Source organism: Pelmatolapia mariae, linkage group LG10_11 (genome assembly GCF_036321145.2).
Source record: "Pelmatolapia mariae isolate MD_Pm_ZW linkage group LG10_11, Pm_UMD_F_2, whole genome shotgun sequence".
In the NCBI taxonomy this organism is placed as follows: Eukaryota; Metazoa; Chordata; class Actinopteri; order Cichliformes; family Cichlidae; genus Pelmatolapia; species Pelmatolapia mariae.
In genome coordinates, this window is record NC_086236.1 from 48360147 (window position 1) to 48421094 (window position 60948).

General features: G+C 40.5%; 1 protein-coding gene across 7 annotated transcripts; it reads left to right on the top strand.

Annotated features, from left to right (window-relative positions):
- Positions 1-7653: 7653 nt before the first annotated feature.
- Positions 7654-44050, top strand: trak1a (trafficking protein, kinesin binding 1a). 7 transcript variants are annotated; one of them, XM_063485486.1, is made up of 16 exons: positions 7654-7709; positions 16865-17059; positions 29911-29987; positions 30932-31048; positions 31186-31286; positions 31500-31608; positions 32372-32450; positions 32569-32699; positions 32805-32879; positions 33400-33537; positions 33665-33741; positions 33847-34086; positions 34495-34805; positions 36781-37269; positions 38763-38865; positions 40073-44050. In XM_063485486.1, exons 3-16 carry the CDS (start codon positions 29937-29939, stop codon positions 41121-41123), a joined length of 3072 nt encoding a protein of 1023 aa, XP_063341556.1. In that variant the 5' UTR covers positions 7654-7709; positions 16865-17059; positions 29911-29936; the 3' UTR covers positions 41124-44050. The 7 variants fall into 7 exon arrangements, with proteins under 7 accessions (XP_063341556.1, XP_063341555.1, XP_063341558.1 ...); XM_063485485.1 differs by lacking the exon at positions 7654-7709 and adding an exon at positions 7848-8053; XM_063485488.1 differs by lacking the exons at positions 7654-7709; positions 40073-44050 and adding exons at positions 13668-13789; positions 39126-40015.
- Positions 44051-60948: the final 16898 nt, after the last annotated feature.

Below are 60948 nucleotides of genomic sequence, written 5' to 3' on the forward strand. Positions count from 1 at the left end.
TTACATAGTCAGTCTCCCCTCTCTTTTCACAGACTTTAAAGGGGCCGCTATACCTAGCAGACAAGGCTGAGCCTGGAACAGGCAAGAGCACAAGAACCTGGTCACCCACCTGAAAGGTTCTTTTAACAGAAGCCTTATCATAATGGCATTTCATCTTTCCCTGTGAAACGGCAAGGTGCTGTTTAGCCAGAGCGTTGGCTTGGTTCAAACGCTCACGGAAGTGTTTTACATACCTGCTTACATTTACTTTGGAAACCCCATGTGGGCTCAAAAACGCCTCTTTCAGAGCTTTGAGGGGTCCGCGTGGCCTATGGCCAAATACCAGCTCAGAAGGACTAAAACCAAGTGACTCCTGAACAGCGTCACGGGCAGCAAATAACACAAATGGAACACCCTCATCCCAGCTCTTTTCAGACTTCAGGCAGTATTTGCGTAGCATCGCCTTTAAGGTCTGATGCCACCGCTCTAACGCACCTTGCGATTCAGGATGATAAGCAGAGGACACGACATGCTTGACACCTAGAGTGCTAGCCACTTGTTTGAATAACCTAGACTGAAAGTTTGAGCCCTGGTCAGTCTGTATGACCTTTGGCAGGCCAAACACTGAAAAGAATGTTGTCAACGCCTTAACAACTGATTTTGCTGTAACCTTATGTAATGGGACAGCCTCGGGGAAACGGGTAGCTGCACACATGATCGTGAGAAGGTATTGCTTTCCTGATTTTGTTCTAGGTAGTGGACCCACACAGTCTACTATGACATAGTCAAATGGCTGATCCACTACAGGAATGGGACACAACGGAGCTGGGGGTATGACCTGGTTAGGTTTACCTGCAATCTGACATGCATGGCAACTGCGGCAAAATTTAGAAACATCACGCTTCATACCAGGCCAAAAGAAATGTTTTAATAGTAGCTGGTATGTTTTTGTGATGCCCAAGTGTCCTGACCACTGGCTTTCATGGGCAAGAGACAGGATTTTCTGCCGGTACACAGAGGGCACGACAATCTGCTTGACTTTACTCCATTCTGCACCTTCTGCACCTGGTGGAGACCACTGACGCATTAGAACATCATGTTCTACAAAATAGGCTTGTTGCTCTTTATTGACTTGCTCAGCACTTACCGTATGTTTGAAACAGCTCTGCAGTGTTTCATCAGCTAATTGAGCTGCTGACAGCTGATCTCTAGTCAAGGGCAACGAAGAGACCTTAGGAAATGGATCAGGCTCTTCAGGGTTCACTGAGTCTGGGGGTGACAGAACATTGTTTCTGTTAGTCAGTACATCATTCTCCTCTGAAAATGAGGACATCAACACCGAATCAGAGAGGTCAACATCAGTATCTTTACGAGCTTGTGCTCGAGTAATCGCACAGGCTGGATACAGCCCAGGGTGCATGGAAACATAAGAGGTTTTCTGATTTAGGGGGTTGTCTAAAACCTCCAGACCAGGGAGCACTAACCCTCCTGCAATATCATTGCCCAACAACATGGCCACACCCTCTATTGGCAAGGCCGGGCAAACAGCAACAGAGAAAAACCCTGTTACAAGTTTTGATTTTATAAAAACTCTGTGAACAGGTCTGGGAGCGTAACCCATTTCTATCCCCCGTAGAACAGAATTAAAACCACATTCACTGTCAGCAGAAAAAGGTAAAACACTTGAGAGGATGACAGTTTGAGAACCTCCAGTGTCCCTTAGAACACTCACAGTGTTCCAGGACTCACGGGGGATTGTCTGGCCCCGGACCTATGCCCGCCTCAACTACATGCAGATCAGAGTGTGCCAGACCACTCACACCATTGGCTGCTGCAGGAGCCTTGAACACGACGGACCAATGACACGGCTGCCTGCATTTACCGGGGAATACAAAAGGCTGGAGGTCCTTCACTCAGTGGCTGCTGCTTAGGACTGAACCTGCAGTTTGCCCTTCGTGCCTCCCTCGTCAGTCTTTGTTGAACTTGTTCATATTGCTGAACTTTGTCAAACCTTGGTGCATGTTTGAACTTAGCCTGATTAGAGCTTGGAGCTGCTAGCTGGCAGTGAGTGGAATATTGTGACGCTGGCTCGCCTTAGTTTACTCTTAGCTTTTATTTTGTGTGCCGCCAGCTTGCCTTCGTTAACCTTTAGCTTTTACTCTTGTCTTTTCTTTTGTCTTTATATAGTAATTGTTTGCCCAGGGGTCTGTTGAACAGCCCTGTCGGTTTTCTGTTCAAAGTTTGAAATTAAAACCTTTCTTTACTCAGTTTCGTGTTCGGGGCGTGTGTATATTACTCCTCCCCTGACGCCTAGCAGAGGGGGTCGTAACATAGTTGTTCTTTTTTTTCCTTTTTTTTTAAAATCTAGTCTGTATTTAAGAGCAATCACACCTTTTGATTGCATCTCTAGTCAGGCCTAGGATAACAGGGTATTGATTGATCCCATGGTCAAACAGTGGCTGACAGGAAGTCCTGAATCCTGGACTGACCTTCATTTACAGCGCCACTCAAACATTTTGTTCATTGTTTCACTGAGACACACATACTCACACAAAATGCTGCTTTAATCCCAAAAAGCAGTTTTTGACTTATGAGGTAATGTTTTGTTTGCCTACACTTGGCACCATGTGCTTCACATGTAAATATAGCAGCATACACTTAAGTACATTTTTGTTTGCACCTAATATTTGACATTGCTGATATCTGAAACCTAGAGAAGATGATGCTAGGGAAAAATGAAAGATTTCACATAATCTCATTTGCAGGAAAAAGAGTAAGGGGTAAGCAAGAGGGAATTAAAGACGCATCTGAGACTTGACTGAAACTGTTAGGTAAGCTTCTGACCAGTTAAACACGGCTTAAGAATTAGCATTACCCTTTGTATTCACCAGTGCTTGATCCCTTTATGCATTTATGTTGTTGTGTAATAACACGATTATGTGGGTGTTTTGGTTTTTAGTCAAAACCAATGGCTGCCTGATTTCTGTCACCTTCGCGTCATTATTATTTATTCAGGGATTTAACATGTTGGCCTGCAGTCCTGAGAGATGTTATGGTACCAGTTTTTACACATTTATGTCTGGTTCAGGGCACGTCACCCATTCGCCACTGAGGCTCTTACATGTTTGTGAGCATAGCCAAAAAAGAGGTTTTAAAATATGTCTTAGAGCTGATTTAAGTTCAGCTCAATTAGTCCCCTGAGTCAAAAAACACTGATAGGAAGTAGTTTATGGTGGACACAGTGTTTCCTGCGTTTACGCTCTAATTCATGATCACAGCTTGTTTTGTACTCTCTCCTGCTACTAGACTGATGACCACCAAATGTCTGTCAGGATATCTTTGTATATTCCATTATCCAGAACACACACATGCTGCACATAGCAAAACACTGAAAACTGCACAGCTCCAAGTCTAAGTGCTTTACGTGGTCTGCTGCTAAAAGTAAGGAAATCCCCTCTAGCTAGGACAAAAGTGAACACTCAGCTGCTAAAAAGTGCTGCAAAAGCATGTATTGTGAATTGATGTATTGACTGTGGTGTGCTTAACAGCAGACATGCTAATGGTATGGCTAATAGGTTGTGTTGTGTATCCCAATTCTAACTCTCACAGTACTTGCAAACTGCAGTATTAAATCTCCGTCAGTTTGCTGATACTTAGCAAATAGTGCAGTTGGATGTCTTGTTTCGCCAACTTGGTTGTTCAGCGTAGCTTATTTTGAGTCACAGTTGTCTCGATCAAAAGGTGATAGGTTGTTAGAAGTGTGTGTGTGTGTGTGTGTGTGTGTGTATTTGAATGTAGTAAGAATCAGTTGTTGTCAGTTGGCGTTGGATTAAAGCACTGCTTTTCTTTTCCAAGTAGTCGAACATTAAAGGAGGCTTGTTCTCAGCTGGATGTCAGGAAAGAGCTTACTCACCTTGGAACACTGTGAGGTTACACCACATGTGCCAGAAAACAATAAACATATTGTGGTGTCTCCTGTGAGAGTTCCCATGCATTAAAAGTCACATGTGTGAAGTGTAATGCTATCGGGATTCACTCGAATCGACACATTTCTGTTGTTCTCTTGGCGCGTGGTATACGTGGTTTTTCTGTTGTTGCCTATTATCTAAGAGTTGTTAAGGTCAAGTTGGAACAAAGAAAGGGTTAGGCCACTGAGCTGGCCTTGACTCAGTCTTGAAGGAAGACGTTTTTAGCATTACTAAAAGGTTTGGGTGGTGCAGCTCTGGTTTCTTAAAGCAGCTGTTGAATATTTGTGGTCTGTGTTGTAATGTCCATGTTGTTGCATTTTCAAGCCCAGTCAATGGTAACCGATTAACAGACTGCACTGACAAATCAGCTGTTTGTCTTTTTCCAGACTGTCAGGGCTAAGATTGAATAGTTCTTATCTCTGCGTAAATTGACAAAATCTTTTTGGGGTGTCACAAGTTTTATCTAAAGACTTGCTAACTCAAGTCCTAGGAATCCACACATAAAGCTTTCCAGACAGCTGATGTAAATGATTTAAAATTTCCACTTAACACGTCTGTAATCTCATAGTAAACCCATCTTTACACTTGCTGTTATTAACCAAATACAATCAGTGATGAAGATGTGTGTTTGGATGTATTTATCGCAGTCATCTTATATGTGATACAGTGGAACAATTCTTGTACTTTTGCCTCTTAAAAGCAATGAATGCACTGACCAGCTCAGTCACACTAAAACACAATGGAAGATAAGGATAGGAGGGGGAAAAAAGTCAACACAGCGTGAAGTCCATGTTATTTTGCAGAGTGATATTGCGTCCATACAGGGACACCAAATATCAGTATTTTATTAAAGAAATTAAAATACCAGTAATAAAATGGCCTCTCTCATGGACTACCATCCTGAGATAATGTTAGTTGAGCAAACTTATTAAATGACCTCAACTGAAAAACAATCCAAAACTGGACACACTTAGCTTGACAAAGCTACCTGCTAATTCGGAGTAAGCTAATGGTTTAGTTACACGAGTAAAGGTAGGACAGCAACCACCTTGTATATACTAAAATAAATAAATAAATTAATTAATAAAACAGTGCCTGCCTGGTGATTGCACAGGTCACCTGATAGGAGGCACCTTTCTGCAAACAGACTGACTCGGAGAGACTGCAATTACTCTCAGAGATTCTCAAAGGTTTGCAAATAATTTAATCTAATTTAAAACATTCCCATTTATAATGTTGCCATAAACATGTTTGCAGCAGTCTGAATCAGTCTCAACACTTTGAGTGGACTCGACTCAACTGACTGCCAGCTGGTTATTTTCATATGGAACAGGAATTGCTGAGCACAAACGTAAATATTAACTGTGAATTTCTGTCTATGTAGTCCTGACTATTTATCACAATTAATTGGTGTGTTATGAGAAACCGATTGCATGTAACTCCCAACTTGATCCCATTCAATCGCAGACGATGGCAGACTGACTCCGACTTAGGACAGGTTTTAATGACAGCATTGTTATGGATATTATATTATTATATATAATATTATGCATTATGAATCCTGTCCAGGTATTTGTAGTTTTTTGTACCTCCTTAAACCACTGTCTACTACAACTAGAGAACATGCTTAAAACATTAAAACATGTCAACACCCTTGTTATCCACACATATTAGTTTGTCCATTTACTTTTAAGCATCTGAAAATGGGGGACTACATATAAAAATGACTGTTACTCTGAAACAGTTAATGCAATCATTTCTTAAACCCCTTGAATTAAAGCTGAAAGTCTGCCTTTCAATTTCATGTTTGTTTGATTGATTTAAGATCCTATGAGGGGATGTAAAGACGCAAAAATACAAAAGCGATGTCGTCCAAAAACTTCTTGACCTTACTGTATCATTGCTGCAAAACCTGTGACATAAAGAAAACAATGAAGTTGGTGGAAACCACACCTTGTCCTTGAGCCCTGGCTCCACAGCACAATGATATGTTGTTCCCACCATGGGGAATTTTGTGGCCATAACATAGTTGATCCTTGTATTGCTGACTCAATTATTACTGAAACTTAACTTCAAAGTACAATAGTGCTCGGTCAGCATTACACTTGTACAGCAATGACACATCCTTCATTCAGGTTGCTAAACGTGACACAGTTCAATTATCCCAAAGGAAAACACTTGAATGAAACTACTTAATAACAGTGTTGCTTTGTTTTTCTGCTTTTGTTGAGTGATATTGGCAAATAGAATGACATTTATAGAATGACAGGTGTTTATTTTTTTGTGCCGCATCAGTGTTGATCTGGTTCTAGGACCGTGTGACGAGGCATTAAAAGAGGAAAAAAAAACGTAAAAATGTTTTGAGTGCTTAGTAAGAACAGAAAAGTGCCATTTAAGTATTAGTCCAGGACATAAAACCAAAAAAAAAGAGGAATAAATGGCATCAAAAGCAAAACGAAGATAATAAAAATATTAATATTGGCATCACCTGGTATTAAACTCAGCTGCTAATAATAAAGATGCATGATTTAATCTGCAGTGTTTAATTTTTTTAGAAGTTGTGATAACTAAATTAAGACTTTTTTTTAATTCAAACATTAATTAAAAACATTTAGGTTTTGACTTGCAGTACAAACTGTGGCTTTGCATATGTTTTGCAGAGACTGTTGTCATTAGCAACAATATTTAGGCCTTTTATGATGTCCATTTGCCCTTAAATAATGGAAACTCTGTGACCTAAATTCTGCTTCCCACAATGAGATCTTACTCAGTACGTCTGAGAGGAGGCCCCGGTGGAAAAAAAGACAGATGGTGAGAAAGAGAAGGAGGAGTGTGGGTAAATACAGGGGAGGGAAAGGGAGTTTTAATGTTGTAGAGGGCAGAAAGTGGAGAAACAGAAGATGTGGTGCAATAAAACCACACCTACATGTTTTTTTTTAATTAATGATGATCAGGAGTGAGTGTGTTTGAATGGCTTGCCATAAAGAGAAACGTAGATGAGTTCCTCTTGATTTGGCAGCCTGGAGAGTGATGTGACTTGTGTCCGCCTTTTAGCTTGTTTCCCAGGTTTCCTTTTATCATAGACGCTGTGGCTGAGTTGTAGTTTCATTAAACAGTGACTTAATGGTAGTTATCCACTGCGTCACATTGGCTCCAGTTTTCCTAATACTGCAGTGTATGATGTAGAGGCATTGTTTTGAGGTGATGCTCTGGATGGCGTTGACAGTATATTGAGAGGGTTTTCTAATATTTCATCTAATCCATGTATTTATTTATCTACCCACGAGTCACAACCTGCCTGTTAAAGTAAAAATAAAAACCTAATTATAACCTCCTCGGGCATAATATTAGTTACATGCCAGTTTAACTGGTTTACATTAGGTCATAGCGGTATGCCTGACCGGCTGATAAGACAGGTTAAAGTCATGTCTATGACACTGTCTGCACTCGAGTATGTGCACTGCTTCTTAGCCAATCATCCATCGTGCAGAGAAGTGTGATACCATGTCCATAAATACTACTGCTTGCCCTTGTGTGAGTGAGAAAAAGAGAGAATCTAAATGTGTTCACACGGCAAACTAAATAATATTTAAAAACACACAGTTTTAACTTGAACTTGTGAGATGTTGTGCTTTGTTTTACATCATTTTGCATTTTAAACATAAGCCTTGCTAAATGTAATTCTTTGTCTTGTCTTTCAGACGTTGTCTCTGCACGCTCACAGGAGTCTGGTTTGGCAGCTGCCCCGTCTTTGCCTTGCTGGTGAGACAACCTGACCATTTCCGTCCTCCCCTGTCAAATAAATGCGCTCAGGACAACTCTAATTCAGTTTCTGCTTCGGCGGGTCCAAGTTTGGTCCATGGCCGGTCCTGTTTTTAATCGGTAATCACTCAGCGCCAAGCTGGACCCGAGGGCTCAGACTCCCCCCACCTGTTCCTGCTCCTCCGCCCCGCCCCCTAAACAGCCTTCCGAACACATACACGCATCCCAGCTCCGTAGCCAAGCGCGCCGATTGGCCTGTGAGGAGGAGGAAGAGGAGGAGTATGTCAGTGAGGCTGCACTTCAGAAGTTCACGGCCACCTACACAGATGCTGAGACCATTACTGGTAATTGCTGCATGCATATGTTATAACTGTTGGCAGACAAAACTTACTGGAACCCATTTGGCGCTGTTGTATCAGCACTGTGTGCAGACATGCGTATAATTCATCTGTCAAAAATGATCTCCTTTGGTCCTTTACAAGTCCATTTGGCTGCATTAATGTATTATAGAACTTAGACAGTACAGCACAATTTAACCCAATTAAAAGTTTACAGTAATGCCAGCCCTCAGTCTCTAATGGTTTTGGAGTAAGGTGTTAGGAACACTGCAGGCTGATGGAGGTGGTTTGGATGAGAGTGAGGCCTTTGGAGCTGTGAGAAACTGTCCCTTTTCTGTGACCCTTCTCTAATGTAACATCCTGTCAGTGAAGCAGCTCCAGGGGACTTCAGCTGTGTGTGAGCCAGCATGTGAAAGAGAGAAGAGCTCTCGGTGGACTGTTTCTGTCAGTTCTTTCACGCGTCTCCCCTCCTCTTTTTTTTCCATCACCCTGTTAACCCCCCTCCTCAATAGAGCAGGATGACACTAGTGTCCAAAATGTAGCTGTGCACTGGCCCTTCTCCTTTCTCTTTACAGTCTGGGCAGAATACCCACCAGACACTTTTAATTGAGTTGGTATTACATACAAAATTAATGACTATTGATTTTTTTTTTCTTTCCTTCGTTTTGCTATGCTAATCATGCAGAAGTCTAGATTAGAGGAGGTTGGGATTCTGCGGATCATTAAGGGAGGTAGAGGGAGCTAAGTAGAACCTGGCTATAAAGCTACTTCAGCGCATCATAAATGTAGCTAAGCACTTATACAGCACCATACTGTGTAACGTTCATGCTCACAGGAGCAACAGGAAAAGACCCTCCCAAAGACATTCTTTTTCCACCCTTGGGCATGATCTCAGTTCCTTGTATTATTTTGAACAGCAAGGTCTCTCTTGTTTTTATGTTACCAAAAAAGTCATGTAGGAAAGTCATACTCAGTCATCTATCATATTTAGATTTAGTTACACTTTTAGAGTCAAATCAACTGCCAGCTCACCAGACAGAGTAAGCCAGAGCACCTCTGCTCGTTCAGCATGACCAAATCGAAGGTTTGCGCTTATGGCTTATTGGTGACCAGGTACACACATCTACTGTAGCTGGTGCAGTGTAGGTTTCCCCATATATAGAGTTTACTTGGGCAGGCCACCAAAGTAAATTAACACCCACCCAATATAAGTGGCGATTCATATTATCCATCCTAGAGAACAGGGCCATTCTTGGTCTACAGCAGGGATGATAGTTTTTGTTCCTTTAGAGATCCACTACAAACTGAATGAACCGAATATGAATTGTTATGAATTTGACGATATTGCTGTTTAGTGTATTCTGCCCAACAATCATGTTTTTAAGAGAGCTGAGCAAATCCCATGAAAAACATGCAATCATTTTGAAAGTGAAACATAAATGTTGCGAAATCTAAACTTTCATGGAAAACAGGCCTAACTGCTTAAAGAAGAATTAATGGAAAGAACTGCATGTTTGAAAAGTGTTATATTTACTGTTAGAGCCTGACCGATATCAATGGGGGCCGATATCAGCCATTTCTTGATATATCAGTATCAGCATTTACAATCACCTATAAATTTAAAAAAAAAAAAAAAAAAGAGAGAGATGGGAGAAACGCCTTTTAACCATGTTATGAGTGTTATGTAGGGCACTCTGCCACTTCCCTGCTGGCAGCTCGTAAGCGTAAACGAGTAATCCCCGACTTGTTGTAAAATTAAAGAAAGATTAATTTTAAACTGCACTGTAATGCGATCTTAGTGAGGACTAATAAATTACTTCACATAATAAAAGTGAAGGATTATGTTTATGCTTTGTGTGTCTAAAGTAGAAAATATCTGCCGATATATCAGATGTTTAAATCACCAATTCCCCTATCGGTGGTTCTCTGAAATAGATTTTTAGAAGACTGAAACCCCACAGCGCTGTGTACATTCATATGACAGCTTATTCGCTAAAAATCAGTTGCCGACTTTTATAGGTAGTCTGTTATACCCTAAAAAGCCCTATAAATCTATAATATTATTGGTCTTTATTAACTTAATTTTCCTTTAACTGTTGGCTTTAATGCATAATTAATGCATGCTGTTTGAATCAAAGGACGGTGTTTTTCTTTTTCTTTTTTTTTTAAACATATACGTGAAAACCCAGTTCTTGATTTCAGGCTGACAGGCTCATTCTTTAACAGGTCAGTTGTATTTATAAAATCAAATGTGGAAATCAAAGCTGTGTTAGGATCTACAGCAGCCCAGTTTTTCCTGTTTAAAGTCAGCTGAGGTATTCAGGACAGTGCTGCCATCTGCTGGTTTGTGTTCAAATTTGCAGTTGTTTTGTTTGTGTCCTCATGTTTCCCTCTCTCAGCCTTCACTGTCTGTCATTCTGCTTCTCCAACTCTCTTTTTGAATCTCTCACAGAGAGAGAGAGCTGGTGTGGGAGTGGGTACGGGCGAATGAATGAACACAATGAGCTGAATAGAGCAGCTCATTGCCATGCGGCAGTTTCTGGGTGTGAGATTAATTCTCCGTGGTTACCAGCCTCCGATGATGTAAAGAGTTGAGTAACAGTGAAATTATGGGATGTCTGGTGTGGAGAGGACGATTGGGAGCAAACAGACACATAGAAAAAAGGCAGAGGACGGATAACTTTGGTAAGCGGCTGGCAAAGTTATGGCAAGTGGACAAACGGAGTTTGAATCTCATCTGATGGGTGTGCTCCCCTGGCTCTCATCCAGTCACGGCATGCAGAAACATCCACTGTGCTGCTATTTTTTTTCTTTCTTTTTTTTTTCTCAAAGGAGTGCAGTGTACTTCTTGTATTATCACAAAGACGAGTTTGAACCTGTGCTGACCCACCAGAGCCTCAGTAAAGCGCTCAAAACACTGTGTGCGGAGATTAGCCTCTGTGAGCTAGTCAGTCTGACCAGTGCAGTCACTGTTTGAGGGAGTGTAATCACTGAGTGGAAAATTTTGACAGGGGGTGGGGGGGACTGCTATACACATAAACTGAGGGTTGCTATGGCTACAGTGTTTTTGTACATAAAAACTATGAATAATCCAGCAAGAACAACTGGGAGTAAGAACAGTGGCTGACTGCACACTTTACAGAAAAAACTGAACTACATTAGTTTGGATTTTATCAATTCTGTGGACTTGAAAAATATTTAACAGTAGGTTGAATCTGAATTTAACATTTATAAAATACGCACTGTGAGTTTGTGCCAGATGTAGACAGATGATCTCATCTGGAAACACATGGAACACAAATAAGTGATTTCAGATATTTACATACTGTATCTGATGTTCTGTTAAGTTGATGCCTCCTTACTATTCTGGCTGATTCCAGCTCTTGCATCAGTGTCATGCTACACAGCAGGGGCTTAAAAAAACAGAAATTAATCAGCTGCTCTGGCAGCTCTAATATTTAACTAGAGATGATTTTAAGGGTTAGGGTTAAGCGTTTACATATTTGATGTCTTTTAATGTGTAAAGAAAAGTATTCCTTTGCCCTTCATTTCTTGTCTGTTAAAGCTGTCCTTTAAGCTGCGTCCACACTGGAAACGATTGGCTTGTAGTGCATCGCTTTGTAGCCGACGGCTGGTCGCTTGTGAACGTTCCAGACTCCTGTTGCCTGCATCTGTATTTGTATAGATATACAAGTTGAGAAAAAAATCTCCAGTCACAGCTACTTTGTCTCATCAGCGGATATTTTGCCCATAGTCGCTTGAAGTCACCGAACGTGATTGACTCTCTGTGGTCTCTGGTTGCCATGTCGCTTGCGGTGCGATGCAGCGTTACCGTGTCATTCCACAGGATGACCAACTAATCAAAATCACCAGCTCACATTTGTATCCAAGTAAACTGATTTGTATTATGTGGATTCTTACTTTTAAGCGCACTATTACTAAGAATAGATTGGTGTAACTTCAACATTCATGGTTGTTACTTAGACATCACCGGCACTCCCCGACAGCTGCTTCCTCCACCAGCTGGAGAGTTCACAAACAGCTTCAGAAACCAAGAGACCAAAGCGCTGATCCCAATCTGATGCAACATCTTCAGCATGCCCCGGAATAAGCCCCTTCGATAGAGACCACTATCTTTCATCCCACAGGACTCAAATGATCCAGTGCCAGACCCCACAGCAGAACCACAGATCTCCTGCAAACATCCCTTGACCAGTAGGCACGATTGAGCTCTACACAATGTTAGGAAGTTGGTTTTGCCCTGTGATGTGGGTTATCAGAAGTATATTAGGCAACCACAGAAAATATATACACATGGAAAAATATCTCTTTGTACTAACTGCACAAACCAAACAAGAAGCATTGTTGTGTGGAAGTTTGCATGGTTTTTGTCCTGGAAGAGTGGGAGTCACTTGACCAAATATTTGTGAATTATAATCTGATAATTCCATAGTTAAATCCTTCTTTGATGGAAATTGTAATGATTTATTGGGAAATCCAACAACCAATCCCATGTTACGTTTTGTCATTCAAGATGTTTACTTTCAACCTGTCAGGTAGGACTTGAGGGATTTTATTTTATTAGTAATAAACTTTTTATTTACAAAAAAAATAACACCTTGGCAAACACACTAGACTCAGATTCACAGGGTTAGTGACATTTGAAAACCCTGGTTCGCCACCCACGTGTAGATGTGTGAGCTGCCGGTGACATTTGATAACACTGACGTACTACTGCGCTTTATTTCACGAGTGCACCCTCTGTGACCAGCAGCTGCTTGTGCTGCAATCTAAATCTGGATAACACTCTGCTGCAACTCCACGGAGCAGCACTACAACTTAAATGGAGGCAATTTTCTAAGTGTTAGTGGATTATAGTTTGCATCAAACCACCCACCAACTTCTGTACTTCCTTTTACTTGAAATTACCTCATTTCTAAAATGAAACATCTTAATGATTGGTTACTTTGTGCACCACCCTAATTGCTCACATTACAGTGAAGTTTGGTAACTAGTGATTCTAAACCGATTAACGCAGCTATTAGTCTGCTTCTAAGACTATTAGCTTAGGATCACATGTAATCATATCGAGCTTCGTTTGGTGCCAAAAGCTGGGATCTGTGGGATTACAGGGAAAAATCTTGAGTGGTGTTTTGGCAGGTTTTCTGCGCACACACACTCACACTTTTAAAATCTTTGATCCATCTGTCTCTCGCACATTTGAAAGGCCCGATCTCTCGATGTTAGTGTTTTAGTAATGGAGCTTGAGCAGCTAGAAGTAAAGACAGTAAAGTGCACTGAACAGCATCAGACCTGGTGTGGCCACAGTTGGTTTATACAGGATTACGATAGGGAAAATGGGGTGTGTGTGTGTGTGTCTTTCAGCTTGTATGCAGAGCCCAGCTGGGTTTGTTGGCTGCCAGAGTGTGGAAAAGTGAGAGAGTGGGGCGGTCCATGTGGTCTCTCGTCATTGGCATGTCAAGCATGATGGGACCAGTTTGGTTGGCTCCAGCCGCTCCTCCCTCCCTCTTTTTTTTTTTTTTTTCCGCCTCTCTTTTGGTCTCCTGCACTCTGTACTGTCCTCTAAAACTTTTAGTACTCTGCTCTTCCCATTTCCCACCCTCCCGGCACCTCTCTCTCTTTCTGTGTTATTTCCCGCGACCTTGCCCTCTCCTGGATCGCTGGAAAATGTAATTGGAGGGCAAGAGGGGGGGCAGTGGTTGTCGTGCTCAGGCACCATGAGTGAGTATGCTGTGTGGAGAATGGTTTTCTAGCATTTTCAGCTCATCTCTAGTGACAGTTATGAGCAGTCTGACTAACATCTGGACAGAGCGCTCGCTGTATCTTCCGGCTATCCCTTTTGTTATCTGTTTGTCGGGGACTGTTGCTTTCTTGTCTTTTTAACCTTGTATATTGAAAGGGGCGTTAAAGAGCTGGCTTTGCAAAGGACATGTTTTTTATGTTTGAATTCTTTCTATCTGTGAGAAATCAAAAGTGTCACATGTCATAATGTGGGTTCAGTTTTATAGTAAAAGATAAGATTTTCAGGTTTAAACGGCTAAAAGCCTGTTAGTGAGTGTGTTTTAGGAAGAAGCGAAAAAAACCTGGCTTTTCGAGTATTGACCTCAGGGGGCATAAGTGCATTGTTTTGGTCAACAGGAGGCAGCCATGTTGCATTTCAGGTCTATGCTTTCTAGTTAAAGATTTAAAAGTCTCCCTCGCAGGGAGATTGAACGGTCTGACACAAACAACTTGTGACTGCTAACATTTCAGCTGATCCTAGTCAGTCAGTAGCTTTCCTTTAATATGATAAAACCCTCTCTGTGTCTTCGTAGCCTGCTCGCTGTGTTAGGCGGTGTGTTTATTGCTCAGACGGACTGTGTGACAGGACTATTTTTACATTTGAACTTGAACTTTCTTGTTGTGGTGTCCTCGCAGCTTGTGTGCTCTGTGCCTCCTCTGTATTTACTTCAAAAGGCTTTACTCTCCACTCTCTTATGAAGAGACGGTGCGATACAAAAAAATACATATTTTTTTAAAATAGTCCATAGTAAATGTAAAGTTCTGTTGTGCGATATTCTTTCTGTAACATGAAAAAATAATTTCAAAAATATTTTTATTTGTATAATTGTTGCATTTCCCAAGAGCTCCAGGGGATCTGCTTTCATTGGCTCACTTATTCTAAGAGGGAGCCCCATTTGTTTCAATTTTTACACTGGACGCCTTTCCTGATGCAACCAAAAGGGATTTTTTTCTCCTCCCAGGATCAAACCTGGATCTTTCTCTTGTTAGGTGAATGTGTAAACCACCACACCGTGGAGACACAAAGTAGTCTGAGCCTAAATGCTCAGTAGTATCAAATCACAGACAGTTGGTACCTGCAGCTGCAGAGAGGAGGAGCAAGAAATTTATACATTTTCTGATATGTTAATATCAGAAAACACACACACACACATATTTCATCCTGCCTTTCTTTTTGCCTTTAAACAAAGCTCAAAACCTTGTTGGATGACCTTTGCAGTGTTACCATTCTTAAACATCACCCATTTTAAGAGTTCACTGTTCATATTTCATGTCAGAATCCAAATATTGCAGTACATTTAGGTATATTGAATTCATGCTCATATGATGTCAGATTGTGCTCCGCAGGAAAGCTTTTAATACACTGAAGTTACAAAACTTCAGTGTCAATATAATGGCACAGTTTATTTGCTGCTGTACTTTGCGTAAAACCAAATGATCTGCCAGAGATGTGCTAATCAATCATAATCTTACTCGGAGAACATTTACACAATTTTTACACAAACCAGAGGCAGCACAAAGTGGCAAAATCCAGAAAATTGTGAAATGTCACTTGTTCTGATGGAACTGGGTATTCAGCACTTACATCTGTGTTGAAATTTCTCTGGCTGTGCTTGCTAAATGTTTCCCCAGCCTCTGCTGTGAGTGTGTGTTCCCCTTTTCAGTACAGTCAGTCATTCAGTCTGCATTAGAAAAACTGTAAGACTGCATTGTTGGGGAGACAGACAGACAGACGGGCAGATGGAGAGACAGAACAAAGAAACAAAGAACTTTATTTTTACTGTATGTTAATTCCCATGTTTTGTCTCCTTCTGTCAGTCCAAGAGTTTCTCTGTTCTATATTTGTGGAGGAGGGAAAAAGAATAAAGACCAAACCTGATTTGAGTGTGTAAGCAGAGAGAATGTGTTCTCTAATAGAGCCAAAAATGGATGACGCTTTTAATAGCACACTAAAGTGATGTGTGAACAGAGAGCCGCATAGCTGAAAGCTTAGGTAAGGTTATTTAAGTTTGCACAGCAGAGCACAATTGTGAATCAGTGGTTCACAGAGGAAGGCTGCTGTTGATTTTGTGCAGGAAAAAAAAAGAGTGCACAACTGAGTGGCTCGGTGGTTAGGGCGCATGTGCCTCGAGCCTTCAGTCCCCTCTTAAATCCCAGCTGACTGGAACTTTTGTGGCTGTAATGTCATCCATCCATCTCCCTTTACTATCTCTAATCACTGCAGCTGTCATACAAGGGCTGAAAACACCCAGTAATCATTAAAATGATAAAGAAAGAGACCATACGGAGAGCAATCCCAATTTAGGCTATAACTATGTAAGAGATGTATACATTTCGCATCTTTTATTCTTCTTTTTCACAGGAAATAATAGGAAAAAATTAAGACGTTTGATCTCAGGTTACTAGGGAAGCCCTGCAGCTAGTCGCCATCTACTTACATCTGTTTATTTATTATGTCTGAGCAGGTTAATCTCGTATCAGCTGGCTGCACAGAGACTGGAGACCTGATTTTGTTTTATCTTGTTTGGTATGCATGGCATCTTTATCTCTAAATAATGGGCTTAATTATGGCAGAGGAAATATTTATTGTCCTAGGGTAAGGATGTGGCACAACGCTGGATTCAAATTTAATTTAAACTGTTTGGCAAGCCAGTATTTTATAAAAATGATTAGAAATGTTTGACATCTAGCTCATTTCAAGCCATTACAATCGCAAAGCTACAGTTAATTAGGGATACCAACTCAACTTTTAGCTGGTCTCCTTTTTGGTTTTTTTCAAATCCTACAATTAAAACCTAACCAGTTCCTCAGTGGGCCGCTAGAGGGCCTCATACACCCATACACTCAGAAGACTGCATGAGTGTACTAAATGAAATATGTTGTCCTGATTACTAAATTGAATAACCCAGAAGTTCTGGTGTTTCCTGTGTCCACTAACTTGATGAAAAATGTGAATGTAAATATTTCCAAAGAAAGCAGCAGTTATTCTTCACTTTGTCTTCTCTCCTTGTGCAGATGTGTGTAACAATACTGATTTGCCGGAGCTCGAGATTATCAGCTTATTGGAAGAACAACTGCCGGTGTACAAGCTGAGGGCTGACACCATCTTCGGTTATGACCAAGATGATTGGCTGCACACTCCCCTCTTGGGCCCTGACGCTGCCGTTGACCTGACTACTGAACAGATTGAGGAGACCCTCAAATACTTCTGTAAGTTCGTTATGCTGCGTTTTCAAAATATAATAAAACGTGTGTGCTGTTGTTGGAGAGTGACAATGAGAGATCTGAGTGTTATGGCAACGTTAATGTTGTGGAAATGAGAGAGGGTGTTGACTCCATTGATGTCTCCGTTAGTGTGGGCGAACCAAGTGACCGTGGTTGCCAAAACAAATTTAATAACTGTTATCTATCTCACTCCGGTTAATGTTTTACTTTTTCGTGTACTCAGTGCGCATGTTGTGTGTTTTTTATGCCGCCGTCAGCACTTGTCGTACCAAACTGTGGCTTTTGATTGCCATCTGTGCCAGCCAGAGCACATACAGACCCACATACACACAATTTGAATTAAACAAACACGACAGGCTCATGATAACATGTGCAAACACTGCACATGGCAAACCAAGGGAGTGTAATGTGGGGGTTTTTTCACAATTAATTATTAATATCTAACTCATGTCTACTTGGAATAGTGACTCAGGGTAAAAACATGTTCTAAAAATAAACCAAGCATCTTATAAATAGGCTTAATCAAGAGCTGCAAATACACCCCGGTGCCCCATTGCCTGCACCTTCAATTTGGTATTGACATTCATCACAGAGAACCAGGCTATCAGGTGATAGCGAGGGGGCAGAAGAGCCATTATTAGAAATCATGAAAATTGTTGTTTGCTGTACAGTCAATACCATCACTGTGCTTTGTCATCATCTGCATCTCTACTTAGATTTTTACTAGCTATCCCCATCTGCTTCAAGGAGATGGCTCTGTATCGGCACCCTAAGCAGGAGTGATACATGAGCTAAGATCTTTCATGGTAAAGCTCAACTGATCTTGAGTGTCTGATTGTACAGACCGTCACAAAGTGCCAACGTGTTACCATTTTTAAGCATTTATATAATGAAAAGTCCAACCCAACTTGCATCTTAATCAGGAGCGCTTGTGGGGGAGGGGGATATCCTACACACTGTTGCATCATCCGAGTAAACATTGATTTGATCTGGTGCCTGAGAAGGATGAGTGTGAGGAGGTTGTGACATGAGGCAGCTGACCGATCAAAGGCAAATCCATGCTGTGATGACATAAAATGCACATGTAACAAAGACTGTGGACTGTCTGATTAGTACATTTGTTTCACAGCCTCAGCTGGTGATGGATATTTGTCAACAGAGTAACAGATAACATGTAGGAGATGTCATTTTTAAAAAGACTGAGGTTTTAATTAGAATAGCTGTGTGTTTGGGATTGCGTTGTTTCCTATTATTTTATCTTTTGGTTCAACTGCATACCTGAAATCAAGTAGCAGCGCACAGATTTGTATAAATGCAATGATAATACATGCATTAATGTGCAGGCTCACTTTGCAAGCAGCTCTAACTGATCCTGTAATGGGGTCTTATGCAACCTTACTGCATTACATGAGTAAGCAGTTATATGACTCTACTGGCACATTAGCATAAAACCATGCATGTCACTTAGTTAGCAGCAGTTGCTTTTTTTCACACTGTGTAAGAAACACTGGCTGTTTTTAGCAAGCAGCAGGTTAACAGTGTGTTGTTAGCCTTGTCTTAGCCCATCCTGTGAGCATGTAGCTGCTTTACGCTGTAGTTTCATAATGTGCTTCTTACTGCTTCCTCTCACGTGCTTTCTGCCTCCCATGCATGCGCTTCATCACTCCCTATATGACAAATCCCAGAATCCCCATTTTGGTTCATTCATTTTGAGTTAGCCACGTCACCCCTGCCAACGCCACACTGCCTTCTCTGCATCTACATGCTGCTCAGCCTTGGAGTCTGAGGCTGTTTCCATAACAACCACGCAGAAGGACAAAGTAGAGGAGAGGAGGGAGGGTGAAATGCTGACATGTGAATGGTGGGCGGGAAGAAGCTGGTGATATTCCCCCCCCCATTGGCTACTGACATCCTTTTAGCCCACCCATCCCACTGTGTCGTCATTCTCATCATTTCTGCTGCAAAACCCGTGACTGCTGCTGCTGCTGCCTCGCTCTCTGTATCTCTGTGTTTATTGAGTCATTGCTGGAGATGCGGTTGTCCATGTGTTGAGCTAAAGAATGTTACAAAAGGGAAGGAAAATGTCATTTTGCGACCTTAAGAAGAGAACATGGCCAGAGTAACAGCTGACAGCAGCCGAAGGTGGCCTGACATGAAGCTATAAGTGGATGGACCTGATTATTTGCTCTGATTTGTTTCGGAGTGAGTTTGGAAATCTGACGACAGAAAATAAGGAAGATGAGGGACAGATTTGGCAGAAGATGGAAAATTTGCGGAAAATGGTAAAGACTACCTGACGGACTAAAATACAAATAAGTGACTCTGTGTTTTTTTCCAGCTGACAGCTTATGACGCAAATAATGGTTCTGACTGATGACAATCCAAAAATGGCACCAGCAGTGCATTAAATTAAGCATAACACAGCAACGGGCTGGTGTTACTCAGTGTGGAACAGAAAAGAAATCTGATCATGAGAACCAGATTCTTACCTAAAGTAACCGTGTCCATTCTGGTATCTGCTAAGCATGCTGAGAAAGAAGAATTGAGATGCTGACCTATTGACCACCAGACTCTACTGGAAACCAGTTAAAGTGACAGATGCTTGTTTCTGACCATGCTGGGATGCTACAGTTAAGTATGCTGGGACATTGGCACATCTGTCTGTCAGAGCAGTGAGGATGAAGAGACGAGGCCAGACCAGAGGCCAGAGGTTTGTTAAGGCAGACTACTACGAGCTGGACTGGTACTATGAAGAGTGCACTGATGGTAAGAGAGCACTTCAGTGTGGATTGACATGTACAAGCTGAAAAGCCAGACACTTTCCTGGAGTTGGAAAGAGGCTAATTTCTGTATGTAGCGAGTAAGCAGTTTCTAATGGATAGTTGATTTCAAGTGGAAGACTGCTACTTAGACGGCTGTTGTGGGGATTGCATCCTAGTAAGACATTATTAGTACAGAACAGTTGAGACTGAAAATGGGATAAGAGCAACTACAATGGCACAGAAAGAGAGCTGTTTCCTGCACTTTACATACTTCAACATGTCAAATTGTTTGCAATCTATCTAAAAAAAACAAAACAATTCAAAGCAGGGGCATGGAGGACTTCCTGGACAGTTAGCTGGGAATTTTTTGGCTTCAAATTCACACATATTTGAAGTGCTTTGAGGAAGTCGTGCACACTGAATATGCATTTACTGTCTTTTAAGTAACTCACTCTTGGGATCAGCTTGAATGTATGCTAGTTTCTTTCCTAATTAAATCATGTGAATGTCACCTTGTGGCTTGGCATTCTCAGCAAAACCATGAAGGTAGGTGTTGTGGAAAGGACAGAGAGGAGCAGCATTATAAACAGTAGGTGCTGTAATAGGTGGTGTTTGGCAGGTGAGTCAGTGGCTCCTAATATAGAGCCAAGTAGTAGTTGTGGGTGTTAAGTGTAGGAGGTGTGACTGGACTTCATGGTGGTTCCTGTGTTTCTGGACAACAACTAGAGATCTTGTTGTGCTAACGCCAGCTCCCTGCTGCTGATGCAGCGGGTAGCTGCGTTAGCACATAGAGACAAAATGAATAAAGGTTATGTTGTGGAGATGGTGACAAAGTAACAAAATACAATAATCTAGTCTCAATGACATAACTGCAGTAAATGATCCCCATAACATAGAGCAGGATTTTTTTTAGAAACAACCTATAATTGCTTAGAAATAAGGTTTCGAGTTTAGATCTTTGCTGTTTAGATCTTTGCTGGAATCTGTGACCTGTCTTAGCTAAGTTTGCATCCATGTATATGTTTGTGCTCATATGCACAAAAATGAAAGCTTTTATCTGTAGCTTGTCCAGCAGAGCGGCTCCAACTCAGTCGTTATTGTACGTTGAGGTCTCACTGTAGCACATGTAGCAGTGCACTGTGCAGATGGTGCTGTGGAGTCAAGCGGTGTCCTTACTGTAGGTTGCTGACTTGTTTTATTAGAAAATGCTGCTGGAGCGTTAATGAAGAGCTGATATTAGCTGATATCAGCCACTGTTGGAGACCTAAAAACAAAACAAGCTTAAACTAATGCAATGTTATAAAATGATCCTTTATGTATTGAATTCCAGTGTGTTACAACATCCTGTGGTATTGTCTCAAAGTAGCTTTAGTGTGTGACTTGAAATGATTAAATACCAGATTGAATCTGCAGATTGATCCACGCGGTCATGTGACAGGTGTCACTATCAGCAGGGTGCAGTAGTGGCTCGCTTGTTACCTTTTAGTGCTTTAAAAAAAATTTTTTTTAGCTCCTACTCTTTCTTCACAATCATGTCCGTCTTTCTACTCTCTTGCCTTGGTCCTTTTTGCTCCCTAATTATGATGCACCTGCTTATGGTCCCTTTATTTAAAGTGGGATATAACTGATTTCATGCTATACGTATAGTTCTCACCTATAGTAATTGCTTTGCTTTTGGTTGTACGCATGCACATATTTGTGCACTTTTTGTATTTTGACATCATTAAACTGCACACTTAATATGGATGTTGGAGGAGAAATGAGTTCATTGTCCTATATTATGCATTCTTACATAACAGTTTGAGATGGATTCCCAGTTCGAGCTGCGCAGCTTAAATGTTATTCACATGTGGCCAGCTGGTATAGCTTTTATTTCCAGTCTTTTTTAGGAACTGATATTGTCTGGTAGACACTGATGATAGGTTTACTGTGTTAAAATGTTTAAATGCTGGATGAGAAGGGACACACGGCTTCTTTGATAAAGCTTTTCATGGAGTGTCGAGGCAGAAATAGATATGCAGCTGGTTTTATGTTGGGGAGGGATGAGGAAGTAGGTTGGCTTATATTTAGCCCAATGATTTGCATGCTCCTCCAAGCCAGTCTTGTTGATATCAGCCTGACAATGACTTTTTGGCACTTCCAGAGGCCTTCAAACAAATGACTTAATGGACAGAGGACAACCAGGACAGCTGGGCTCAGACTGGGGCTGGGGCTAAATAAAAGGGCCCTGTTTTTCCATTGGGAATGTAAGGGATGGTTCTAACAATATTTGAATTTCAAGCTCGACAGCAAATCCCAGGAAAATACTTGATATTGGATACCATTTTTTTGGGGGGGGGGGAACAAAAAGAAACAATGCAAACTATAACGTTAATGTTTGTTTAGAGCTTTGACAAATTGCAGGTCCATAAAGTGATATTCAATGTTATGAACATCAGCTACTTCAGAGGGCCTGTGTGCCTGCCACAGATGGCAGAAAAAGATGAAGCCAATCCAATCTTTAAGTGATAATGTGATAAACCCTGCTTCCGGGTCCAAACTACTCTGCGTTTATTAAGGTTGTTGGGTTTTCAACGTGTCTTAATGCTTTGTATCTTGTCCTATTTAATCTGAACAAGCCCCTAAAAAAAAAAAAAAAAGGTGGTGATCACTGTCGGCCTCTCTCAATTTTTATTACCACTATTCATTTTAAAGCTCAGTTTTTAAAACCTTACGATGTAACTTCAGCCCAGCCTATGCAGCAGTATGTTAATGACTAACCTCATATTGTGGATGGATTATTTCAGTTGTTCTCCTGACAGAAGTTTGGTCCGTTTACAGCATCCTGCCTTACAGATACCTTCGTCCCTAACCATCGGAAACCTTCCATTAACTTTTATCGAGTGGAAAAAAGTTAGCGCTCATCCTCCAGCTTCAGTATGTTTATATTATGCTAACATGCTAACATAGCTGTGTAGCTAGCCACCACGTAGCACATCATTATATACCAGCTAGTCCAACTTCAGTAATCATACAAATGTCACTACTGTTTAGTTTTCTGTCTTCATTTATGTCAGAAGTGATAGCAGAACTGTACGTTTTAATTTTTTCAGAAATCCCTCAGTCAAAGCATGGTATATCATCTTTAGATGGAAATTTGTTACACCTGGTAGAGCAGCCACACAGATCATTTTATTAAAGGTGAAAGAATTCAGACAGTTTGTAACTCTCAGTGATGCCGCAGTGTTTGTTTGACTTTGGGACCTGAAGCGGAGTTTGGACCCAGAAACGGCTAATGACATCAGACTTAAAGACTGGATATGGAAGTACCTTAAACCTGCATTATGTCTCAAGGCCGCCAGGTGGCGATAGCTGTGGTTGCAAAAAGACGTCTTGTCCTATAGAAGTCTATGTGAAAACAGTGCTCAGTTTTGACCTGTACACACTTTCCTGCTGAGTTCATGAGCTCAGTCAGTCATTTTTGGTCATATTGAATAAAAAATGAAGTCTGTTTTGTAAATGTTGGTGTTTCAAACTGGAGGATTATCCGTGGTACGAAATGGTCAAGCCCGCCCATTCTCATATCACAGTAGCTACGTCCATGTACCTTGTCTACGGTCCTTAGCTGCTGGCGTAGCGGTGTTGTGTGAAGTTGTGTGTCAGCTGTAGAAGGTGGAAAGTGAAGTCTGAGCAGTTGCAAATGTGATCTAATCTGCCTGTACGTTTAGTGTCTTTTTTTTTTAATATATGTAAGCTGAAAATTTTCAGCTTACATATTTCAGTTTGTTTGAAAGTCTTACGTCTGCTTATTGATGATTATCAACTTCTCGGGAAGCTTTTTCTTAACTTAATTTGATATAAAATGTACATTTGACGCACCATTTAAGTGGATTAACAACAAAAGTCAACATTTTCCGAAACAAAAAGTTTTTTGGTTTTTGAATAAAAGACTCAGAGCTTATTGCAAAACAATATATTATGTTTCCATGAGAGCTAAAGTGTGAGAACTATTGGAGCATTAAGAGTCAACATGACCTCAAAACAATGGGGGAGGTAAACGCTGCCTGGAGACACTGAGTGGTGCTTGTCCTGAGCTCTTTTGTTGCCTGCTGTGAAGCATCCATAGGAACATTGAGTGGAGTTACTCAGGCATGCGGGACAGTATTGAGCTGTCATCAGTGTTCTAGACCAATTACTATAATTATAACAGTTGAATGCCAACTAATGAGCAGAAGACGGAGCTTCTTTGATGTGTCATTTTTGAAGACTGGCCCCTCTCATCAGCTCAGCTCAGACAGACATGTGGCACTGACATAGATCATATATATATATATATATATATATATATTTAATCTTTTTTGTTAACATTCAATGAATATTATGGTATCTTATGGTAATATCTTCTTTCAAATGTTTATGTTTTTTACCTCACCTCTTCCACCTGAACTATTTAAATGTTGCGATAAAGGTTATAAATTTACCATTGAGCTGACGTCACAAATTTACTGGTTAATTTGTGGTTTAATTTAAGCCATCAAACTGTTTATTTGTCTCTATTAAACTCCTGAAATGTTGTGAAACTTTGCTGGAATTTTTTTGTTTTGTTTTTGAACGGCTTGTTTCATGTCAGCGGTTGGCTTGTTGCTCAGGAACTTGAGGCATGAGATTTGATGCCAAACTGAAACTCTGTCTGTCCACTCTTTGCAAACTCTTTTGTCGTTGTGTCTTAGTCATCCACTTCCTGTATGTCCCCATTGGATGAAAAGAAATATTTTCGCTTTTGCATCACACACTGGGCTAACAAGCCAGAAGGAGACACAGATGCCTTTGGGGTTGCATCAGGAAGGGCATCTGGTGTATAAAATCTGCCAAATCAAACATGAGAAGCTCCCCGCTGTAGCGACCCCTGGGGAATAGGGGAACAACCCAAAGTGGCTTTATTATAGCTCACCTTGTAAATGCAGTTCATGCAAGATTAGGGTTCTGTAGGGTCAGTTTGTATGGCTGTACAAGTATATCCCATACACTGTCTCAGAAACTAGTTTATTCTTCAGTCTTTCTTCTGATTGACTTCATGGAAAATCTCTAAGCAGCTCAGCTCAAAGTGCCCTTGCTTATCTCTTGACTCTCTTGATAACACTGTCTGCACGTTAACTATAGTATGCAAAAACATTCACCTGTGAAGGTGTGTGTTTGTGTGTCTGGCCCAGCCCTGGAAACAGGTTGTGTGTTATTTTATGCCCTGCCCTATTGTCACCATAGAGCTGAGCAGGACTGTACCAAGTTACTTTCAGGGTAGGGGGGGCGATTGTAAAGTGACTGGTTTTTGTTGGGAATTGTTCAAGGAGAATTCTCTTTTGGTTGTCTCTGTTGTTGTTGGTCTGAACCACAGCGACCACACATTAGTAAACCACTGGATGGATAACACAGATGAGAATTAAAGGCATAAATATTATGCATTTTCAATGCCCTCATCTGCTTGATTAAATCTGTTTTAACCTATTTTTTGTTAAATTGTTTGTTACATTGTTGACCTGAGGGAGTGTGCCAGTTTACCCCATGTTTGTGGCAGAGTGGAGAAGGCCATTCACTGACTGGCCACAGAGAAAAAGGGGAGGAGTGTGGTTGTCTCACTGAGCTGCCATAGAAATGACACACACGCTTAGAAATTCAATTACAAGCAGGTCCACGCACACAGGCTTTACCAGACATGTACCATGGAGTGCACAGAGAGGCACATGACATTTAGGGAGAAACTCAAAGTCAGTTGCCTTTGGAACACACACAGCATTGTTTGCACACATACACACACACACAGAGACTAGGAGATTAAAACACACACAGGTAGAAACCATGGCGTTGTATCTGGTTAGCTGAAGCATCAGAGGAGAGGATGGCACTCTTCTTGTATGGAGATGAGGACAATTTGGATTTCCAGAACGAGGATAAAGAATATGTTTGTTTGCCGAAACATGACAGCACAGAGCAGGAAGAAGAAGAAAAGGAGGAGGAGGAAGAATATACCAGTTTTCCCAGTGATGGAAGGTCCAAAGTGGAGGAAGGGGATGAAGAAATGGATGAAGAGCAGCAAGTTCTGTGTGAAGGTAGCAGTGAGATGTGTCTGGGACTAAATCTCTTGATGTTACTTTTGTTAATCCTTATCACTCAGTGCAGTAAGACACCTGTTTATAAGATTTGGAACTATATAAAAATAACAGACACCATTTAACCTTTCGGTAGGCTATCATATCTCCTGTGGCTGTGGTTTCATCCAGCGGGTACTCTCCCTGATGTTGATTATTTGTGTGTTTGGTTTCAACACAGCACGGTTCACCTACCTGCTGGGCTGACAAGTTCAAATATGGGCTTGGCTTTTCATCTCAGCTGTGACTTTTGTTTTTGATATGAAGAGCCAGCAGGCTGCAGTTTGAACTGCAAACGCACTCGTTCTGTGTTTAATCCTTTTAGGGTTTGTTTCAGGGATCCTTAAAAAGAGATGAGGGAGAAGGATGTGCATCATGAGGGATGTGCACGTACACTCTAATGCCAATTTGTTAAGCAAGAAAAAAAGTCTTTTCGCATTAATGTTCGATAATGTGTGAAGTGTTTGGTCAGTGCGTTTACGTCGGCTGCTGTTGCATGGATATGTTTTGCAGTGGCTGTTAAGATAAATACGTGCTGCTCCAGCTAAAGACGTGGTATTTAATGGTCTACACAGGCTGTGCTTGGGGTATTAATGTGAATAACAGGGCTTCCTTTCTGTTTTCTTTTCTTTTCTTTTCTATGAACCTGTGTGCTACAATTAAGGTTATTATAATGTCTGTAACTCCAGACTTCAAGCGCACCCACTACTTCTGCTGCAACACACACAAAACTGAAGGCCACGAGGGTGTGCTCACGTGGAGGTTTGATTACATTATGGCTCTAAATACAGAGTCACCAAATCAGATATCTGTGTTTAAGGTAATTGTCTTTAGTCCTACCTATCTCCAAAACCCACATAGTTTTCACAGCTGCTGAACAGGACCACTTGTCTGATGTCCCCTTTCCTTTGTCATTGTCGTGGAGCAAAATAAATAGAAAGAGATGGTGTGTGCGTGTCTTAAGTTACCCAGACTTTGGATAATATATCAAGAAAACATCCTGCTCACCTCGCAGAATTAGGTTACACTTCCTCTTTGATAATCCAGGTTACAGTCACCTTCTCTAACCTGTGCTGTTTGTCTTTAATGCCTGTTTCTCACCAGACTGGCTTATTAAAGTCAGTCAGTAATAGACAGACTTTCTGTAGTCAGATCAGCTTTTGTTAGTCAAACTATCCTCACTTTTTTCAGCTTAGCTGTTTGACCTGGGTGGAGTGTTACCATGGAACCAAGTCAGCATGGAGAGTTTGATAGATGGCAGGTAAACAGGCTGCACTCTCACTATCAGCAGCAGAGTCCTCTATTAGGCCAGATATCAAGTAAATAAATGTCTTGTGGGTGTTGTGTCTCTGTGTCTGTGTCTGTGCGTGAGTGCACGTACACAGATTTCCTCATACCAAATTATTCCAGTAAGTTTGTGGTTCAGCAACGCAAACATGAGAAAAGACTGAGCGTGGATGTTTCTCTTTGTGTGTGTGTGTGTGAGACACACTTGTGTCTGACAGATAGTTAGCCTTTTGTGATCAACCTCTTTGAAGTGGGACTGTTTTTTTTTTTCATTTATTTTTAGTATTACTATCAAGGTAGCTTGAATATTGGCATGTCAGTGCACTAGTGCCATCCATCCATCCTCCACTTATGCAAGTCAGCTCACAGCAGGCAAAGCAGGATATTCGACGTCCTTCTCCCTACACTTTCCAGTTCCTCCAGAGAGATCCCGAGACTCCTCTCAATAGAGATGAGATACATAATCTCTCCAGCAGGTGCATGATTCCACTTGTGCCATGCCTGGAAAACCTCCAAAATGAGGCATCCAGAAGGAAGCATAACCACATTCCTGAACCTTCTCAACCGGCTCGTTTTCACACAAAAAAGCCAGTTGAGGTTTCAGTCCATATCTGTGCAAACACTTAAATAACTCAACAACTTGTTGTTTTATGCTGAAACGTGGCCCAAGCATTCAGGATCGTGAGAGAACAACACTTCCTGACTTTAGAGATCCCGTGTTTAATTAACTTATAATAAACTTGTAGTGCTAGCAGACAAATGTGGGTTTGGTAATAGTCATAACATTATATGTACTGAACTTATCAGCTTATCATTGTCTCTGTAAAAATGACACAAAAGGACACAAACAACAAAAACAGTAAAAATAAATAAATAAAAAATAAATAGAAATAAGATGCAGGGTTTAGGTGAAGACCTGATTTGAAATTGCCCGTGAAACTTTTGGCAAAAAGTAAAGGGCAAACAAGCCAAGGTGCCCTTATTTAATCAAATAAAATGCCTTCGTAGTGCTTCAACGTTTCCTACCTTTGTTAGCTTACTTAATAATGGATTAAATCCTTAACTAACTTTTATTTCCATCAAGCATCCTTTTCCTTGTTTCCAGCAGCCATATGAGGTCTGCACCACACAAGGACATGAAAATCTGTTGTTTACATTGGCCAGCTCTCTTTTGCATTCTGCCAGAACTTCACACAGTTTAGCATGTTGATGAAATTACTTTTCTCCCTCTATACCCAAAGTAAATACCTTTTAAAAATAAATAAATAAATAAACATATTCACAATATATTATTGGTTACAAATAACATAATTTATCTTAGTGAGCTTACCGACATATTGCAAATCTATCAGTTACGATTTATGGGATTACAACTAAAATAAGCCTGATCTATTACAAAAGAGATGATCTTAAAATGGAGTTGGTACCTTTTTAGAAATGTGTGTAACTAGTGGAGCTTGATGGCTCCATACTACTATGATTTGCATTTGTATAGCTCACAACATTTACATTTTAAAGGCTCCCCTGGGCCTGAGCAGGGGTATGGGGGTGAACTGCCAGTCCTTTCAGGCTGAAACTTGGTGTGAAAGCATCCTTCCCTGCCCCCGAGTTTCTGCCGTTAATGTGCATTTCCACAGGAATTTATAGCAATGCTCACTTATGAAAGTCTCACTTTTCATGCAGTGGAAACTTTAAAAAAAATATATCTGCACTCACAAGTGAAGATACTTTCTAAAAAGGTTGCTCTAATTCTTTTTTTAAATAAATTTGAATGAAACAAGTTGGTATCAAGGAACAGACAAGCTAGTTTTGTTGTTTTATGCAGGTTATCTGTCTATGAATCATGTTTCCCAAGTAAACTATGAAGTCATACAGATGTAAACTCCTCTGTTTGAGGACTGAGGGAGTTAATAATAAGCAGCATGGCTGAGGCGTGGCCCTTCACTTTGACCTCTGTGTCAGTATTCAATAACTTATCTTTTCTGAGTCATTTGCTAGGAACAAAAACCCTGAGCTATGTGGAGGGTCATTGTTGGCGTATTTATGCTTTCATGACTTTAGTGCTGTCAAGTCCAGTCTGCGCTGTGTGCTGCACAGGGCTGTAAAACCGGGCATATGCATGTAGATAAATAAAGCGAATGCACTCCACACCCACAGCCCACACCCGTTATAACTATGAGCTGTATATGGGGGAGAAAAAAATGCCTTTTCTTCCAACACGTTATTGTACAAATGTCTTAATGCATGCTCAATCATCCAGGTAAGTAAATCCCAAAACTGGACATGTTTATAAGTATCTTTTATACCTGGTATAAAACAAGCAGGTCATGTTTGTCAGGTATAAAAATAGAAACTAACTCCTTAAAGCATCCAACCTTTTATCAAAAATGGTAATAATATATTATTTATTTCTTATATTTAATTTTCTTTGGCGTAACTGCATGTATAACAGAAATGGGAAATCTTTAAAGAGGCAATAAATTGCCCAAAAAGTTGCCCATAGTGCTTTTTTCTGGCTTGAGTGATATGAAAGCATACATGAAATCAACCTAGATTATGATTTAATAACATGATTTATATTATAGAGTCCAAAAAAAAAGAACTGTTAAAGCTTCTTCTAGAAATGTTCAACACTCAGTTGCTTTCACTGTTTCTGTGTCTGCAGTGTTGTGTGCTGACAGAGTGGGCCAGATGACGAAGACCTACAGTGACATTGACGCTGTCACTCGACTGCTGGAAGAGGTAAAATTCAATAAAGTAGAATAACCAGAAGCCCAGGACACTGTCAGAGGGTCTGCAAGGCCATTCGGTCACATGGTGTTATGTCATAGTCAAAACGCGGGCGGATTTATCAGGGTTGCGACAAAGAAAGCAACATCATAAAAGCTGTTTCCATCGGCTGATATTCAAATGTAACTTTATCCTCCTCAGCTGACTGCGCTGACCAACAGAATGTAAAGCAGGGAGGAAAACAGGGTGACGTAACTGTTAAAGTATGAACCTGAGCAACAAGACAGCATTGTGAAAGCATGGCTTAGACAAACATGGCACCATCACCAAACACATGACTTCCATTACTGCGAACACAATTAATGTCAGATCTGTATATTTCTGACCATGTCAGTTATTTTTATTTCTTGTAGCACATGAAACTATTGCAGCATTTGCTCTGCTAGTAGCTTTTAATAGTACAATAAATAGTCCTGTTGATGTAGTGATAAAAACAGGAGTGGCTAGTTAACAATAAGCTTTTAATTATTGCCTCATGTTGACTGACGGGAGTTTTCCAGTGCACACTGTGGCTGATGTACAAAGGTTTCCTTTTGAGGTTCATATTTAGTGATTAGTGGATATTGTGTTGCTTTTGCCACTCTTTTGTTTTGTCCTTTTCTTCACTGATGTATTTGAATTTTCCCAACATTTGAAGCTGGTTTTAGTAATTCTGATACACGTTAAGAAAGGTTGTCTGGTGTAAAAACTCTGTGTTAAATCAAATATACAGATCCTTCAAACCCATTTTTCTAATAAAGGAACAGCTGAAACAAGCATCTATATATTAAACTAGGCTAATGGTTGAGGGGTTTAGTTTACGTAGACCTGAAGCAGGGGAAAATTACTAACACTGGTCTTTGCAAATGTTTAAGCTATTGAAATTCATTTTGCTAAATGCAGCTTTGTCTCTGCAGAAAGAGCGTGACTTGGAGTTAGCGGCTCGCATCGGACAGTCACTGCTGAAGAAAAACAAAGCCCTCAGTGAGAGGAATGAACTGCTGGAGGAGCAAGTGGAGCACATACGAGAGGAGGTAAACAACGAATATGTGTGCTCGTCAGTGCTTCGGTATTTGGTGGTGGGAACTGTGTAATAATGTATGTCTGTGATGAGCTGAACGTCTTGCATGCCCCCCCCTATCTTCTTCTGACGTTAATCGTCTCCTTATAGGTGTCTCAGCTGCGCCATGACCTGTCCATGAAAGATGAGCTGTTACAGTTCTACACCAATGCAGCTGAAGAAAGCGAAGGCGAGTCCTTTACCTCTACACCGTAAGTCTCCTTTTTATTACCTCCTTTCCTTGCTGCTCAGTATATTTCCTCATTGTTCCTTCTTGCTCAAATGCCAAAACAAAAAAATAATTCTAATAATATCACATTTTAACTTAAAGTTCTGTGGGTTTTAGCAGGTTTTTTAATGAAAATATATAAAGTCTGTTGAATGACTTAAACTAACAAGCGCCACTCTTTCCTGTGTGTTCACAGTGTCCGTCCCAGTGAACAAAGTGTGTCATCGCCAAACTTTTTCCCCCTGGAGTCGTTGCAGAAGAAACTCAAGGATTTGGAGGAAGAAAACAAATCATTGCGATCTGAGGTATTTTTTTTTTGCATGATAGTCTAACACGCATGCACTAGAAAACTACTTTTCTTCTTCTTTTGTCTACTCAGTATGTCCTCCTTCACTATATCCATGAATTTCCACTGTCGTCTTCCTCTTTTCCTCCTGCCTGACGGCTCCGTCTTCAGCATCCTTTGTCCAGTATATCCACTGTCCCTCCTCTGCTCATGTCCAGCCTTGCCTCTTTAACTTTGTCTCCAAAATATTCAACTTGAGCTGAGCTGTCAGTCTGAAGTACTCTGTGAATGACTCAGACCCACACGGCGTTCGGTAACTGTTTAGTCACTTTTATTTATTTGTCACACACCCAATGTGTTTAGTTTGGCACTGCCAGTTTTCCAGCTGGCTCCACGCTCACACTGCCGTTCCCCGACATCATTAAAAGCGAAAAAAAGAGTTCATCAGCCTAATTCCCTTCACCTGGACCTCAGCCTCCCTGACACTGCCCCTCGAGCCCGCTGAGCCAAAAACCACACCCCTGCCACATACTCATTTCTGACTTTGTCCATTCTGGTCACTTCCATTGAAAATCTTCAAACTGGCCCCCAGTCTTTTTGTCAGTGTCTCCAAACCATACATCATAGCGGTCTCACTACCATCTTATAGATTCCCTTTCAAAAACATTCATATAAGAAAGTCTTATATGAATTATAAGCATGATCTTGTCTATGCTGTGATGTGAAGTTACTTATTAGGAGAATAATGTTGTTTCCTGTTGTTATTTTCATTTTCCCTCCAGGCGAGTCATTTGGAGACAGAAACGATCTCCTATGAGGAAAAAGAGCAGCAACTTGTCAATGACTGTGTCAAAGAACTACGTGAGTAGCTTTTTTTTGTTTGTTTGTCTCCCTTCACACACAACCACAATCACAGTCACTCTTTAGAAGCAGTGTGGCCATAAGCTGAATTTTGCTGAACACCTGTTCTCATTCCCAGGCGATGCCAACCTGCAGATTTCCTCTCTGGCTGAAGAGCTGGCTAGGAAGACTGAGGACGCCTCCAGACAGCAGGAGGAGATCACACATCTCCTCTCCCAGATAGTCGACCTCCAGAAGAAGGCCAAGCTTGTACGAAAGTCCAGATCTCTGTCTTAGATTACATTAAACGCTAAAAATACTTTGAATGCAATCCGTTTCACACCTGTTGTCCTGTTTTGTCTGCCGTGTTGTCAGTATGCTTTGGAAAATGAGGAGCTGACTCAGCACTTGGGTGCAGCCAAAGACGCCCAGCGACAACTCACTGCTGAGGTAGGGCAATCCAGGGCCTGGTCACCATGGCAACAGCACTGTTTTCTGCATTGCCAGCTGCTGCCAGATGAGGAAAATTTGTAGTATGACAGTTATATATATTCCTGCCATCAGTTTTGTATTTTTTGTTAGATTTATGATTTAAAAATGATTACTTTATTATTAGTATCCATTAGGATGCTAATAATAAAGTAATCATCTTCCACATGCTTCCATCAACACATGTTATTGGTCCAGTAGAGATGCTGCTGATGGCTTCTCCTGTCTTCACATATTATTATATTACCAAATTTAGCACCTACAGTATATTGTCCTTTTTAAAAACATATTTTATACCATAATAAAACAGTATGCAAAGCTCGGTCTCTCCGAGAAGCAAATTTTATGAAAATCAGTCCTTTCACTGTATAAATGTAACTAAACAGGAAACAAATGACCTCCAGGCTGGAGGTGAAACACTCTGCTTCAATGTGTTTCATTTTCTTCTCTGTAAAGCTCTTCCTCCTTTCTTCACTTTTAGTTGCAGGAGCTGCAAGACAAGTATGCAGAGTGTATGGAGATGCTCCATGAAGCTCAGGAGGAACTGAAGAACCTGAGAAATAAAACTCTCCCGCTCAGCACGGCGAGGCGTTTCCATTCCCTGGGCCTGTTCCCGATGGTGAGTGATGGAGTTAAATTTTTAAGGGTTGTTACAATGCAAATGAAATGTACATAGTTAGATGAGAGACTGTCTGTCTGCATCACAACATCTTCAGTTCCCAAGTAGCAATTTGTTTCTTCTCCAGGACTCACTGGCAGCAGAAATAGAGGGCACCATGAGGAAGGAACTCCAAATGGATGATCCAGACGTAGAAGAGCAGAGGTACATATCCGGGTTTTTTTTCTCCACAGTATGATCTGATTCAGATGTTAATCATTTGTAATAATCTAAAAGTCATCCATCAACTCCATGTTTGTGTGTCTGCAGACTGCATCCGAAGCGAGTTTTCCAAACGGTGAAAAACCTCAATCTGATGCGTCAGCAGCGTTCTTCTCTAGCCCCTTCTCCTCTCAACATCCCAGGCTCCAATCAGACTTCATGCTTCACCTCAGGGCGTTCCAGCAGGGTGGGCACGCCACGCTCCAACTCCATTTATGGTAGTGAAACAGGAAGTGGGATCATCCTAGACAACAGGACTAGCAGTATCCTGGAGACACCTGATGACGGGTATGGACATCGCTCCCGCTACGGACCGTAGATTTGAATGATGAAGCATAATGACCTGATGAAATGTATTTAATTTAGAAGCACCCCAGTTAGGTAATTAAGAGTGTTCATTTGCAGCTGTTTTGAAATTTGATTAAGGTTCTCATTTCAAAGTTTGACAAACACCTTCTAGTTCCAGTTTCACAAATAATTTCCTGTGTTTCTTAAATCTTAAACTTTCTTCTGTGATTCAAAGGTTTGGATTCTTTTTCTAAATGACTTTTAAGCATTTTATACACAATTATTTGAGGTTTCTTCTTATTTTTTTCCCTCTTTTGTTAGTGAATTAAATTAAACTATCATTTTACTATCTCAAATTAGAGATTAACTTTGCAAAATAACTGTACTGCTGTCTGTCTCCCTCTTCAGGTCAGAGGACTCCAACAAGCGCCCCCCTGGTACCCCTGGGACTCCGGGCAGCAGGGACTTGGAGGCAGCATTGCGTCGCCTGTCGCTCCGCCGGGACAACTACCTCTCAGAAAAACGATTCTTCGAGGAGGAGAGGGAGCGAAAGCTGGCTTACCTGGCCAAAGAGGAGGAAAAAGGAGGCCCAGGAACCCCAACGGAAAGCTTGTTCTCACTTTCCTCGCATACCTCAGTTGGAAGCATCTGGTCGGGGTACTCATTCACACCCAGGTCCTACCTGCCGGAGAAGCTGCAGATTGTAAAGCCGCTAGAAGGTGATTATTCCTCTCAGAGTCACAAGTCCTCTAATCTTCCACATGACGAAAAAGAAAATCAGAATTTCGGCAGTGAAAAAGCCTTTCGCAATGAAAATGAGATTTTGAAGGAAAAACACAATGAAAATCAGAACCAGGTGCAAAATTCCAGCCTCACTCCTCCCAGAGCACGCAGCCAGGGCTGTGAAACCCAAAGTCAAGCAACTCAGAATGAGAATCAATACCTGATTTTTCACAAATGCAATCAGTCCAAGATCTTTCTGAGCGCCTCACCAGATCCTAACAAGCTGCGAAGGAGCTCCAGTTTGATGGAGCTGAGTAGTTTCTCAAGCTCACAGCCTCCGCTGGCTGTAGCCACAGGTCTGCTGGAGAGGTTGGTGCAACAGGATGGTAGTTTAAATCTCCAGCACTCCTTTTATTTTAGACATACGCAGTTGCGCTGCAGCTTTGAAATATAGGTTAGCCTGCTGTGTGTGGAGCAGTGCACTGGTTTGAAGGCTGCAGTTTAAAAATGAGAATATTTCAATGAACACGTTCTGCACACAGTACCTTATACAAAGTAGATTTAATGATTTCTTTTCGTAATATTTTATTCAAGTGTTGTACTTGGATATCGTTATAAAGTTGTGCACAGCCATAATGCGTTAAAAAGCCTACCTAGCACATAACAACATATGCTCACTGACACATTTGCAGTGAGTGATTTCCTGTATGGTATTTGAAATGCACTTTCTGTATTTTTGAACACATGCTGAACATGTTTCTGATGCCTTGTTCTAATAGAGGAGCTTTATTTATTGTTTATTGAATTGTCAATACAGAGCAGTTATTGCTATATTTATAATAACAGCAAATATTTCTAATGCAGAGGATCTCAGAAACCTGTTTTTGTTAACGTGTACTTCTGACCTCTTCAATCAACCATCCACTCTCAGTATTGTCCAGTGGAACTGAAAGCTTCCTTACATCTTGTACGGTGGCACCGCCTAGTGTCCAAACTTGAAGTTGCAACCATTTACGTCATAGGACTAAAATGTGTTCTCAAAGCACATGAACTTGTAAATGTAAAAACTAAAAGACATGGAAATGTTTCATTTCAAGTCTAACAGTGGTGCAGAAATAAGAAGTAATGTAGAAACAATCTCAGGTGATTATTTCTTAAATGTTCATCTGTCTTCATGGGTTCTTCATAAATTTCTGAGCCTTTCATCAGTGTCATGATGCTGTATGTACTCTTCCACTCTTCATTTGTTGGCCTTTCAGTTCACTTTGGTCTTTGCACTTTACTCTTGTTCTAGTCTCCTTGTTTGCTTTCTTTGATGATTTCTTGAATAAAGTCTTCATCATTTTCCACTTTCCTTTTCTCTCATTTCTTCTGCGTTTGTTCTTTTGCACTGGCATTTCTCAAAATGCATTTCTAGTAGAAAACCATTTTTCTAGACTTGAAATTCAAGCAGTTCGGTGTGCGAAGACACTTTGGCCTATAGACATGCCGTGACACCCACCCTCAGTGCTGTGTGCGAGAGTCTCTGTGTGCTGCATAAAGAAACGCTGTGACAGTGTTATAATCTAAGAATGTGCATTTGTTGTATATGTTGACATGCATTGTCTGTGTCCCCGTCTCTACTTTGGAGCTTAGCCTAGTTTATATATGTGTATATATAATGTACTAACAATAATTTTCTAGTTTTCAAGCACATTTCAACACATAAACAACACCTCCTGAACATAAGTGACGTCTTCGTGTTCACCTGCAATAAGGAGGTGCTTTTAGAGTTTAAACAGATGCAGTTTGTTTAACCTGTGCTCATTGAAATCTTGATAAGAACATATCTGTATCTGTAATCGACAAACCTCATCACAGATTTTGTGGTACTCTTTCTGTATGCTTTATTTAAAGGAGGTCATGAACTTGTTAAAAATAGCTGAAGCTGCTGTTGATTTTCGTGTAACTTGAAGATGTGTTTTTTCCTAGGCTCTGCTACGCTCCACGCTTGGCAGCAGCTGGCTCAGCCTCACATGGGCGCTCTGCTGGATCACCGGCCCGGTGTGGTCACGAAGGGCTTCCGCACTTTAGCGCACGAACAGGAACAGGAACAGGAACAGGAGGACAGCTGGCAGCTGGACCAACCAGAGGAGGATGAAGTATCATGTGACTCATTTAGAGGCGTGCTAGGGGAGAGCCCTGCTCCCACGGATCTGCCTCGCTCTACCTCTACTCCCGCAGTCTGCCGCAACAAAAATGGCAACACTGAAGAAATCAGCCAGTCAGACGCACTGAATGGAACGATCTGCGGGGCGGCAGAAGGAGTTCAAGGAAATGATGGACATGTTGCAAGCATGCCCTTTCCTCTCTCCAATACGTCCCCTTCCTTTCCGCTGCCTTCTTCTCCCGAGATCAACGGGCACATGGACCCCAAAGAGCGCCAAACCTTACAGCCAAACACTGTGGACCGCATGCCTGGTGAGGGAGCATCTTAGCTGGGGTTACAGCACTGCATCAAACCACAACACCTTCATGTTTGCCCTGGAGCATGGGGATAAAGGGGACGAGGGTGAACAGGAGGGGTGGCGGGTTTAGGGGCAGGAGAAAGGATTCATTGGACATGTGACATCCCATCCTGCATGATCACGCTCATGTGTACACACCTGCACACCCACCCACCCCAGGAGCTGTCCCCGTGTATGCAGCCAGCGAACGGCAACGAGACAGAGTACATGTTTTTTTTTTTGTTTTTTTTTGTTCTTTCATTTCCGTCATTTTCCATCTGCAGCCTTTCTTCTCAGTTCACACTTTCTTTTGCTGCCACTTTTTTCCCTTTATTTCAGCCAATCACGCTTACACTCAAAGTTTTTCATCTTTTGCAAAGTCTTTAGTATCTTTAGGTATATTCTATAAAACATTTTAGACACTATTTAGAAGCAGGAGGGTTTAATATTTCATGCTAAGCTGTACTGTTTTGTAGCACACAAGCACACAGATACAGAAAGAAATTTGGCAGGTCAAGTGCTGTTGGGGCAGCTGTTCGAGTCACATGAACTCGTGACACTTGCGGCTGGCTAATATTGGAGCCGACTAAGCAGCTTTGGTGTGGATGACTGCCGTGCCATTGATATTCTCTTGTCCCAGAGATGCAAATCTTGTGGGAGTGGGTGGCTTTAACTTTACGGCCACGAGCCAAAAATGAGAGAGAGAATTTAAAACCCAAAGCTTTATTTTTATTAAGTCAACATGGTACCATTTAAAATGGAGAAGAGGCGCAGACTAGAATAAACCTTTGTAAGTGTGCCCAGTACAGTGAAATTAGGAGCGCGTATCCTGACCACTGCATGAAAACACAGAGAATAATAAAACAAATTAATGCAAGAAATTCAAGTGAACTTAACCCTAGAAAGGGTGTAAACATTGTAGTGCTATAACTGTAATTAATATGAATGTAAAAGCAGAGCGCAACTTGAGAGGTATGGATCTCTTTATTAACACTAAAAAGTTAAAGTGTTACTTGGTTGTAACTTTAATACCACTGCAATGAAAAATCTGCCTCATAACTTAACTCTTCTACCTCATTTAAGTGTTTCATAATTTATAAAAGATCAAAGTGGAATAAACTTATCTTTATGCTTTAGGTATACAAACTGAATATTCAGTCACATGAGATGAGTGTGTAACTGATTCAGCTGCTGTTTCTTGTTGTCGAGGCTCACCCTTAGCAACTACATTTTCACAACCAAGGCTATTAGCTGGGATAGACTTTGAGTTTCTCTAACAGAAAGAAGTATACTGGGGGGGCTAATGTTAGCTGGGGCTTTCGCTCGGGTCCTGTACTATGCCCACGGTCTGTTTTCTCCACATTGTTGTGAACATTATTTTTGCCTTGTTGTGTTTGGTCTATTTTGTGTCAGCACTAAAAATCTTCCCCTCTCTTCTTTTTTTCCTTCCCTTCCTTTCTCCTCCAGTTCTTTTCCCAGGGAAGTGTATGTCCCACACTAGCTCCACATACACCTTCACCACCTGCAGGATTCTCCACCCCTCTGATCAGCTGACCACTGCATCCCCCAGGTAAAGAATAAATAAACACATCAACACTTAAATACTTAATTGATAAACCTTTGTCTTTAGCCTGATTTGTGTAATGATAAACAACAGCTGGCAGTCAGACATATTGTTTTATATCTGTACTAAATGGCAGACCTGAAGTAGTAAGTAATTGAACGAGCCAGGTTTTCTCTGATTTTCATCAAGAGTAGGTTGATGACACAGGGCTTCTGTGTTGCCGTAGACCTGGCTCATAACACTCAATGTCTTGATTGGCTTAACAGGTCATGTGACGAGGAAGAAGAACTGGAGTTGTATCACATGGTTGTTATGGCCGAAGTAGAGCAGACCCATTGAGTACACCTACTAGTGTGCGCATGGGTGAGGAAATGCATGGTAGTGCATTTCTAAAGATTTGCTGGTGTGTGAAGCAGAATAACTTTGGGGAATTTGCACTGTCTCTCTTTTGTCTGGTCAAACTTATTGGGCAGCAACTTGTGGGCAGCTGCGTGAGGCAAATTTCACAAGCACTAAACTTTGAAAAAGCTCTGCAAACACAAACATGTCATTTTTAAAAGCTGTGTCCTCTAGTTAGTCACTGGACAGTGTGCTTCGTATTTGCCTCATAAGTTTCCCTGTTAAGAAGCCGCTATGTAACTAACAAATCTGACATCCAGGAATCCAATCACTGATCCAATCTGATTAAATCTAACTGTGTTATACTCGGTGGAAATAAACTAAGCAAAGAGGTCCATTTTTTTTTTTGATTGAACAAAGTGTTCTGAGAATTGGCTGAAAGGAGATCATTCACTTTTAATGCTTAAGGTCAGCTTTCATCTTGGAGTCAGTTAGTTTACAGTCTCAGTTTTTCTGGCACTTTTCCCATTGGATAAATGTCACGTGACGGTGTACTCCCTGCAGAGTGGTTAAGGGCTACAAATTGGACTGCTGTGCTTAATGTTTCTTCACCATGTATACGGGACTTGATTAACTAACTTACTGTGTGATTAAATTGTTTAATGTGTGAACAATGTGTCAATCAGACTTGATGTTTCTGAGTTTTAAGAGTACAAATCACTGTGCAGACTTGAGCTTAAACTTGTATGCACAGCTCAGTCTTCCAGAACAGGATAAGATTTAATAGTCATATTAAAGGCTGGTGGTGTCTGTATAATTTTGGTTATGCTTACTCATCATTTTTCTTTTGTTATGTCCTTCCATTCCTCTCCAGCCCAGCCATGGCTGCGTGTCAGAGCAGTACCTGCCCAGGCACGCCTTCCCTTACTGCCTCCCCTGTACCCTTCTCAGCCCCACCCACGCCTTCCTACACACCCTGCTGCACACCTCGCCGCCTTTCCCTCTCCCTCTCCCTCGCCGAGTCCTCCACCAACCTTAGGGACTCCACTAAAACCACCAGCACCTCTCTAGGCCTGGTGCGCCTCCTGCTGGAGAATGGAATTTCTGCCTCAGTGTACAACCCACGCAGCTGGGACCGAGGGCTGGATGCTTCGGCAGTGTTGGGAGGGGTTCAAGCACAGAGGTGCACAGAGAGACTGGAGCAGGGTGGAGTCAAGCAGCTGGGAAAACGTCCAGACACCCTCCTCCTCCTTCAGCCATCCAGCCCACCCAGCTCACCTCACTCCAAATCGGCTTCCTCGATAGCTACGGGCCCCATGTTTCAGTTCAGCCCTTCCGATGACGACCCGCCGTACTACGATACCTTCCTCGCTTCTAAGCCGGCTCGTACAATTTTGAGGGAAGTGCTCGGGGAGGCAGAAAGGGAGAAGGAGGGCCAGGTGGACGATGACAACCAAACAGAGATGATGAATCTGCGGCTTGTGGACAAACTGAAGAGTTTTCGCACCCTTTCCCCACATTCTGCTTCAGCTTCATCTGGAAGTACTCTGTTAGGCCCCTTTGGTTCTGCTGGACTGGGGAACAGCGCACTGGGTGGGGGGCTTCCAGGACTGAGGAGGAATCGAAGCTATCCCGCCATGGTGGGGGCCAGCATGGTGATGAAAGACCCAGGAGGCGCCCCCAGCACAGAGATACTCATACCGCATACGATGCAAACCTCACATACACAACAACTCACAGCGCACACACAGGAAACGGGCAAAGTGCAAACAAAAAAGAAGACACTGGTCACAAAGGGCGTGCACGTACCACAGACTCTAAATGCACTGGAAATGGTCACACCGCAGACGATAATACAGAGACACACCAGGCCAAACGGCGAGGTGGGGGATTCGACCAGACACGATGAAGAAACCGGGACATAATGGAAGCATTAAGGGTATTACATCATATTACAACACACAGTCTCGCATATTTTACAGAGCAGTACAGTACTTATGACACGACCACACGTGCACACCCACACACACTCATTTCCAAAACAAAGCAGCATAAGCAACTACACTGCAGTCATCTCTCCCGGAAGAAAAAGGTTAAAAAACAGATGAGTGACAGAGTCCAACTCCAATTATTCATCGTTCTAAACAGTCATGATAAGTGAGATGGGATGGAAATATTGGCTAAGAACTGTTACACTGTGTTATACTCATATTCTGTCAGGCCAGACTAATGATGTTGCCTTCTTGTCTGTTGTAACTGTCCAGTATATTGGACATACAGTATACTGTGTCATATAGTATAATATTAAAGGCCCAATCTGGTGCACGTGTCCTCCACGTTACCTGTTTTTGCAGAAAAATGTAACAAATTCTTCTTTTTTTCTTGATTTATGCAGAAACTGGGGTTCTACACTGTACTGTTGGACTACACAGTCGGTGCATTCACACCACCAGATGTAATCTTTACTTTTAAGATTACACATGGCCATACACCAGATGTAATGTGTATGTCCTATGTAAACCTGCTGATACTACAAACAAGATACTCCTCCAGTTTTTGGCTTTGCTTTCTAACTTTTAACTCAATGTGCAGCCAAGGAGTGTTTGTCGTGTCCAGTCCAGTGTTGCCAAAGACCGTCAGCCAAAGCTAAACTAGAAGATCTTCAGTTTAGGAACTGTGATTTCTGCAGTGACGACTCATTAAATGTGATCTGCTCTATATTTAAGTCGCAGTTAGAGACAAACGCAATCTGACTAAACTAACATACAAACAGTGGTCCTATTAATGTCTTTATTAAAACCTTTCAGATCGTGCTTGTCTCTAATTGTGACAGATGTAGTTCAGACTGCATTTTATGAATGCTACCCCTGCATTATGTGTGTGTTGCAATGCAGTGGAGTTAGCCGAAAGCTATGCTACGTAGCAGTGGCCATGGCTCTAGAGATCGAGATTATTTTCTGCCAGCAACCCCTCCCCTCTTTGTAATTTATACTTTCAGAGAGAATCCAGATTGGGGCTTTATGTCCTCTTGCTGTGACTGAATTTTCTTATGTGCCTAAAAACAAACATACTGTATGTCTGTGGAATATGGATCTGCGTTTGTTTTAGTTGATTACTTCATATTTTATGTTGCCTTTATTATTATTATTGTATGCAGTAGAGAGGGTACATAAATGTACCTTTGCCAATTTAAGGTGTTTGTGGCTCTCTGTTTTTGTCATTTAAAAAAATTTGGGGGCATTTGGTGCACACGTGAAGGGGGATACAGACCAGGTCTAGATACACAGACATCTGCTAAAGCACTGTGACTACAGACCTGCAGAGAACACGAGTACTCCCCCCCTAATTTTGGCTCACCTCTGTTTTTGTATTTGTCGAGTCAGCTGGAGAACGACAATGAATGTTGGGTGATTTGATTCAGATTTCGATGCATGAAGTGGTCGATGACATTTTAAGTCCTGCAAAATCCAGATGGAAGCTGCCACATTGCAAAAACCTCTGCAACATGCTAACTGCTGAGCTTTCACTGTAAACCAAAGTTATATGCCGGTGAATACTGGGAGGGACCATTGTCGTGCAGGCTTGAAGTTAGTTTCCTTCATTTATTTCTTTTTGCTCATATTGCATGTGTCACTTGTAGCAGAATAATTTGCATACATACTGACACCTTTGTTATTTATTCTGTCAAGCATGCGCGGGAGTAAAAAAGGATTAAAGCAATATTAAACAAGACTTGATTTCTGAATGTAACTGTAAAAAAAAAAAGATTTTTAAAAAATGGAGCGACTTGAAATATTCACGCTGGTTTTAACAGCCTGTTGTTTCGTCTGCAACAGTTTTCTGCTGATGGTTTGGTGTCACTGAAGCGGGTCCAGTTGCTGCCGTTTGAACTCACACTTTGATGCTCGCTTATGAAGCGGGGAACATTTTTAAGCACATCAGCACTCATATTTTCACCCATCCGATTTGTCAAACAGACTTTCTTTTGTTCATTGCCACTCTGACATTTTGTTGTGCACATTGTTTCCATTAGAGTTCGAGTTTGGGCATTGCACCTGGACCAGTGAGTGTGTAGTGGGATGAATGGATGCTGACCTGCTGTGGTTCTTGATGATTAAATGACTAAACAAGCAAAGGTTTTTTTGGTGGGGGGGAACAGATACTTAGCAATCATTGAAGTACGTGGATTGTAAAAAGTAAGCACATCTGTAATGACAGCAGTTTAAATGAAGGAATTTTGAGGATTTTATTTATTTTGAAATCTCACAAAAGCATTTGGAATCCTTTCATTCATTATATTAATAAGTTAAATGCTAAACCTTTTAGTTTTTTTTGGCACTTATAGTAAAATCTTAAAAACATTTCCATTTCTAACAGTGGGTAAAAACCCCACAGTACACTGATACTGCTCAATGCTTCATGGCAGAGCAAGGTGTTTGCCAAAATCAGACCATTTTCAGTATTTAAAAAAACAAATGATAAGACTGAAGAAACAAGGAGATAGTGTATGTGTGTTTGTGTGTGTATGCTTTGCTTTTGTGTGTGTGTGTGTGTGTGTGTGTGTGTGTGTGTGTGTGTGTGTGTGTCAATTCATCTGAATGTAATTTATGACAAACGGTAATCTGCTGTAGGGCCATATATTTGTGTACAGTATGTTGATTTAAGTTCCGTTTGTGTTAACCTCATGAAAGGGAACTATTATTGCATTGTAAATGTATGCAACACAGATAGTCATGCTAACTTGAAAAAAACGAAGAGGCATTTGAGTTGTTTATTTTTGGTTAAAGAGAGGAAAACTGATGAGTTCTATTCTACAGAACTGCCTGTACTGTCAAATAAATTAATAAATAAAGACTTTGTTTTGCTTCATTTCATTAAAAGTACACTTTTTTTTTTTTTTTTTAATGTGTCGAATCACAATGAGTCACTTCAATCTGCTCGACGTTCTAAGGTGAAGAGTAGTGCTGTGTGATCCTGCAAATTTTGGTATCATTCTGATACCAAGTAAATACAGAGCCAATATTACAGATACTAATACTTATCATTACCTATAAAGGCAGATGGATGCTGTGTAGGGGAGAGTAACATGTTATCATTTATGAGATCATCATCAATTTGCAAATTCTGAACACATTTTAATGGCCACATTTTACTTAATATAACAAAAATCACCTTTCATATTTTCATATATTGAGTGTTAGTGTTTTGGGGTTTGGGGACTGGTTGGGGTTGAGGGAGGGGCCAGAAGGCACCAGAAATTAGTAATAAATAATGACTACATGCAGAGTGGTGTGTAAACAGTGTGAAAAGAAGAAACACAGTGCATCATGGGAATCCCCCAGGAGCCAAGGGCTATTGAAGCATAACTAAGGGTGGGTTTAGGATCACCTGATCCAGCCCTAACTACAAACTTTGTCAAAAAGTAACGTTTTAAGCCTAATCTTAAAAGCAGAGAGGGTGTCTGTCTCCCAAATCCAAACTGGGAGTTGGTTTTACAAAAAGCTGAGGCCTCTGCCTCCCATTTTACTTTTAAATACCCTAAGAACCATAAGCCAGCAGCCTGGGAGTGAAAAGCTCCGTTCGACACATAACTTTACTTAACTTTAGTATAACTACAAAACAAATGGGACACAATCTCACCAGAACCCACTAAATTATGCAGAATTATTCACCCCCTGCTTGGACTACAACAGTTTTCTGCATCTGCTGCCAGAGCTCAGCAGCTGGTCCAGGCCTTGCTCATGCATCTCTCTCCACACCTAAGTTGCCAAACCCTTCACTCAAAAAATAACAGCTGCACTCCTTTGACTCTGCTGCTTCATTTTCTTCTTTATACAAATGAGCGAGCATATTGCCATGAAACGTGTAACACCTTAGAGATCTTCTAGTCAACAGGGTGGAGCCCTTTCATTGTAACTACTTTTTAAGCAATCCACCTGTTTACTAATTTAAATATTACTGCGGGCATCGTCTATAATGCATCTGTCTTTGTCCTAAGTTTAAAGAAAATCCCACACTCATTTCTCCCCATAAATGAACACCAAAGAACAGTAGATGGCACTGAGTTTCTACTGCAGTGGTTCTACTTACAGTTGTATTCCACAGGGAGGCGCTGTCTCTCAGAGCCCAGAATGGACAGCTGGCATAAACACAAACCACAGCCAAGCCAGTAAGCCTTCAGAAAGAAAGTAAACCAGCACTCAAAGATTAAGTGAAGGTCTAGTAAACCCACATGTGCTCCTCTTGGCCTCGATAAAGATCAGAAGATCTCTCCCAGGCTTCTTTCTTTAAGGCTGCTTCAGTGATGCTCAGACACACCAGCATAATAAGTTACACCCTCAGTTATAAACTAATGTTAGCGCAGCCAAAGGAACATGTCCTGGTGTCTTGCTGTAAATATGACGATCCAAACTGAGATGGAAAATGTGACAATGTTAATGTAATGATTTCTTAAAGATCATGGTGGAGGGATCTCAGCCGAGACAGAGCAATCCTGCTCTCTGAATGAAAAGAGAGCACAGATGGATGGGGAGCACCGGTTAGTTGTGAGGTGGGCTTTAATGCTTGGAGAAGCAATGGCCGGTGTGTGTGTGTGTGTGTGTGTGTGTGTGTTCCCACAGAGGATATGAGAGCATTCTGCAGAGCTGAGTCAGCCAGAACATGAACAGATGGAAAAGGAAAGAAAAGAAAAGCTTGTGTCGTGATTATATTTGAGTTTAGATTAACAATAGTTGGTTACAGTTCATCATCTGTGGAGGAAGATCAAAGTTACTGCAAACTTAGTGGAAATGATGGAGAAAGCAAAACACCTCCTAAAAACCCAGGCTTCCCTCCGAGTAAGGATGCAGGCAGCACTTCAAACTGACTTGGTGAATCTGTCCTGATGTAAAGTAGCTCCACATCTCCAACTCAATCACAGTGTAATTAACAACAGCTCGGTAAGAACCTCGACTTCAGCAGCAGTTCATGTGATCGTAACTTCAAGAGGCGAATCCCGATGGGCTGAATACTCCAATCTTTTCCACTGTGACAGAAAGCAGAGTACTCAGGCCGCTTCCAGAAACCTCAAACAAACACTACAAAATCAGATAAAGCTTTTTTTGTGTGATTTGTGATGAAAATGATACTGGCCACTTACTTAGCTTCATCTGTTCCCCTACCAAATTAAATTTGGAAGAAAATGAATCCAAGAGGTGTTGAGCTACTGACTTTTAGCTCACGCTTCCACTGACTGGGAATTTGTACAAGCATGCACCTTTTCCACAAGTGTAGTCTATGCCCTTGGGGTGCAGAGGCATTGCTGTAAAAATATATCATGTTAACATAAATGTTTACAGCACATTCAACATCACATTTGTCACAAAAGGCTTAACTGTAACTATATCATATAGGATATGATATACAGTACTGGGCAAAGGTCTTGTGCCACCATTCATTTTTTATACAGTTTTTATCTAGGAATGTGGGGAATTGTGTGTGTGTGTGTTTTTCTAGCCAGGTATTGCATGGTGGTTCAAAATTGTACTATTCTGCTTTCATCATTCCATCAGTTTTGATATGATTCCAAACACCACTGTCTGAAATGCAGCTGAAATCATGACAGTTGCCAGCAAAAATTTCAAATTTGGTTTCATCACTCACTTTATCCCTTTCCTTCCAGCCAACCTCCAACTGAGACAGTTTCTGATGAGGCTTCAGACTCTCAGGTCCTTACTCGCTGTTTTCCTGTTTCTTAAAGAAATGACTGAGACTTTCATCTGCTGTGGATAGCTTTTTAGGCCTTCCCCTTTTTTTCTTGTCCTACACTTTACTCAAATTTTCAAGGAAACCAAGCATGCTGACATGCTTGGTTTCTTTTTACTAACTCTTTTGGAATTACCTTTTTGGTATAAAAAATACTCTTTTATGCTTTCTAAACTTTTATTTTTGGCATCTTTTACATGTACAAATTAAGAAGTTGGAACTAATTATGTATTTTTCTCAAAAGCTGCTAGTAACAAAGTGTCTAAAGATACTTGGTTCTTTGTTAAGTCGTCTGCAGACACAACACTGGTTCATCCCATGAGTTAGGTGCACTTTTAATGGTTGATTCATTCATAGGTCACTGTTATATGACTTAACAAACAAGCAAGCAAAGAAAAAAAAAGCAACTACTGAAAATGATCAGATACAAGGCCTGGACTGAAAATGTGTGAAAAACAATGTCAAAAGAAAAACTTTGAGAGACCTTCAGAAAGCCTGCAGAACTATTTGAGCAAAAGTTCCTCATTGAAAGAAACATTGAAAGAAAGTAAGTTGGGCTCATCAACATAGCACCTTGCTACAAAGCTTAGACAGTAAACTGAGTACCTCAGTCAAAGACCTTCAAACACTCTAAAGAAGACACATATACAAGTTAATCTCTCCATAGCCTGACTAAATGTTTATCACTGACTTTGGGTACTTTGAGCCAGATCACAGAATGCAACAACTGACTCTATGACACCGTTCAGCCAAGTTTTCTTTTAAAAACTTTCCTCAAATTCATTTTGTTTCACGCTACATTTTCCACAGTAGTTTCCCCTCATGACTCATGTTAATTAACCTGAGACAAAACTGGTCCCTCATTCATATTCATATCTGCAGAGTGTGGACACGAATGTGTAATGCTTCTAATTCTGTAAATATGCTGCAGAAATATACTCCTTAAACTAATTTGCTGATTTCCCCCCTCCAGGAACTATTTGCTGTATGATCTTAATGTCTTTCCTGTTACAACTTAGTCTGATCACCACATCTGTACAGGTGCAGGGTTGTATTGTCTGCACTGTAACACTAATTTTGCACTCCACATATCCCTTGTTCCAGTTTCTTTCACTTTAAAACTTTGTGTTTCCTGTTTGAAAAATAAGGCGCTCCAGGCACCTGTTAAGTCACCAGCAGCAGGAGTGTGACCCACTTCCGTCGACTGTGTTTACATGCAGGCACTTACAGGCTGCTAATTGTCTGGTACTTTCCTCTCTCTCTCATTAACACAGTGATGAGTTGGAAGCAAGAACTGCAATCAAGCATTTATGATAACTGGCAACGAGTCTTTCACATTTACTGGGAAGATACACAAATATTTGTGTATAAATGTGTTTGTCTTAAAGTCCCAGATTGAAGCTGAGAAAAGTATAACAGCAACTAGACAGAAACAGTGGTAACCTACCTGGGTGTGGCAAGTTTTGAAGGTCATTTACGGTTAGTCCCCACTTTGACTAACTCACTTCAACCCCTTTTTTTAGCCATTCAGAGGTGGACCTGCTGTGTGTTTTGGGTTATTGTGCTCCTGCCAATAACCCAAGTGTGCTTTAACTTTAAGGTGTGAAGTGATGGCCAGAAATTGTCCTTCATGGTCCCATCAGTTATGACATGTTGTTGACAAATGAACCTAATATGCATCTCTTTGGACTGACAGTGAACCTGTCAAAATGACTCCTGCTTGCCAGATCTTCTTCCTGTGAGTTTACAGCGTAAACTACTGCATCAGCCTGCCATCTAAATTTCACATTATTATATATATATATATATATATATATATTTTTTTTTTAAAGAAAAATATTGCATGTAAAGACTGTACATAAGTTATTGTTTAGTAGTGTCACAGCTTTTGTGGAGAAGCATCAGTTTTAGTCTGTGCGTGGATGGTTCTGATGGTAGGAGCTTATACTTATAGTAACTTTCAATACCAAAATTCTGCTACTTGCTTGTTTACAGTAGGTACTGTAGGCAGTATATGTACGCTAAGTACATATGCTAGTAATATAAAAAGTCTCATATTAGGTTACTAATCATTACTCAAAAATACCATTAGATTAGATAATAGTTTGGAACAGCACTGGCACAAACAAACAGTGTCAGAATGATAAGGTTAATGTGGGTCCTGCCCATCTGTAATATTACTAGGAAGTGTTAAATTAGCAGAATAACAGATTTTTTGTGTTTTTTGTGTTATGTTTCTCTTAAAGTACTGGACTGAAGCCTACCTTACCAATTCCATAAGGTAATGAAATGTGGCACCAAGTTTAAAAAAGCACAGGACATAAACGGGTCACGGCTTCGACAGCAGTCGTGGGGAGAGGTAAGAGAAAGGACCCAAGTGCAGGCACTGACAAAGGACTTATTGTGAGTGAACCTTTATTTACAGTAAGGAAACGAGAAACAAACAAGCAGAACATAGCAATGACTAGACTAAAGCAAAAACCTAAACTGGGAGAAAATAAAAAAAATTCAAAGGAACAAAAACCTGAGATACAGAATACAGAACCTAAAGACAGACAACAAGGAACATAGAGCCTGGAACACAAATGAAACACAGGGGATGACAAGCAGAAGAAACACAGACAGACCAGCAACAAATAGAAGAAAAAACAGGGCTTAAATACACAGGCAGTAACGAGAGAGTGAGAAACAGGAGGGAAACACAACTGGGACTAATCAGACGTAATGAGACAAAGGAAGCAAAGCAGAACACATTGACAAATAATACAGACTGTCAAAGTAAAACAGGAAGCATAACACAGAGACATGGACTTGACACTGAGACATAGACTTGACACTGAGACATAGAGACAAGAACCGTGGGACACGAAAACAGGCACAGAGTAGACATAACGGGGAACCAAGGGAAGGCACATAACCAAAACCTAAAGACTAGAAATCTGGAAATACTAAAGAACTTAATTTTTTAAATAAAAGCCTCTTAAATTTGTCATTTTCCCCACTGTGGTGTTGAAAAGTATTTTCTTGCATTATCAGTAGTCTGGAAATCTAGTTTCATGATAACCCCGGTCAAGGTTATGTAGAGTCTTTGTAATAGTAGCTCTGTGCCAACAATACATTGAACCTTTAAAAAATAGATTATATGGATTCCCTGTGTACATCGTAGACACACAAAGAGACACGGATGCATTCCGTCATAAGAGGAGGAGGTTAAGCTATTGTCTGTGTGGATGTATTTTGGGGTTTTAAAAGAAAGCACCTGACACATGCTGAGACATTAGCTTTATTATTTTAGGTTGTCTGGTTTTAGTTGATAATGTTATGTATGGAATAACTGCTATATTATTAATCATAACAGTCATACTGCTGTATCTTTGAGTATTTCCACACTGTTATGTAATCACTGTAATATTTGTATTGTTTGAGAGAATATGACCACAAAATATCTTCCCTCTGTTTGTTCACCAGCAGCATCCTTCATGTGATTAGCAGCAGATCCAGGGGCAACAACAAAATGAGGGTTAATGTCTTCCTCTTCTGTGTGAGGCGGGTCTTCTTCCTTGCCTGCACCAGTTATTACAGTTTCACTGTGACATTTTTAACTTTAACAACATTTAAATCATATTATTAAAATTTGCCAGACAGCAAATTGAATCAACTCAAATGAAATAGAATTGCATTTCTCTCAGTCTGCTTAGGACACAAACGTTAGCTGACATTTACTCCTGACACCCTTTGAATGCTTGCACAACAAAAATGATTTCACAAAGGCTGAATCACAATTAAATAGCGACACAACACCTAAACAAAAGCACGATACTGTCACAGTCTGGCGAGGGCAGACTGTATGAATTGCAAAAAAGGACCCAAAATGCAGACTCCAAGGAACAGGGAGCAAAGCGTGAATGTTAACAAAAAGCGAGCCGTTTAATGAGGCTGGTAAAAGGTACAAACAAAAGGCAAGGCAAACTGAAGCAAAAATTAACACAAACCTAAACTGGGAAATCAAACAAACAATAAGAAAAACCTGGGCAAGAAACTTGGAGGCGCGGCATGGCATGGAAAACATGGCGTGGACAACAGACGACCTGACAATGACACACTGAAAACAGAGGACTTAAATACACAGGAGGTGATTAGGGGAAGTGGGAACACATGGGGAAACAGCTGACACTGGTCTGACATAACGAGACAAAGGAAGCAAAGCTGACTACACTGACATAGGACACAGACCTTCAAAATAAAACAGGAAACATGAGACGCAGACATGACAATACAAAATTAATAACAAAAGACACGCAGCATGAAACACAAAGGTCGAGGGAAACTTAAATAAAGGGGAAGAAACACAAGGAGAATCTAAATAAACAAATGAGCTTAGATAACCTAATGAAGTAGAAATAAACCATAAACATCAAAATAAACTAAAACTCAAAATGCTGGGTCAACAGATCCAGGAACGTGACAGATACTTTCTGACTACAAAGTCAGAAAGCAAGGGAATAAAGTAGAAATCTACACAAAACTCCAATGTTAAACTTTTATTTACTCAATCTGAAACTATTTTAGTGATTTAAGTCTTGTCGTCACCACCTACATATGCTGGACCCTGTTTTGCTGCCAAAACAGCCCTGACCCGTTGAGGCATGGACTCCACTAGACTCCTGGCACCAGGATTTTAGCAAGGGATTCTTTAAGTCTTGCATGTTGCAACTTGGGGCCTCCATGGATTGGACTTGTTTGTCCAGCACATCCCACAGATGCTCGATTGGATTGAAATTTGGGGAATTTGGAGACCATGTCAACACCTCAAACTCTCTGTTGTGCTCCTCAAACGATTACTGATCCATTTCTACTTTGTGTCAGGGGACATTATCCTACTGAAAGAGGCCACGGACATTACAGATACCGTAAGGGTGTGCATGGTCTGCAACAATCACATGTGTATTTCACATGTTAAAAGTACCCAAGTTGCTTTTAACATGTGACCCAAGGTTTCCCAGCTGAACATTGCCCACATGCATCCCCGGCATGCTTTCTTCTCATAGTGCATCCTGTTGTTGATTCCCAGGTAAGCAACATACACACACCCGGCAGCTGAGCAGCTCCTGTAGCTTTAATGTGTGGGTGTCCCAGTACTTTTGTCCAAACAGAGTATGCTTATGTGTCCATAACACATTAAAGAGCCGACTGCTTAGGAGATTTTACAGATTAAATAAAAATAATGGCTAATTATCAGTTATTAATATTTAGGTTTATGTATGTTTAAGTAATGTCCCTAAAAGTCTAAAATATCTAACAGTTGCAAAGAGAGAACAGGAGCCAAAATTTTGTTTATTTTGACTCATTTTGATAATTGTAAGAGATGTGTCAGAAAAAAACTCTTTTAATGTTGATTCAGTAGCAAACAAATGCTCATAATGATTGCCCATAACTATTTATGTTCAACAAATATTACTCATTATCTGTGACCTTTAATAAATTGCGCCAGAAGGTCAGATGTATAGCTTTATCACAGCACTGATTCTGATTCACAGCAATGATGTTACATTTCCCTTGAGTCATGATTACCCATGGCTTGTTTGGCATCTGTCATTTACATGCACTCACGTATGCAAACTTTGTATTGCAGGCGTTATTCAGCAACACACACGGGTGGCAATTGTAAGAAACGGAAAGATGATTCATGCTGATGTACAGCGAGGATGTAAGTTGATTTCACGAGTTTACTTTGGCCCACCAGGATGTAACTGGTTTATGTTTGAAAACTTGATGAGGTTTTTAATCTAGGAATGTGACAGTGGTGACATTTCCAGTGCAAAGCTATATTTAGCAGACCCTGCTCGTATCACCTGCGTCATCAGAAGGATGTAGAACAAGATGACATGACATGAAAAAGGAGATGGCACTGTTATTTATTTGTGTGCATCTCTGTGCGTGAGTGAAGAGGATTATGTTTGTCAGAATGATTTAGACATTTATTACATACAGTACTACTTAAAGTGGGATACAGATGAAAGGTTGAAAAATGAAATTCAGTTTTGGTCTGTTAATGCAAGAAGCTTTTTGCCCGTGCCTAAAAAAAGAAATATGTATTGTGTGGAGGAAGCACGCAAAAATAAGATATTGCATCTTGAGTGAACCTGACAGAACAGTTATGAGAAAGGCATCAGTACCAGCATTATATAAACATAAGTGTATTTGCAGCAATATGCAAGCAGTCACATTTAGAGTAAGTGAAACACATTAACTTGTCTTTTCTTTCCTTTTTACACTTGAACACTTGTTAATCATTGCAACGTAGTTTTATGGGTTTATGTGCTTTGCATTTTTTCAAGTACACATGAAGACATAAACTTTTAATATTAAATAGTCTCTGAAGGAGTTTTTATCCCCTTTGGTAAATACCATCAAGATTTGTCTCTATGGCTCTCATGCAACTGTCCCACAATAACCCAGCCAAGCTCACACATTAGCGTCTGCTGTTACAGTATGATGACAAGACTGCCAGGTCACATTGATGTCCCTTGGCAGCAGCTACACAAGTCTGATATGACAAAAAGAAAATAAACACTATAGATGCTGCACACGAGTCTGCAGGACTGACTCAAATCACAGTAAAACAAGTTTCATGCCTTTGAAATTAAACCTCAGGAAGCTGTAACTGCTACTGTGAAACTGTTACGTTGCCGTATTTTTGTTACAGTTTCTTGCTGTATTTTTTAAAGATTACTTTACGTTACTGTGTGCAAAATAAAGTAGTGGGAACCTATAGTATCAGATATAAAAATTACCATATTCTCCTGTAAGATTGTACATCATCATTTGTTTTTCTATTTTCACACAGAATGAGACATTACAGAATTTAATGTATTTATACAGACATTTGTTAAAGTCAGGATATTGATCTTTTAAATGAGGGGTATCAAACATAAGGCCGAATTGACCAGCAAAGACTCCAATGCACCCCACTGAATCGCTTTGTGATGGTGGGCGTAAATTTTAGCCTTTTAACTGTATCTTCTGAAATTTTGCTACAGTCATATTAAGTCATTAAGTAACACAAACATAATGAAATGACAGAAAACGTTTTCAGCAAGAAAAAAACTGTTGGGAATTAAGAAAAATTCATTTTATATTTACAGACAATCTGGTTATTGAGCTACCGGCAGCATTTCTGCAATATTTCTTTCAACCTAACCCCAATGAGTAACTCTGACAGATTTATTTCACTTACTACAGCAGCATTTCTTTATCATGTAGAAAAACTGAGATGTATGATTGAAATCGATCTTCTATTTCTTATATTAAGAAATCTCAATGTAACTACTACATTTGTAGTTAAGCTTCTTTAGACTGACAGGAAAAGGAGTTTCACTGGGTGTGCCTTGAGCCAACCATTGTGATTTGGTGCTATATAAATAAAACTAAACTGAGAGATCAAAGTCGGATGTATGTTGCTCAAAACATAAACTCGAAGGTATCCAGTAGTTACTTGATATAGGCAAACCTGCTAGTTTCTGAGCTTTCACAAGCTGTCATTATTTCCCAGTGCATAATGTTTTCACATTGATCTAAACTGTGTACATCACAAATGGACTTAACAAGAGCTTAATGGTATTTTTTTTATCCTTTTATCAGCACCAACATGCAACAAACGACAAAGTGTGAAATCAAAACGTGTTTTATATCTTAGATCCTTAAAAGTAGCCACCCTTTGCTCTGATTACAGCTCTGCACACTCTTGGCATTCTCTCGATGAGCTTCACAAGGTAGTTACCTGAAATGGTTTTCCAAAAGTCTTGAAGGAGTTCCCAGAGATGGTGAGCACTTGCTGGTCCTTTTGCCTTCACTCTGTGGTCCAGCTCATCCCAAATCATCTTGATAGGATTTAGGTCAGGTGACTGTGGAGGCCAGGCCAACTTGCACAGCACTCCATCACTTTCCTTTTTGGTCAAATAGTCCTTACAAGCCTGGAGGTGTGTTTGGACTCATTGTCTTGTTGAAAAATAAATGATGGTCCAACTAAATGCAAACTGGATGGGATAGCATGATGCTGTGGTAGCCATGCCGGTTCAGTGTGCCTTCAATTCTGAATAAATCTCCAACAGTGTCACCAGCAAAGCACCTCCACACCATCAAACCTCCTCCGCCATGCTTCACGGTGGGAACCATGCATGTAGAGACCATGCATTCATCTTTTCTACATTGTACAAAGACACAGGGAGTGGAACCAAAGATCTCAAATTTGGACTCATCAGACCAAAGCACAGATTTCCACTGGTCTAATGTCTATTCCTTCTGTTTCTTAATCCTAAACAAATCTCTTCTGCTTGTTGCTTTTTCTTAGTAGTTTCTTAGCAGCTATTTGACCACAAAGACCTGATTCACACAGTCTCCTCTGAACAGTTGATGTGGAGATGTGTCTGCTACTGGAACTCTGTGTTGCATTTATCTGGGCTCTGCTCTGTGGTATGTTGTTAACTTGCGATTTCTGAGGCTGGTGTATCCTCAGCAGCAGAGGTGACTCTTGGGCTCCCTTTCCTGGGGCCGTCCTCATGTGAGCCAGTTTCATAGTAGTGCTTGATGGTTTTTGCGACTGCACTTGAGGACACATTTAGAGTTTTAGCAATTTTCTGGACTGACTGACCTTCAATTCTTAAAGTAACGATGGACTGTCGTTTGTCTTTATTTAGTTGATTGGTTCTTGCCATAAAATGAATTCTGATGGTCCCAACCCCATTAAGAAGACAAGAAATTCCACAAATGAACCCTGACCAGGCGCACCTGTGAAGTGAAAACCATTTCAGGTGACTACATCATGAAGCTCATTGTGAGAAGGCCAAGGGTTTGCAGCACTGTCTATGAAGCAAAAGGTGGCTACTTTAAGGAATCAACTACTACTACTTTTTCTTTGCTGCATAATTCAATATATTATGCCTCATATATTTAATCTCTTCAGTATGTATCTACAATGTAGAAAGTATTAAAATAGAGAAAAAACATTAAAATAAGAAGGTGTGTCCAACCTTTTGACTGGTAGTGCATATTTATTAAGATTTATCAGAAATCACGCTTAATGGAAAATGTATTTTCAGCTTGCTGACTAAAGTAAACATAATTACCACACTTTTACCTCGCAGCGAGGCCAGAATAGTGCCTAATATAACAAATCAACAATGACAAAGTGATAGTTTTATTATTAGTCTACTGACTCACACAGAATTTCATATCAACCATCTGCATATCACATTTATGAATGAAGCTTGTTGGCTTTCTTATCTGTTCACCTTTTTGGCCAGCTGGATATCAAAAGGGCCCAGCTGATCTGTGTACTTTACACACACTGGGGCCACATCTTACTCATTTGAACTGATGTTTTATGATTCCCACCTCCTGCAGTTGCTGACTAATGTCTTTATGGCCACTTTCAATAGCCAACACACAAAAAAACAAAAGGAAAGCCCGATGGAAGGAAGACGAGATTGTGTGCCTAAAATACACACACACTGTTAATCTATTTTCTATAGAGTGCTACTTTTTAATTTTACAAATATTGAATAATGCTGCTTTTAACATTGCACTGCTTTTAATGAGCTAATAGCAAACTCCCCAGGGAAAAACCCCCACAAAAAATTCTTTGTAATCCAAATGCAACCTTTCCATTCATTTTAATAAGAGTCTGTTGACATCTTATATATTGCTACGCCAGAAACATACACTATTCTGCATTTTGTAATATGAGGCTTAGTTTTTTTTTCTTTGAATAAGACAATAGCTCCAAGACCTATACATCTATATTAATTCTTGGGGTCTGCAGCCCTTGTTGCGGTATTTGCCTGATGCATTGTGGCATTGTGATTTGCATTTTCAGGACACTGGAATCTAATTTAAAGTGACATATCGAATAAAAAACATCCAAAGAGTAACTACTGAGCAGCGGGAGGCCTAATCAGTTTAAGGCCTCCCCCTAAGAGAAATACCTCATCCTCTTTTAAAAAGATTGTGTAAATATGTGTGTATCTGACCATTAAAAAAAATGTGTCCACTTTCGTTTAGTCAGAAATCCTCAAAACTACAAGAACGAAGAAAAAACTCAGGCCCTTATTTAAACGTGTGTCCTGGTCACAGCACACATGACATCATCTGCTACGCAATTCATAAGGACCAGACGTCAGCACACTCACGCAGGCATCGTAAAAGGATACATTCGTATATACCCAGATTTGCAAATTCATACATTTATAAAATAATACACTCATGGAAAAGAAAGTGAGTCACAACAAATACAAACTTCTGTGTGCCTGTGCTGCTTTCACTCTTCAGTACGACCACTTGACTTTGAGTTCATGACAGTGGTTAGTATGCAAAGGCACGCCATTTTGCTAATCAGGACTGCTCGGATCATGAGTGGACTCTTCATCTCCATCTGTCACTGCAAAACAGGGTGGGTCAAAAACCACAGTCTGCATTAGGCTCTCCCATTATGTCTCTGCTACACTGCACGGCTTCACTTTGTATGTCCCGGAGAGTGTTTTTGTTTCTTTCTGTGCACTGGTGAGCAGAATTTCTTGTACTTATGCAAATTATGAAGCTGCATATTTTTCACTCATGGTTTAATCAAACATGTTCATTAGTGTTATTCTTGGGGGAGCTGCCCTTAAATCAGAAGTGTCCAAATACTTCAGATCAGTGAAGAGTGTTTGAATTTTAATATCATTTGGAAATTAATCGTTAAAAGACACACCACTGAAGCGTCAGACTCCAGAGTCAAAACTCACTATATGAATTACAAGCATGACTGTATACAGTGGAAGAAAATGGAGAGAAACTTTAACATCTTTATCTGACATGTGATAGAGAGACCTGTTTTTTGGTAGCAAGTGGATATATATATATTACTCTTTACACCTGAGATTCAAACAAAATACACCCTATAATAAACACAACAGTCACCATGATGTGCATGCAAAAGCCTTTTTTGAAATTTTGACGCCTCATTTAGTCAAAACAAAGTGGATATCTTTGTCAGATATACAGCTACATGAGCTGAACACTCATGCTGGAGTTGTTTTTTTTTCTGCACAATTATCGTTAATCTTCAACATCAATAATGTGATCTACGACTCACCTGTGCCACTAATAACCCTACCCCATCATGCGGCTCCCCAATCGATCAGCGGGTTTGTTCTTGTCAGCAGGGCAGTGCTTGTGATTATTAATGGGAGCTCATAACCATACGCATCAAAAGGATCAAAGATTAAAGAAAAAAAATCTGTTTAGTGAATGATAGTGTGTTCTCTGCTGCAGGCTTTCAGTTATATTTGCTTACCAGCAGATGAGATATCAATCATTAGAGCCCAACCTGTGCTGGAGCTGCTGCTGCAAGACTTTAACTTAATTTATTCTTGAGATACATAAACCCATCATTTCTGCCAGGGTTGCATTTCAATTCAATGTAATTAAATTTAATTCAATTCAATTTTATTTATATAGAACTAATTGCAATAAGGTTCTTTATATTTTAAGGTGAAGACCCTACAAGAAAGAAGAGAAAAAAACCCCAACAGTCAGATGACACCGAGAATGAGCAAGCACTTGGTGACAGTGGGAAAGAAAAACTCCCTTTTAACAGGAAGAAATCTCCAGCAGAACCAGGCTCAGGGAGTGGAAGTCATCTGCTGCAACCAGTTGGCCCTGATAGGACAAACTTCACCTAAGTTGACCCCCTACTGGGCTTGAGCAGTGGGTTTGTTTTTCTAATGCAAAGGCTGCAACAGTTAAGTTTGCTAGTGGTTTCAGTGGCATCCGTAGCAGAGACTTCTTAAACCTGAGAGCCCTTCTCAGACCCTTACCCTAACCATCAAAAATGACTGCCTAACCCTTAGCCTAAACCTAACCATAACCTAAATGTAACCCTGACACTAAAACTGCATTTTGAGTCTCAAAAATGCCTTCAAACTCGTGGGGACGCGGATTTTGTCCCAATAAGGGCTGTTGGTCTCCAGAAGTACAGTAAACTTCCAATTTTTGGTCCCCACAAATATATAAACATGGTACACACACACTTACACATCCACACACATGCACAAACACACACACACACTTGATAACAACTGAAAGCACGTGTGCTCCACAGCAGCTCAGGGAAGATTGTGTTCCTAATTTGCTGCACAGCCTGTCAGCTGTGAGTCTCAGTGTGTCTGGCGGAGGATGAGGTTGATTAGAAAACTCACGGCAGATGTGCCAATAACTCTACCTGGCTCTGCTTCTTACTCTGTTACTTACTCTGAAGTCACTTTTGTTCAATACAGAAGTTTTTAAATCATAGAAAACATAGTGTTTATGCTGGTTTATGCTGGCTTAGTGTTTTGTCTAAATAATTACTTTAACATTTAGATGTCAGTGTTTCCCACATCTTCAGATGATGTCAAATTAATATACTTTGGCTGTTTTGACCAGTTGTTACTTTTAAAGCTGAAACTTTTCTCTGTGTGGGATACTGAAATAATTAGGCTGATAGAATCTGAACTTTTCTGAGACTGAGAAGTTCGACAACATTTTCAAGGACTTCTAGGCAGAGGTGTTATGCTGCACAGATCCCGATGCATCTCATAACTTATAGATAAAGGCCTTAACAGATACCACTCAGTGGCAAACTTTGTTTGCTCTGTGAAGTGACATCTCCTTGTCTTCCTGAAGGTTAGATTTCATACATCATACAAATTCATGATGTTTCTGGAGTTTGTCTTTTCTTATGTTTTGATTTTACTTTCTTTATGACCTCTCCGTCCCCACAGAGTTCAGTTCATTCCTCCATTTTTGAAAACAAACAAAAAAAAAATCTTGCATTTTTTTTATTAGACAATTTTTCATTTCCCACTCATTTTAAAAATGTAGAAGAACACTTGAGGCCTCAAAGACACAGCTGAACATGCAGAGCAAACCTATACTGGCAGTCATGGTGTCTAAATGTGTCCGAAGCTGCTCGCAAAGGCAGAGGTGTCTGAATGGAGTAAAGCAGTGGCTCCACTCTCAGGTCAAAGATGTAAGTGAAACAAGTTTCTTTTATGTTGGGCTGAAATTAAAATCTGAGCTGACAGCAGCCAGTAGAAGAACTGAAACTAAAAATGTATCTTTTCACATCAGATCTTCTTTTTCACATTTTAGAAACTTTTCAACTTATCTATGCTTAACAAATGTTTGTTCCAATTCATTATTTCTTCTGCCAGTGAGTTTATGAGTTTACTCAAAGAGTTTTGGGTAAACTTCGGTATAATGCAGCAGAATTTAAGGATCAGTGTTTGTCTGCTTTTGGCTTAAATAAGAAAGATGATTTCATTAGACGTGTCCACTGAGGGGAGTGAACACCACTTTTTGGCTGCTTTAACCGGCATCATTTCAGTCTGTGTACTTTCGTGTTTGATTTTTGGATGTGCTTTATGGGGCTTTGCTAAGACGGAAGCTATAAATGGATGCACAGATGATTAATATAGTAAAAACATGCACAAATGGGTATACTGATGATGATGACAACTGCCCTAAAGATTAGTTCCACACAGATGGATTAATAGAGTAAATCTATTTAAAGAAACACTGGCAGGACTCTTTACTCACGGATAATGAGTATTTAGCTTCAGATTTATAACAGCTGAGTAGAAGAAAATAATATTATAAAATATTACAAAAAAATCCAAAAATATAAATGTTTTAAATTATACATATATATATATATATATGATATATTAATTTTATTATACATTACAGAACATTACTATCAATACTGTTTGAGCCACTCCTATTACAGAGGTTAAGGTTACTTTTGATCTGTGCTGCAGCTCATTTGCGCAAAAATGTTTACAAGTCACAATTTAACTGGAAATCCTTTCCTCTCAGACATTATTTTGACTGATTTCTAAGTGGATGGCCCCTTTTCACAATTTCTCTGCGAACACAACACAGGCAGTCGGTTACGCTGCTAATGGCAAGTCACAATATGTCACTGGA

Excerpts from the sequence above, each read along its gene's own strand:
- trak1a (XM_063485481.1), top strand. The coding sequence starts at position 25,709 with ATGGCACTCTTCTTGTATGGAGATGAGGACAATTTGGATTTCCAGAAC. Across the intron at positions 29,988-30,931 it reads TCACTCGACTGCTGGAAGAG|AAAGAGCGTGACTTGGAGTT; the intron begins GTAAAATTCAAT and ends TTGTCTCTGCAG. Across the intron at positions 33,742-33,846 it reads CCAGACGTAGAAGAGCAGAG|ACTGCATCCGAAGCGAGTTT; the intron begins GTACATATCCGG and ends GTGTGTCTGCAG.